The sequence below is a fragment of the Bufo gargarizans genome, chromosome 3 (genome assembly GCF_014858855.1).
Source record: "Bufo gargarizans isolate SCDJY-AF-19 chromosome 3, ASM1485885v1, whole genome shotgun sequence".
Lineage (NCBI taxonomy): Eukaryota > Metazoa > Chordata > Amphibia > Anura > Bufonidae > Bufo > Bufo gargarizans.
The window spans coordinates 563,360,602-563,432,690 of record NC_058082.1 but is presented as its reverse complement, the minus strand read 5'-3'; the positions used below and the strand labels follow the sequence as shown (position 1 = coordinate 563,432,690).

The 72,089-nt window shown below is 45.7% G+C and overlaps 1 protein-coding gene across 1 annotated transcript; it reads right to left on the bottom strand.

Moving 5' to 3' along the window:
* Window positions 1-24,897: 24,897 nt before the first annotated feature.
* On the bottom strand, window positions 24,898-66,306 carry GET1 (guided entry of tail-anchored proteins factor 1). The gene is made up of 4 exons (XM_044285885.1): window positions 66,285-66,306; window positions 54,943-55,010; window positions 33,402-33,516; window positions 24,898-25,191 (listed from the first exon to the last, which is right to left on the bottom strand). Exons 1-4 carry the CDS (start codon window positions 66,304-66,306, stop codon window positions 25,118-25,120), a joined length of 279 nt encoding a protein of 92 aa, XP_044141820.1. The 3' UTR covers window positions 24,898-25,117.
* Between the last annotated feature and the right edge of the window lie 5,783 nt (window positions 66,307-72,089).

The following is a 72,089-nucleotide window of genomic DNA, read 5'->3' as shown; positions in this document are numbered from 1 at the left end:
GTCATTTACTAAGCTGAAATACGCCAGGTCTAAATTTGTGGGCATGGAGTAAGCAGGTAGGCCCGTCTCATTCACCATTTTCCAAGCCTGTTTTAGGTGTAGAAAATGGTCTTACTATAAGACAGCCCGGAAGAGGTCTTACATTTAGAACTGACTCTGGATGCGCCTATACATTACTCCGGCAGAACCTCCGCCAGCTTAGGGCTTTATTAAGACCGGCGTTTAAATGTGCCCCATTGTAACTAGCAGCTCAGTCAGTCCATTATAAGGAGATCAAGCGGTATATAGATACATGTGACACACAAAGTTAGCTGAATGTATAGTTGTGATAAATGGAGCCGAATAAAATGTGAAACCTAGTAAAAAGCAAAAGGTAGACACTCGCGCTGCCGTCTGGATGGGGGGGATGTGAAACCTCATTCACACGTCCATGTCCGTGCTCAAATCTGTGAGAAGGTGGTCAGTGATGCATCCATGAAGATGTCTGTGAAGGATCCGTGTTTGGTCCGTGTCTCTATTTTTTTCTGTGCTGTTCACCGCTGAAAAATAATTTTCAAAGCATCTCTTCCTAATGATCTGTGAAACACGGACGCAACACGGATGGCATCCGAGGCTTTCCTGGACCCATAGACTATATTGGACATGATGGATCTGTGAACATGGACAAAATAGAGCATGCATCCATGCTAAACACACAGAAAGGACCATGATAAAACACTGATGTCTGAATATACACATTAAAATAAATGGGGACGTGTGCTGTCCGTGGAGAACATGTACAGCACAAGTCCGCGAAACAATGACGGCCGATACAGAGTAAACTCAGCAGTGGTAAATACACCTTAGAATCAAACCAAAGTAAAACAAACAAAAAAAACATACATTTCTAATAAAGTGATCTTGACCTTGACCAATAATTAATGGGGCATGAGGCAGAAGCAGATTCAAGGAAACTGACTAGCACTTGCAGTCATGAGTATAAAGCCCATAATCACAACAGTTCTGCTGCTATCGGGTAGTCTACAGCCAAAATATATAATAATCTAGAGAGTGAGCTTAGTACCAGGTTGCGTGGAATTTGTCAGCATTCTCCCAAAGTACATAAATCAATTGTTTATATGGAAGTAAGCTATTCACAGCACGAATCCATTGAGCACAGGATGGTATAATATCGTTCATCCAATTCCTAGCAATTAGTTTCCTGGCTTGAAAGAGTACTTTATGTAGGAGCTGGACATGTGAAGGGGATAGTGATAGGGTTTCTACGAGTCTAAGTAAGCAAAGTCGATAGTGGATAGACCGCGCTGACTACAGTGTAAAATAAATATCAAAATTTGTAGCACATTAACTGATGTCCGTTACTGTGTCCACCGTTACAGATTAAAGTAATAGGTGATCAATTTATGTAGATGATTTGCAAAAGATAGTCACTTGCCTGTAACGGGCTAACTTGCGGAGTCCTTCCTAATCCTCCTGATACTTGTACTGGAGGATAACTGTGGGAGCTCGATCTTCAGGTTTCGCGGGACCGCGCGCGCTTGTAGAGGAAACCTGAAGATCGAGCTCCCACAAGTTATCCTCCAGTACAAGTATCAGGAGGATTAGGAAGGACTCCGCAAGTTAGCCCGTTACAGGCAAGTGACTATCTTTTTCAAATCATCTACATAAGTTGATCACCTATTACTTTAATCTGTAACAGTGACTATAAGAGACACCTATGATTTTGGTGAGGAAAATACTGTAAGAAAAAAAATATTTTTCAACAGACCTTAGATCAGCCCTTAAAATCAAACCCCCAAACTGCATCAGCCTCAGATCAGACTCCTCCAACCCCCATCAGCCTCCGATTGGACCCCCCATCAACCTCAGGTCAGATCCCCATCAGCCTCAGATCAGACCATATCAGCCTTAGATCAGACCCCATCAGCCTCAGATCAGATCCCACAAAGGGAATAAGAAAAGAGTTCACTTTTTGGAAAAAAAAGAATGAAGAATATATATAGGGGCTTGTAGAGTAATATACAATATTTTGGGTAGAATAATTATTTTCACTAAATTGACACAGCCTGCCACTGACAAAGGTAGATGTGACCATATTCTTGTCTTGGAGCAAATATAGTCCAGAAGTGGAAAGACATTAAGAGATAGAAAGTCCAGTATACATTTACTAAATATGTTAATGAACTCCACCATTGTAGGGGAAGGGCGGCCTGCTCTGCTGTCTTAGAAAAGGAATCTAAAGGCATAATGAGAGATTTCTCCCAGTTAATTTTGAGACCTGAATAAAGACCAAACTGCTTGACTGGCTAATGCCCGCTGCAATGAGGTACCCATGTCTGTGAGATATAGTATCATATCGTCAGTGTAAAGTCCTACCTGTTCCTCCGGTCCACCAATCTTCAGACCAAGAAGAACAGGATCCAAACACAACCATTCAGCAAGATGTTCTACAGATACAGTGTATAATAAGGGAGATAGGGGGCAATTTTGTCTAGTGCCATGCCCTACAGAGGGAAAGAATCTAAAAACCAACCATTGATACAGGCACAGGAGCATGATATAGAATACGTACCCATGAAATAAAAACAGGGCCAAAACCGAAAGCTGTTGCCACACCAAGGGACACTACTACTCTAGAGCCAATGTGGGCATGACATGCCTGAATGTTAGAATAAAGATGCCGGATACTTAAAATTTGGTCATGCTTAACCAGAGATAAAACAACCTTATTGAGCCTACCTGCCAAAGCCTTCACTACAATTTTAAGGTCAGTTTGTAGTAAAGAGATTGGTCGGTAAGAATCACATTTAGGAGGATCTTTACCAGGCTTAGGTAGTACAAATATTTTAGCTTCATATAAGGAAGGGGGGAGAATACCCACTTCTTGGGCTCTGGTAAACATGGCACTACAATTTTTTTGGTAGAATCTCTCTGGAAGGCCATCTGGGCCCGGTGTTTTACAATTCTTCGAAGAAGCAATGGCTTCCATAATATCTGAGACTGTAAGGGGAGCGTCAAGATATGCTCGCTGGTCAGTAGTAAGTTTTCGTAAGGCAACAGTGGCCAAAAAGGCACACGCCACATGGGAACTATATAAACAGGAAAAATATTGTTGAAATGTATACTACAAAGAAAAAAAATATTGGGGGTTCAGTCCACACAACCCTGTATGCAGGTGCACATTGCTATGGCGAAATACAGATACAAACGCGAAAACACAAATGCAATCGCACTCTGGAACCAGCACTCTGGCCTGCCTCTATGCTGGATGTTGAATGAGGCATTGGTGTACATTTTGGCCAAAGCGTAATAAGTCACTCACCACGTCAAGGTCGCCTCCATGAGTGGTTCCTAACACTAGTTCCTACCTGTTATGGGCCATGACAGCCACACAAAGTCCAGGGAGCGCAGGTACAGCATGCACGCCAAGCACACTCTGCTTTTAACCCCGTCCGGTGCCATTACAGCTTTCATCGGATCCAGGCATGCAAGTACCAACATGCATGCTGAGCCCACTATATACTTCTCCTGGAGCCAAATGGCTACTGGTAGGTGCTATATAAGCAGACTCAGTTTTATACTGACTTTAAAACCAGCCTCCAGGGCAGACTAACTGGTCAGGTGTGCATGACTGCATGGAGATCGCCACGCCTCCAATATATACTACAAAGAAAAAAATGTGGGGGTTCAGTCTGCACAACCCTGTATGCAGGTGCACATTGCTATGGCGAAAAACAGATAAACGCGAAAACACAAATGCAATCACACTCTGCAACCAGCACTCTGCCCTGCCTCTATGCTGGATGTTGAATGAGGCATTGGTGTACATTTTGGCCAAAGCGTAATAAGCCACTCACCACGTCAAGGTCGCCTCCATGAGTGGTCCCTAACACTAGTTCCTACCTGTTATGGGCCATGACAGCCACACAAAGTCCAGGGAGCGCAGGTACAGCATGCACGCCACGCACACTCTGCTTTTAACCCCGTCCGGTGCCATTACAGCTTTCATCGGATCCAGGCATACAAGTACCAACATGCATGCTGAGCCCACTATATACTTCTCCTGGAGCCAAATGGCTACTGGTAGGTGCTATATAAGCAGACTCAGTTTTATACTGACTTTAAAACCAGCCTCCAGGGCAGACTAACTGGTCAGGTGTGCATGACTGCATGGAGATCGCCATGCCTCCAATATATACTACAAAGAAAAAAATGTGGGGGGTTCAGTCCGCACAACCCTGTATGCAGGTGCACATTGCTATGGCGAAAAACAGATACAAACGCGAAAACACAAATGCAATCGCACTCTGCAACCAGAACTCTGCCCTGCCTTTATGCTGGATGTTGAATGAGGCATTGGTGTACATTTTGGCCAAAGCGTAATAAGCCACTCACCACGTCAAGGTCGCCTCCATGAGTGGTCCCTAACACTAGTTCCTACCTGTTATGGGCCATGACAGCCACACAAAGTCCAGGGAGCGCAGGTACAGCATGCACGCCAAGCACACTCTGAAATGTAGCTAGAATGTCAGCAGGAGATTGCAGCTTCACGCCATCTACTGAATATAATTCAGTGATTACCGTTGGGGTAGTATGTCCCCTGGACAGAAATGTCAGGAGTTTCCCACTACGATCCCCATGCTCAAAAACAGGCTGCTTCCAGAAAAACACTTTTTGATTTGCAGCGATAGTATGTGCTCTCTGTACTGCGGCCTACTTTTGTGACCACTCTGTGTGCCAAGACGGAGTAGAATTTGCTGTATACAATCGTTCCGCTGATAGACCTTCTGTCTCGAGCTGCAACAGTTCCCTATGAGTGTTTATCATGTTAATGGCCTGGGAAAGATTATTCCTTATAAATCCTTAAAAGCATCCCAGACAATTATTGAGCTCGCAGAGAAAAATTACTCATGTCTTCATAGATAGCATAATCCTTTTGGAAAAGAGTCAGCCGGTTCCGAACAATAAGCCTAGAACCCCACTGAAGTTGCAGCATTCCTGAGAAATGGTTTGATGGAATACAGGTTTAACATAACTGGCTTAGGAAGAGACATGAAAAGAGATGGGACCACGAAATGAGGCAGGAAGGCGTAGTTTGTAACAAACGGGGTTCAACTACTTCAACGCCTTGAAAGGCCAAATAAACAAGGTACCAACTTGTATGAGGGCACCTTAAGCCTAAATGTTGTTTGAGGAATGCCAGACCTTATGCCCATTAGAAAATCGAAGTGGAGCTCTGCGTTTATGATCTGCAACCCTCTTCATCCAAGCAGAGGCCTGTAGCAGGGAAGTCTTTGTTTCTTGCCAGATCTGAAGAAAATTCTTGACAGCACAGTCGGCTGCCAGAACTCCAGAAGAAATAGATTCTTAATTGACGACCATAGAAAATGGAGAACGCAGTCTTACCGGAGAATTCACTGAGGTGATTATTATACGAGACTGCCCAGGGGAGCAAGGTGGCCCAATTATCACAATGCGTACATGAAATGCCACAGGTAGTTGACCAAGAGCTGTCTGATACGCCCCACCTATCCATTGGTCTGTGCATGTTAGGCAGAGGAAAAATCTAACTCAATTTCCAGAAGCTTAAAAATAGTACTCCAAAGTTTGAGGTGAACTGCAACCTCTGGTCACACACAATATGTCAAGTACAGGGCAGTGCAGATGAAGCCAGGAAGTCCCAGCAGAAGGGTAGACACAGACAAACCATAAAAAGTAATCTTCTCCATATGACTTGCACCCACTTGAAGTTCCGTGGGCACAGTGATGTACTGGATGGGTACAGGATGTGCCATCCCATTGACAGATGTCGCCACCAAAGACGTTTCTTAGTGCAGAGTAGGTATGCTGTATTGGTTCACCAAGGCCTGATGAGGAGGTTTCCCACAAAGCCAGAGTCTAGGACAGTCTGTACGATAAACCAAGTCCCACAGCAAGACAGCAATATGGTAGAATTAACTTTGGAGAGAAGTTACCTTTAACCCAGGTTGTCTATCCTAGCTAGACCCAAGGCTCTGGAGTTTCCTGCCTTGAGAGGGCAGACATGTTGATCCAACTGTAAACCAATGCCTCCTTTTAGTGCATAGCATAGGTTATATTTATTAATATTGTGCTGAAAAGCCATGTTTTATTATGCTGAAAAACAGTTGTTATATCAAAAGCATGGTATTGAGGATGTGCGGTCCAGTTTCACTCTCACTCTATTTATTGTCTTATTCTCTCTTTCCCCAATTCTGGATCAGCACTCCTCCCCATTTGGCCCAGGTGTTTTTAATTGGCAGGAGTCTGCTAAGGGTCTATAAGTTCCTACAATCTCTCAGTTGGATTTCCTGAGAGTTTGTGAACAGGTTAGCCTTTGGCACCTGTTCACATTATCCAGTGTTGAGCGGTGGCCATTGCTGCTTTTGTGCTGTGCTGGTGGAGCGATGGGACCCAGGGCCAAGGTGGCTTTGCCGCACAGTGAGGGTGCTGTGTGGCCTACTGGCGCAGTGTGGAGGTGCCGGTGGTCGGTGCGCATTGCCGCGCTAAAGTTAGAGTAGGTCCCCACTTGAAGAGGCAACCTTGTCGCGGTAAGTGGGCCTATGCTCTTTGATCAAACTGTATACCAATGCCTCCTTTTAGTGCATAGCATAGGTTATATTTATTAATATTGTGCTGAAAAGACATGTTTTATTATGCTAAAAAACAGTTGTTATATCAAAAGCATAGTATTGAGGATGTGTGGTCCAGATTCACTCTCACTTGTTATAGACATGAACATAGCACTAGCGTAACTACCAGGGTAGCAGGCAGCTGACCAACAACTAAGGGGGCCCACATCCACTCAGACAAAAGGTGCTGCTGGTGGTAAAATGTACATAAGGTGCCATGGAAATTGTGATATAACCCCATTCAAAATTTTGCTATGGAGCCTCATGGTTACTTCTTGTGTTTGCATTTTCCCTTCATCCTTACTTGTTGCACTTTTTTGGGCTGTGACATCACCACATTTTTCCAGTACTGTGACATCATGTGTGCATTATGCTTGCAATTGACTTCACTGTTTGCATAATTTTAGTGTTGTAATATCACTGAGTAAATTACCCCTGTACTGTGACATCACTGTGCACATCATTCCACTTTTATTACATCACTGTGTACATTATCCCTGCACTGTGACATCACCGTGTGCATTATCCTTGTACTATAACATCAATGTGTGTCTTAACCCTTTGCATTAGGGAAACCAATCATAAGCTTTTCTAAAAAAGGTTGATGAAAGTTGTCATGATAGAATCAGTTGTGCTATGGGGCCCCGTAGTTACTTGTTACTCCCCTGGAACGTAGTGTGCCTTGGATCCACAGTACAAGCACAGGTCATTACTTCATCTGTGCAGATCCTCCTTCTCTGTCTTCCTGACTAAATCCACCTGCATGACTTCCTAAACTGATGAGGAGGAGTTAGGGGTGTCTGAAAGGATGGGGCCAATCTGGGAGATCTACTTTCACGTGCTACCTCCTTGAACTGGAGGTCTATGTAGGTGGCAGGGGAAATCAGGTCGTCCAATGTGGATGGTGCATCACGACCCATCAGTTCATCTTTAATACAACCTGACAGACCCTCCCAGAAAGCTGCCACCAGATCATCATTTTTCCAGGCCTGTATGGCATACTGCTCAACCGTGAGGTTGCCCTACCAAAGCCGCAGAAGGGAAGAAATGGCAGATGCATTTTGGCCCGGTTCCTCAAAGACTGTGTGGAAGGTGGTGAGGAATTCATTCAGGTTGTTGGTTCAGAGGGTCACTTCTCTCCTAGAGTGGGATAGCCCAGAAAAGAGTCTCACCCTTCAGGAGAGAGACCAGAAAGGCTACTTTGGCCTGGTAAGTAGTAAACTGGTGTGGTTGCAGCTCAAACTGGTTGATGAACCCACTGAATAACTTTGGGTCTCCTTCAAAGCGAGGAGGAAGTGGCAGACGTAACCCGGAGCCACCAGAGGCTGCGACTGGTGGATATGTAGGTACAGATGCTGCGGCTAGAGGTTGCGGCGGTCAAGGAATCCAGGGGAGCTGAAATATTATACATGTAAGACAGTTGCTCCTGGTGACCATGCTAGTGAGTCAGTTCTTTCAATACCTCAGGCAGACCCATCCAGAGTGGGCCATTAGGTTCCATGGCCTGAGCAAACTGTTAAAAGCAGTGGGTGTGGATCCACTGCGTCATCCAGCAGGTTTGACTTAGGGCAAATCCTAAGAGCATTATCTTGGCAGTCCCTTAATATATTAACCCCTGTATAGGCATCTGGGCTTCACTGCAAGTGAACCACTAGGCTGTTACCTACTGGAGTAATCCCTATGTAGTCCAAGCCGACCCACGAGGGTTAGAGACATCAGTGTAAAGCACCAAGGGATCAAGTAAAACTGTAGTCAGGAAAAGACTGAGGTCAGAGCAGGCAGAGTACATGTGAATCTGTCAAACAGGTCTAAGGTCAGGGCAGGCAGATAGAGGTTTATACAGTAATCAGGCACAGGTTGGGTCAAGCAGCGGAGGCTCAGAGTCAGGAAAGAGAGATTTTTACACAGGCAGACAAACAGAACAGCACACCTTTGCAGGAATTAAAACGCTTGATTAACGTATTCCTCATGCACCTTCCCACATGGGAAGGTGTCTTAAGCACTCCAGGGTGGCCAACCATAGGCCAAGATTAGGGTGTGCACGCTGGGGAGGTGGCGCGTGCATGCCCTATTGTCAGGCTGACAGGACATAGCAGCAGACAATGGCCTGCAACAGAATGCAAAGAGAGACACCTCTAACTCTAGTGGCCAGGCCCGCTGTTGGAAGTAGGAGGGGGGCCAGACCTCTTGGCCACACAAGTGGCAGCAGCTGTCCCTGACCAGAGGAGTGGGATGGTGGCAGGCATGGGCCACCACCATTACATGAACTTTCCTGTTGGCTCAAGGTACTATTAATACAAAAGTTAATACAAGCTATCCTGTTTTTTTAGGGTAGTCAAAAGATTAATGGTGGATTCCTTGGTGGTCTAGGGTAGTAAAGCCGTGAATGTCAACTGTCCTGGTGGTCTATGGCAGTGGAGGGATCAATGCCAGCTTTCCTGGTCATCTTGGGCAGTAAAGGAATTAATATGCCCACTCTCCTGGTTGTCTAGGGTAGTGAAGAAGTTAATGTCCCCTCTTCCCTGATGGTCTAGGGTAATGGAGGGGTCAAAAACCTAGTGTCTTGCTATTTACTTACCTCTAAAGCTCCAACAATGTCTCCTCTCTGTAACCAGATGACCACTGCTACAGGCAGTGATTGAATGCAGCCGCCACATGTCCGTCAAACGGAGTAAGAAATGCAGAGATCAGCAGCGGACCCCAAAAGCGCCGAAAGGGGATCTGAAGTGGATTGGTACAGTGACTATTACTACTTTTATTATCACAAAGCATTCGTGATATTAAAAAGATGTGATTTTCACTCTAAGTAAAAAGAAAAGACACTTTGAAACAGAGTTGATATTTTTAACCTAAACCGGTTCAAAATGCATTGGGGTAAAGTGAACCACATTTATTAAGAAGCCAGGCCTCTATACATTTGGTGCATCTTCTGGCTGTTAAAATCAAATCTATACCAGCTAAGGGCTTGTGTGGATTTACAGAATAATATTATAGTAAATCCATTAGGCCATGGCGCTAAGAAAGTGCCATGAGTAGTGATGATTTTCACGTAAAAATGTGCGACCGTTTGATAGCAGTCTTCTGATGCAAAGACAATAATAAATTCCACCCTATTGTTTTTCTTTTTTTTGTGAACGAGGGTGAGTTACCATTTCACAGCCATGGTAAACAACGACGGGGACACAAGGCTTCGGCGGCACATCAGCCATCAGTACCAAAGTCCCGGAGAAGCCTTTTCAGTAACTGCTAAGAAGGAATAAATGTCATATGAAATATAACAGGCTGGGTACAAGCAAACTGTTCTTAGTAAATTAGACAATTTTTTTTCCATGATTATCACTTAAAGGGGATATGCCTCGATTAATGTAAAGAATAATATATCAGACATCATACAGTACATGACATTCTCTTTCTAAGCTAGAAGCAGTGCTGTACCTCACATGAGTCCAGAATCTCCCCATTCACTGCTCCAAAAGCGCTGCTAGATTTTCTTCAGGCTGGCCACTTAGGAGGTGTGTCCTTTCTCAGGAGACATGTCCTTTCTGCTGCAGATCTCTCCTTTGACAGTTTTGGCGGTATGTCCTTTCTTCTGCAGCTCTCTTCCTATAACAGATCAGCAGGCGTGTCATTCCTGCTGCAGCTCTCTCCCTATCACAGCTCAGGGGAGTACGTCATTTCTGCTGCAGCTCTCTCCCTATAACAGATCAGGAGACATGTAATTTCTGCTGCAGTTCTTTCCCTAGCATAGCTCAGGGTGTGTGTCCTTTCTGCTGCAGTGCTATCTCCCTTTCACAGCTAAGGGGTTATGTTATTTCCGCTTCAGCTCTCTCCTCATCACAGCTCAGGGGGAGTGTTATTTCTGCTGCAGCTCTCTCCCTATCACAGCTTAAGAGGTTTGTCCTTTCTGCTGCAGCTCTCTCCCTATCACAGCTTAAGAGGTATGTCCTTTCTGCTGTAGCTCTCTCCCTATCCTGGCTGCAGCTGTCTCCCTATCACAGCTTAAGAAGTATGTCCTTTCTGCTGCAGCTCTCTCCCTAATACAGCTCAGGGGCATGTCCTTTCTACTACTGTTCTCTCCCTAGAACAGTTCAGGGTGCATCTTTTTTGCTGCAACTCTCTCCCTGTCAAAGCTAAGGGGGCGTGTTATTTCTGCTGCATATCTCCATATCACAGCTCAGGGTGTGTGGCCTTTCTGCTGCAGCTCTCCCTCTGCAACTGTCTCAGCCTCTAACAGCACATCCAGTTGGTTGCAGTTGAATGATGGAACTGAGCATTTGCAACCACTTCAGTGATATAACTGAGGTAGACAGAGAAAAAAAGAACTAAGAGCAGGTGGCTTTAATTACATGCAGGAGCTGGTCTGAAAAATGTACAATACTTTTCATGGGACAACCCCTTTAAATTTTTTAAAGTGTCACTGAGCTCTCACAAAACTTTTCATATGTCATAGCGACATATCAAAGGTTTTGATCGGTGGGGGTATGAGCGCCGAGACCCCACTGATCGCTAGAATGAGGGGAAAAACGCACTCACATAGTGCACTCTCTGACCTTAATGCAGGAGGTGGACTGGAGATGGGTTCAAAGGCTTTCTAGACGTAAATCTGAACCACACACTATCCTTACATACCTAAATATGAGACATGAAGTGTCAGGCATTATAAATATCCACACTACACCATGCATCTAAAAGCAAATCTAAGGTACTTCCGTCTACTTCAAGATAACGCTGCCATTTACTATTTTTAAAGCCAGGACTATTAGAGATGGTGAGGGTTATGTAGATACTAAGCTCACCTGTATGTAGTGAGAAATGCTAGATGATTCAGATAATGCTGCACCATCATACATCTCCACTTCCATCTCCGCTCGCCAACCCACTGATTGTCACTAAGCTGGTGGCCAACAACTCTTATCCTCCCTCATTATTCACTATTGCCTCTGGAAATTCTCCCATGCTGCACCAACTCTGAGAAACCAGTAAGAGAGGCTCCCCGGAAAGACATAGACATTGCAGATGAATAAATTCAACTTTTCTGAGCGGTCGGCAGGCCGGGAATGGGGAACCTCAACCTCCAATATCGTCTCACCAAGTCAGCTTGTGCTAAAGTGGCTTCTCTCTGCCACAGCCTGTATGATAGTCACGCCTTGCCCTGTGAATGTGCGGAGGTCTGTCAGACTGGCTGCACATGTCTGACTACTCTGTTTGTTTTGATTTGGGTTTGAGCTGGATCCACCTTCCTAGGTGTACTGGGTTTCATTGTTATTGAGGCTATTTATCCCTCCTTCCCCCAGTGGCCTGTGCGGGTTATAGTTCTTTCCTGGGTGCTCTTGATGTGTGGTGGATTGTCTGCTCCAGCTCTGCTCAAGATAAGTCCTCTCTGTTATTTCCCTTTGTGTGTTTTATCTAGGCCTCTAGGGAGACGCTTGCTTCCTCCTGGTTTGAAGAAGCAGGTTGCCTCTTCCTTTTTCCCTGCTGCTTAGGGTTTGCCCAGGGTGTTTAGGTTTAGGCATGAGGGCATGTGCATATCCACCATAAGGGTATGCACATGGGCACAGCAGTTTAGGGAAAGCTTTTAGGGATCGCTAGGTGACCCTTTTCTCCCTAACTTTTGGGCCTAGTCGTTTGTTCTGTTTGTTTTCCGGTGTTTGGTTATTTCCCCGCTTACCTACCTATCGGGACAATGATCTATCAAATCTCACAGGCTTGCAAAAGTCACTTACTTTGGGAATTGATTTGCACCTTCGCAGGTCCTCTTGGCTGCTACACCAGTACCCTTCATGGAAATTCAACTACCATCAGCTGCAAACGTGCATGTCACATATATGCGACAAATTCCTGCCGGATTTAAATACTCTGTCGGAGTTGGTCAATTGATCAGACTCCAATAACGTAAAGAAATTGTCATATGGAGATCTATTGACTAAATACTTGCAGAGTGGGCTATCGCTCACGGAGAAAACAGAACTGCACAGCTAGAAAACAACCCCTCATGTCCTTCTCCTAATAAGATATACCATTGGTTGACATCATGGGGCAATAATCTGCACCCTCTCACTTGCCCAGCTTCATCATTAGGCCCTGATTGACCCTGACACTAGACTCCCTCTCCTAAAAGCTGACCGCCAGGAAATTACCTCCTAGTGACCAGCACCACTGACAGGACTTGGGGTCAATTCCTTGTACTTTACTTATATTGGGGTACAAGTGGAGAATAACCAGCCACTGAGTACCTTGGACGAATTATGTCACTAAAATATAGGTCATGTAAAAAAAATAAAAAATCTACAAATTATTGGAAAAAATCCCCGCACAAATGACCGAGGAGGTATACAGAAAAACAATTGTCTTCGCATCACATGGGTTTACATTGAAATAAGGTGTCACCACAAAGAAATAAAGCAAAGAGCCATAGTCAAAAGGCAGATATCCCAATGCTGAAAGGTAGGCCTCTACCTTACCCTGCTTCTCTGACTAACATGACTGTGAAAATGACTACTGACAAAACAACAAAGCTAAGAGACTGCTTGTGGCTCCGCTAAATTGTTTGAGCCTAAACATCGGAGTCTTCTTTATCATATTTTTTCATTAGGAGAGCCACAGGCAGCTTTATACTGCCCATAGGACAATAGAATGAGGTCAATATGCCCATATGGAAATGGAACGTGGTCATCCTGTTCATAGACAAATAGGATAGGGTTAATCTGCCCATAAGGAAATCAAATGTGGTCAATCTGCCCATAGGGAAATGAGATGAAGTTGAAGTACTGTAGTCCACTTCATTTTATTTAGCATCCAGCAGAATACTGGACAACCAAGTTGTGCAATCACTTGGGTGAAGCCACTGCTCCAAAAATAAACACAAATCACAAAATCAAAGACCTTGCCCATGTGGGCACTTATTAAACAGTATATATATCTCCTCTAGGTACAAGTCACAAAGAGATCAGGCATTTAGAGACTTCAAGGCTCTGACCCAGACTGACAGACTTAAGGCCTCTATTTATTCCCCAGTAACGATCCCAATGACTACGCCTGAGAACACCTCAGGCTAGGGAAAATAGCTGTACTGGAGTGGGGTGGAATGATAGGTCCCTCTACCAATTCTACCTACCATTCCAGAAAAATCCAGCTCATAAAAAAAGCCTGAATAAACAATAAGGTAAGGTAAATCTGCCAAAAGAATAATGGGATGCAGAGAACATGCTAGTGCTGGATTGGGGTGCTAGGGCCCACAAGTCCGAGCCTAAAATATGCCCATGGTGAAATGGAATTGATGAGATGGAAAAGACAATTAACTAAAGCAACCAATCGGAAACTTGGTTATGCTCTATGTTTTGTACTAACAATATATAAAGGTATTTACTAGTTGGCTTCTTTGATTGTTCTGTGCTCTTCAGACTAGATGGGCCAAATGGTTCTTATCTGCCGACACATTATATGTTTTCATGACAATATGTTAAGCTAAGCAAACTTAGAGATATCTCACCAAGAATGACTGCTGGTTAACACATCAATCCATGCTCCAAATACCTAAAGAGTTATTGGCATCATTGGAAGTGTTTACATTGGTCATAGATTTACACCTTCCGACAGAGGTGATGGGGTCAGGCATCCTCCTTTTGGACCTAATGTAGCCCATGAATTGGCCCTGTCATTGGATTGGTTCAAGATGTTGAGCCATGTGTGTATTCTGCTTTTTTGAAGGGTTTCTGGAGGACTTGCAGTAGCTTGTTGGCTTGTCAAGACACTAAGCCTTGATGTGCATATTCCCTTCGATCTATGGGAGTGTTCCATTCACAGCAGTGCTTCATCCTATGACTCCATCCAACCAGAATGCATGAGATTGACATTGTCTCCCTTGTCCATTTGCTCCAATTTAGCTTGAGTATCATGTCTGACTGGTGGTGACAATGATAGATGACATCATTTGCTTGTCTACGGCAGTGAAAACAGACTTGTGGCAAAAAATTGTGCAATGCGACAATGTTCCACCCCACTAAAAGTGACCCTTGTTATGCCCCCCTATTAAAATGACCTGACTCTCTAAACTGGGATTATATGGTTAAAGTTGTGTCCCCTTGGCATAAGATGCAATGACCCTTAAGACTACCAACTACTGTGTCATGTATAACAGTGGTAATGTCTTGTGTAGCATAGATGACTTTGGGTCTCCTCTGCATCCCCTTTAGTTCAATCCACGCATACTCATATATCTGCTAAAAGGTAGTTACAGAGGCCAAAAGTCATGCCATGTTCCCAACCAATTTAGGTCCCAGGATACTCATATTCTTTGAGCAATAATCCCCACGGCACAAATCACAGTAATACCAAACCCTGTTTACTCTCAATCCCCTTGCTATTAATTAGTCCAGATGCAATGTTGAAGGAAACTTCTCAAGTCCCTGGTGGCAACTATTAAGTTGTATGGAAGTTGCCATATGACTCATGTGGGACATATCGGCTTGTAATGCCAGACAATGCTTTCAAAATGGGGGGGGCTCCAAGTATAACCCAAGAAGTACTTCAGCCTCAGGATCACAGGGGAGATGTTTTCCAAATGTAAAACCAAAGAAAGGTCAAATCCTCACTTGACATTGGATTCACACTTTTTGCATAGTTCCAAAGCCTGTGTGACATTTTTGTTAACTGTGTCCAAATAGTCCCATTTCAAAAACACAAAAATAACCATAATAGTCTACCAAAAGGAAAAATAGAATGGTTAAAGAGGTTTTCCCATCTGAGACATTAGTGGCATATCACTAGGATATATTTCCAATGTTAGATAATTGCAGGTCCTACACCTATCTCTAGAACGGAGCCCTCAAAGTGAACGAGGCTCCATCACGAAAGCATGGCCACCATCCATTCACTTGTATGAGCGCATTCACTTGTCCATTTTCGGACTCCCATAGAAGTGAATGGAGAGCATGCTGTGCATGCGTGGTGCGCTCTTCTTTGGTTTGGGGGCCCTGTTCTAGGGATAGTTGCTGGTCTCTATCTTATATGCCACCAAAGTCTCACATGATAAAACCCCTTAAAGTCATACACTCTGGAAAATCTCCTGCCCACCAACAAAAACTGATCCCATGGGTTCCTACTGATAGGATCGCAAGCAATCTGTGATGGAACCTGGCAGCAAATGCTCAGTTTTCCTGCAGCACCACCACTGGAGAAATGTGGCATAACACAGTTCCCATTTAAATCAGTGGTCATACAAGGTCATCCAGAGTGAGAAACAATCTTTGAAGCTAATTTGGCCAAAAAAATAATAAAAATTACGAAAATCCTGAATTATAGACCCTCCCCCGTAAATTCCACACTCTCCAATAGGGCATTGGAAAATGAAGTTTCTAAACCAGACAAGCCCTTTAAGCCAGTACATATCGAAAATTGCTAAATTGAGTCTGTTCATTAAGAACGAAACTCCCTTGTGGTTAAGGGGATTAAAATGGAATAAAAAAAAAAAAAAAAAAGTACAGCAGTGCAGTGTTTCGGAAATTATTCTATAATGAAATTCAGTGTAATTTTCTGCTTTAAAATGCCACATTCTGGAAAGTATAGGAAAAAGAAAGCCATTGTGCAGCAGATATGAAACGGTATCACTATATGCATATGTTTGATTGATGTTCACATATAGTATAAAAGACTAACAACATATAATGCAATAAAATTTAAAAATAATGCACATAACATAATAATAAAATATAATAATCTAAAGTATATAATGATAATATAAAAAAAATGGTAATATAATACAGATTTATTTCTCATGCGTTATTGTCCTCTCTTGATCTACTTCCTTAGAAATAATTTAATAGCCTCCATGAAAATTTCCCCTGGCAGCTTCCACACCAACACATAAAATATGGGTCATTCCATAAACCGTTCTGCGTGGTCTTTTGTTCTGAATCATTCTCCCTTGTTGTCTGTTGTAAGATGAAGAGCAGCAGCTGGCGGCAAAACGCAAAATCAACATTTTACTCAGTGGCCCTTTTTAACTCTGTTGTAGTCACTGATTGCTTAGTAGGGCACTGCCGGTCAAACCAAAACCACGAATGGGGTAGAACCATAAGCAGTAACAGAATGCTAATCCATCTCTATGCAGTGTGGATTAGAGTTAAAGCTCCATTTTTTTTTCCTTAGGATTTAACGTATTGAGATGTATTGAAAGTTGTTTATATATATAAATGACGCACTAAATAAATTTTGATTATGCAAAAAAATATTAAAAATTTTTCTTCATTTTTAGGCTGATATATTCTTTATTTCTATTTTAATATTTTTATATCATAAAATAATATTTTTAGGTATTTATACTTTTTTATTTTATTTATATTTAAAAATTTTGATTTATATGTTTTATTTTATGGATAGGTTTTTAGATTTTTTAGGGTACTTTCACACTGGCGTTTTGGCTTTCCGTTTCTGAGATCAGTCATGGGCTCTCACAAGCGGTCCAAAACAGATCAGTTTTGCCCTTAATGCATTCTGAATGGAAAATGATCCGCTCAGAATGCGTCAGTTTGCCTCCGTTCCGTCTCCATTCCACTTTGGAGGCGGACTTTGGTGTCTGTCTGACGAAACTGAGCCAAACGGATCCGTTCTGACACACAATGTAAGTCAATGGGGACAGATCCGTTTTCTTTGACACAATCTGGCACAATAGAAAACGGATCCGTCCTCCATTGACTTTCAAATGGTGTTCAAGACGGATCCGTCTTGGCTATGTTACAGATAATACAAACGGATCCGTCTGTGCAGATCCATGACGGATCCGCACCAAAAGCGAGTTTGAAAGTAGCCTTATATATAAGTTTCATTTTATTACGTCTTTAGTTTTTTTTTATGTTCTTACATTTTATTATGCATAATTATTTCTATTAATTTTAGGTTTATACATTTTAATTTTAATATTTTTAGATTATTCTTTATTTTTATTTTGGGGGTTTTACATTTTTTATTGATGTTTTATTTTATCATATGGATAGGTTTTTAAATTTTATTTATATGTTTTATTATTTTATGTGGTTAGATTATTTTTATTTTATTTATTATGCATATTACTTTCCATTAGTTTTAGGTTTATACATTCTTTATTTCTATTTTTATATTATTATAATATTTTTAAGTTTTTGTATTTTTATTTACTTTTTTTATTTATACATTTTATTTTATTATATGGCTAGGTTTTTATTCTTTTTATTTATAAGTTTTATTTCATTATATGGTTAGGTTTTTACATTTTTTTATTTATACATTTTATTATATGGTTAGGTTTTAACATTTTTTATTTATAGATTTTATTTTATTATAGGATTAGATTTTTACATATTTTATTTATAGGGTTAGATTTTTTATTTACGCTTTTTAAAGTAAAATTTAATACATTTTCCTTCATTTGGAGTCCATGAGTTCCATTCTACAAAATAATACCTTTTAATAAATGAGAAACAACAAGCAGCATGATAAATACCCCAGCTATACACAGCACAACACCATCAAACGAAATAAAGGCAAGTTTTTTGTTTGTTTTTTCAGTCAAAATATATATGAATGGTTTGGGTTATAATCTGCAGCTAGAGTGCATATATGCTGCAGTAATAAAATCCTAAAGAGAGTAATAATATCCAAACATGTGCCCCTGTGTAGGTCTAATACAGGTTCAGGCAGCCTCCTTCATTATGGACGGTGGTTTGGGAATTTGGGAGGAGCAAAAACATGTTTATCTGCAAAGCTGCAGAAATAATTTAAGATGGCAAAGTCTATATACTGCATGGGCAGAGCAAACCTTGTGTCGTTGAGTAGAAAATGCAAAAAAATAAAAAAAAATGCTGAAACACGAGCGAACATCTGCTGGGTTACAGAAAGGTTTGTCTGAGTCGCCCGTGACTGAGAGTGTTCCGCCCTCTCCACGCCATTCATTGGTGGATCCATCCTGTCTGTACGCCGTTTGGAGCTGCCTCCTGGCATTGAGCCATCACTGCCTTAAAATGGACGTTTGACAAGGGAATCTGCACAGGATGATCATCAGAAATGTCACATAGACAGAAGAAAAAATGCCAATGCCGGGCTGGGTTGTATAAAAATAAAAAAATAAAAATAAATCACTGTATTCTATGCATTTATTTTCTCCCTGCACCACGGACTTTGCTCGTCTGTGCTCAGGATCTGCAGGGATATTAGGTTTATATATCACCTATCGATACTCGTCCATGACTCCCCCTCCTCTAATCTTTACATAACATATAGAAAGACCCTCTGAGACCCTTATACACTGAACTTGGGGAAGAAGGACGCTGAAGGATCTGTCTCGGCTGTGTCTTTGTGTGCCTCGCAGTCCTCATGTATCTGCCAAGAGCGTTAACAAGCCTACTGGTTAATGAAGCATCGAGGTCTGTCTCTCATTTCAGCCTCTCTCGGTTTAATTTAGACATCCAGGGTTTTGATTCCTAAGTGTCGTTTGTATTTTATTTTAATAATTTGTGTTCTATTTTATTTTATTCTATTCTATACAGTTCGTAGAAGGCGATCTGACATCGTACATCCATAGCTCATAAACCAATGGACAGGCGAAGATTAAACACTGAGAGGAGGAGGAGGAGGAGGAGGGGGGGGGGGGGGAGCGTCACTTTTACCAGACTGTCATGAAGTGGATTCAGTGATTTCTTTCTGCGCTGAGCATTTGTATCTGCATAAAAAGGAAGAAATCTGCTTTCTGACTTGCAGACGTGTTATTTTTTTTTTTCACTGGGTTTATGGACAATTCAGTATAATGAAAATAAAGTACGGCTCAAATAAATTAAGGTGGGGCAGAAAGAAAAACACATGTAGGGACCGGGAAAAAAATAATCTTCTACAGTATGTGTATGTGCAACTACCGCTAAGAGAATGCCCACAATGAAACAACAGATTTGCATCCCTGTCAGGCTCAGAACAAGTTACTGAGTAAACCCAAACAGTGTTCAAATAATAACACCGTACTGCATCCACACAATACGTTACACAGTACACAAGTAATACCACCACATAGTATTCACATAATATATTATACAGTACACAATACCACCATATAGTAATTATGTAATAAATTATAAAGTACACATGTAATACCACCATATAGTATTCGCATAATACATACAGTACACAAGTTATACCACCATATAGTATTCATGTAATAAATTATAAAGTACACATGTAATACCACCATATAGTATTCGCATAATACATCATACAGTACACAAGTTACACCACCATAGTATTCATGTAATAAATTAAAAAGTACACATGTAATACCACCATATAGTATTCGCATAATACAGTACACAAGTTATACCATATACGGTAGTATTCATGTAATAAATTATAAAGTACATATGTAATACCACCATGTAGTATTCACATAATACATCATACAGTACACAAGTAATACCACCATAGTATTCATGTAATACATTAAAAAGTACACATGTAATACCACTATATAGTATTCGCATAATACAGTACACAAGTAATACCACCATTCCCATAATAGATCATACAGTACACAATACCACCATATAGTATTCCCATAATACATCCTACAGTACACAATACCACCATATAGTATTCCCATAATACATCATACAGTACACAATACCACCATATAGTATTCACGTAATAAATCATACAGTACACAAGTAATAGCACCATATAGTACTCACAAAAATACATTAACAGTGGCCAAGTAATACCACCATAGGGCATCCACATACTACATACAGGGACTAGCTCAGTGTCATGTGACTGGCATAAGGGAAATGTGGTGCCCGTATTCCAAAAAGGTTCTGGATCTTCCACAGGTAATGATTGACCAGTAAGCTTAACTTCTGTTGTGGGAAAAATGTTTGAAGGACATGGGTTTACCAAGGACAGAGGTTGCCAGACTAACCTGATTTGTGTTTATGAGGAGGTGAGTAGAAGCCTGGACAGACGGGCAGCTGTGGATGTATAGAGGTGAGCATAAGCCTGGGCAGAAGGGAGGCTGGAGATATAGTGAAGTAAGTAGAAGCCTGGACAGACGGGCGGCTGTGGATGTAGGGAGGTGAGCATAAGCCTGGGCAGAAGGGAGGCTGGAGATATAGTGAAGTAAGTAGAAGCCTGGACAGAGGGGCGGCTGTGGATGTAGGGAGGTGAGTAGAAGCCTGGACAGATGGGCGGCTGTGGATGTAGGGAGGTGAGTAGAAGCCTGGACAGACGGGCGGCTGTGGATGTAGGGAGGTGAGCAGAAGCCTGGGCAGAAGGGAGGCTGGAAAAATAGTGAAGTAAGTAGAAGCCTGCACCACAGAGGGGCGGCTGTGGATTTAGTTAGGTGAACAGAAGCCTGGACAGAAGGGAGGCTGGAGATATAGTGAAGTAAGTAGAAGCCTGGACAGATGGGCAGCCGTGGATGTAGTGAGGTAAGTAGAGGTCTGGACAATGGCTGAAACGAATCAAATCAATCGAGTAACTCGACACAAAAAAATCCTCAATGCAAATTTTTTACATGAAGGATTCATTTGTACTATGTGACCAGGGAGCGCGAGTGAAGCGCTTGCTAATACTCACCACTCTGTAGTCTCCCGCTGGCCGGCACCGCACTGCACTGTCCTCCTGACGTACACACATCATCATGATGTAGTGCAAAAGATGACCTGACTCTGTGTGACATTAGGTCCCAGTGTATCGCATGAAGAGGACGATGGAAGAGCTGTGGAGTGGCAGCGGCACCCCTAGCAGGAAAGGTAAGTATTTGATTTGACTGGCGCTGGTGGCCAGGAGGGCGAACTGATGGGGCATGGGGGAGTTCATGGCACTGGGGGGAGGAACTGATGGCACAGGGGAGGGGGAACTAATGGCATTGGGGAATGGGGAAGCTGATGGCTCTGGGGGAGGAAACGATGGCACTGGGGGATTATTGATCAACGGATTAAATCGGTAGAGTACTTGATTACAAAAATAATCGATAGCTGTACACCTAGCCTGGACAGAGGGGCGGCTGTGGATGTAGTGTTCCTGGATTTTGCAAAGGCTTTTGACACTGTCCCTCATAGACGTTTAATAGGTAAAGTAAGGTCTATAGGCTTGGAAAGTATAGATTGTAATTGGATTAAAAACTGGCTGAAGGACCGTGTCCAGAGAGTTGTGGTCAATGATTCCTATTCAGAATGGTCCTGGGTTATAAGTGGTGACCCCAAGGTTCAGTGCTGGGCCCTCTATTATTTAATTTATTTATTACCATATCTATTTTTGCAGATGACACTATCCTATGTAGTACTGTGCAGTCTATGAAAGATGTCCACAAACTACAAGCTGACTTGAACACTCTGAGTGATTGGGCATCGACTTGGCAAATGAGGTTCAATGAGGACAAATGTAAAGTTCTGCATCTTGGTAGTAATAATCTCTGTGCTTCATATGTCCTAGGTGATGTAGCACTGGGAGAGTCACTTATAGAAAAGGATTTGGGTGTCCTTGTAGATGGTAGATTAAATAACAGCATACAATGTCAATCAGCTGCTTCTAAAGGTGGATTTACACGTCCTGCAAACGTCCGTTCCCGCCAATCTGCTCGAAAAGCTGGTTCATCGGGTGATCCTGTCGTTCGTGCAGGCACCTAAATGATCGCTTCTGGGCAGCAGATTTTACTGTCTAAAAAAACGATCTGCTGCCCAGAAACAATGCAGCAGTATGAGGACAAGCGATCGAAATAGCGATTCATCGTTCTCATACTGTGGAGGTGATTGTTGCAGCACTTCACCTCCACTGAATAAGCAGCTGATTGTCGGGAAATACGCCTCCTTCCCGACAATTGGTTGCTCCTTAGCACATCTAAATGAGCCTTCAGACAAGCAGGATATTGTCATATTAAACAAGGCATGGACTCGCGGGACAGGGATCTGTAATACGCAGTCCAGTCCTGGGCACCAGTCCATAGAAAGGATGCACTGTAGCTGGAAAAATTACAGAGGAGAGCGACTAAAATGATAAGGGCCATGGAGGGTCTAAGTTATGAGGAAAGATAAAAAATTACATTTATTTAGTCCTGAAAAGAGACATCTAAGGGGGGACATGATTAGACTGTACAAGTATATAAATGGGCCATACAAAAAATACGGTAAAAAACTGTTCCATGTAAAATGCCCTCAAAAGACAAGGGGGTACTGCCTCCGACTGGAGAAGAAAAAGTTCAGACTCCAGAAGCATCAAAGCTTCTTTACTGTAAGAACTGTGAATCTGTGGAATAGACTTCCTCAGGACGTGGTCACAATAGGAAATAGGGTTATTTTAAAAAGGGTTTAGATGAATTCTTAAAAGTAAATGACATTAATGCTTATGAAAACGTGTAGAGCTCTGGGTCTCATTGCCTTTTCCTAAAATTCACCGTATTAATTTTGTAACTGTACTGTACTATGTACAGCACACAGTTAATACCACCATGTGGTATTCATACAATATGTTATAGCGCCCAAGCAATACTACCATACAGTGTCCACATAATAAGGTAAAGTGTCCAAGTAATAGCACAATACGTTAATTGTGAAGTAATACTTCCATAATGTGTTCACAAAATAACACCACAAAATAAGTTATATAGCACTCAAGTTACACCACCGCACATACATAGTGATATACTGTACCAAGTAATACCACCATACTGTGGCCACATAACACATTGTACATCAGCTATGTAATACCACCATTCAGTGTCCACATAGTATGTCATACAGCACCCACATTAGAAAATTAGCTAGAAGCTCAAAAAGTCACAAATTATGACACAAATATGGCATGTGCTTTGTAACATCAAAATAGTGGCTTAAATAGCTTAGTAAATGCCCCTCACTGTATTCACATACATGCTGTTATATACTGCTATAAAGTGGACAAAAAGTAATATCTACAATTTATTTTGTTATTTTTTGATCCCTTAGTATAATACTGCCTTCTGTGTACAACATAACTACTATAATACTACTCCTATGTAGAAGAATATAACTACTATAATACTGCCTCCTATGTACAAGAATATAACTGCTATAATACTGCTCCTATGTACAAGAATATAACTACTATAATACTACTCCTATGTACAAGAATATAACTACTATAATACTGCTCCTATGTACAAGAATATAACTACTATAATACTGCCTCCTATGTACAAGAATATAACTGCTATAATACTGCTCCTATATACAAGAATAAAACTACTATAATACTGACCCTATGTACAAGAATATAACTACTATAATACTGACCCTATGTACAAGAATATAACTACTATAATACTGACCCTATGTACAAGAATATAACTACTATAATACTGCCTCCTATGTACAGGAATATAACTACTATCATACTGCTCCTATGTACAGGAATATAACTACTATAATACTGCTCCAATGTACAATAATATAACTACTATAATACTGCCTACTATGTACAAGAATATAACTAAACATAAAAACAGATCCTGCACTTGTAGCAACGGGCCACAAGTGCAGGATCTGCCCCCCCCCCCGGTATAGATGCACCACTGCATATGGGGTTGAGCACTTCCTGCTTTTTAATACCACGCCAATTTGTAGTTTGTATCAAGAATATAACTACTATAATACTGTTCCTATGTAGAAAAATATAACTACTATAATACTGCCTACTATGTACAAGAATAAAACTACTATAATACTACTCCTATGTACAAGAATATAACTACTATAATACTGCCTACTATGTACAAGAATATAACTACTATAATACTGCCTACTATGTACAAGAATATAACTACTATAATACTGCCCCTATGTACAAGAATATAACTACTATAATACTGCTCCTATGTACAAGAATATAACTACTATAATACTGCCTCTATGTACAAGAATATAACTACTATAATACTGCTCCTATGTACAAGAATATAACTACTATAATACTGCTCCTATGTACAAGAATATAACTACTATAATACTGCTCCTATGTACAAGGATATAACTACTATAATACTGCTCCTATGTACAAGAATAGAACTACTATAATACTGCTCCTATGTACAAGAATATAACTACTATAATACTGCTTCCATGCAGAAAAATATAACTACTATAATACTGCTCCCTAGTAAAGACTGTGCATCTGAACAGTAAGGTTCATGTGGGTTTCCCTTTAGCTGTAAGCAGCTGATATTGTACCGCACAGAAGGGAAGTAATGAACACACCTCACCAGTTATTATATATTTTTTGCTTTATTTAACATGTGATGTAATAAGATGACATACAATGACCTGAGCACACACAGTGACATCATATCCCACGACCTCTGATGGACGGACCAGCACAAATAATACATCATATATCAAACAAAAAAGTGAATAAATAGATTGCGGACTTCCCGTGGACTGTACACGATGGATGCGGGGAGTCCGGAGCCGCCTTCTCTGCTTGTCTCAGCTGATGGGGTACAGCATAATGGCCACAACTTTGTTGCATACCACAAGCCAACAAGTAATCCCAACACCGCCTGAAATGAGAGAAAAACCCGATGTACATGATCAGTCAACATCGAAGTATTGCTGACAACAAGTAATCTGGGGTAACAGCCTGACAACTGCAGGAGCAGTAATGTGGGCCACATTGGCGGAGACAGTTGTTTACAGAGATGGGCCCATACAGTCCAAATGTTTATACAATGCCTCAAAACACAGTGCCCGCACAGTACAGCCATTCAGTGCCCAAATAATACCGCTATATAGCGAATATATAGTACCTTAATACAGTACCTTAATAATAATACCAAATAGTGTTGAGATAACACCGCCATACACATGTGTGCTCATAAGTCTTCATATCCAAGGCAGAATCTTGTGATTGGTTAATTTTAAGGATATTTATGTTCAGGTGAAGCTATTCATCATCCAAAAATTGTGCGTATTCTATAGGTCCTGTGGTTGTATACGGCTTAACCCTATATTATTGCGGTGGCCAATGCCCACATCATTTGGCGGTAAATATCTTACTTTTACTCTCAAAATATCGTAACCATTGGCGAATATGGATAGGGTTTCGACTACATGGGGCACCCGGAGCAAGTAAACCCGGCAATAGTGAGAGTTGAAAACCCACCGATCAAAAGTTTTGCATGTCATCCAGGCTGCGGCACGGGGAAAGCAAAAGTAGTCCAAAGATGTTAAAGGGGTTGTCCAACGAACAAAAACTACTCTTAAACTAGGGTCGCCACGATAACAAAATTTTGATTCAATTTCGATAACATAAAAAAGTATTGCGATACTCGATACCATGCGAAAAAAAGAAAACACCAAAAAAGCTGCATGCATTCCGCATTTTATGGAACGTCCGGCCCATAATAGTACAGTCCTATCCTATTTCTGGGGGGGACAAGGTGACAAAAAAACGGCGAATCGCGCGTTTTTTATTTATTTATTTTCTGTTACGACGTTCATCGCATAGGAGATAATTTTTAATATTTTAATAGTTTGGACTTTTTAGACGTGGCGATAGGTTTTATTTATTTATTGTTTATATATTTTATATGTAAAATTGGGAAAGGGGGCGATTTATACTTAATATTTTGGTGTTTTTTTTTTTACTTTTTATTTAATAACTATTAGCCCACTTAGGGGTTAGAACCCTTGTCCTATTCACCCTAATAGAGATCTTCTAGGGTGAATAGGACCTCACACTCTCCCTGATGCCCTGGGCATAGTGCACTAGGGTTGATTCGGGTATCGAATTTTCGATACCCAATCGATAGTTTTGCCTGGTATCGACCTTGATACCAGGATTTGCCTTTTTTCGATTACTAGGCTTCGCTATTGCGCAGTCTAGTATCAGAGAAAAAGGAGCGCGCTGCTCTCTCCGTGTTCTCCTCAGCAGCACAGGGGAGAAGGAAGCAGTCTCTCCCTCCCCCTGTGCTGCTGCTGCCAATGAGGAGAGAGGGGCGGGCGCACTGCGCCACCCATGAAGATAACTAATCCATTAATTCAAATATAGGCGGCGGGTGCCGGCAGCAGAATCACATACCCGACACCGACCTCTATGACAGGGCGCTGTTCTCGGCAATGAACCCCTCCGATGCGGCACCTGATTAATTGCCGCGGATCGCAGCGCCTTGTCATAGAGGTTGGGTGTCGGGTATGTGATTCTGCTGCCTGCACCCGCCGCCTATATTTGAATTAATGGGTTAGTTATCTTCATGGGTGGCGCAGTGGCCACAGCCCCTCCCCTCTCCTCTCATTGGTGGCAGTCGCAGCAGCGGCACAGGGGGGAGGGAGGAAGAGACTCCCTCCTTCTCCCCTGTGCTGTTGAGGACAACATGGCGTGCGCTGAGAGCATCGTGCGCCATGTTCTCTGATACTGGACTGCGTAGCAAAACCATAGCATGCAGATGCCGGAAAAGCTCAAAGAGGACCTTTCATCTGGCAGAAAATTCTGAACTAAGTGTCATGATCTGTACAGCGGCGCCCAGGGATCTCACTGCACTTACTATTATCTGGGCGTCGCCTTCTCCTAGGCTGTAGCACTGGCCAATCGCAGCGCAGAGCTCACAGCCTGGGAGGTTTTTTTCTCCCAGGCTGTGAGCTCTGCGCTGCTATTGGCCAGCGCTGCAGCCTAGGAGAAGAAGACGCCCAGGAGAACAAGGGCAGTCTCTCCTCTTACTATAACCAAGTGACCGAACATACCGACAGCGGGAGAACAGAGCGGTGCCCAGGGATAATAGTAAGTGCAGTGAGATCCCTGGGCAACGCTGTACAGATCATGATACTTAGTTCACAATTTTTTGCCAGCTGAAAGGTCCTCTTTAACTGCACTGAAATGGACATTAACCTTTAAGGGAAAATAAACATTTTTAGTAGTTTGGATATTTGAGTCAGTACCAATTAGGCTACTTTCACACTAGCGTTCGGCTGTCCGCTCGTGAGCTCCGTTTGAAGGGGCTCACGAGCGGACCCGAACGCCTCCGTCCAGCCCTGATGCAGTCTGAATGGATGCGGATCCGCTCAGACTGCATCAGTCTGAGGGCGTTCAGCCTCCGCTCCGCTCGCCTCCGCACGGCCAGGCGGACAGCTGAACGCTGCTTGCAGCGTTCAGCTGTCCGCCTGGCCGTGCGGAGGCGAGCGGATCCGTTCAGACTTACAATGTAAGTCAATGGGAACGGATCCGCTTGAAGATGACACCATATGGCTCAATCTTCAAGCGGATCCGTCCCCCATTGACTTTACATTGAAAGTCTGAACGGATCCGCTCAGGCTACTTGCGCACTTAGAAATTTTTCTAAGTTATTAATGCAGACGGATCCGTACTGAACGGAGCCTCCGTCTGCATTAATATGATCGGATCCGTTCAGAACGGATCCGATCAAGCGCAAGTGTGAAAGTAGCCTTATGTTTATTCTGTTATTATTGTTGTTTATTTTTTAAACTGGGAAATTGTTTTTGTGATTTTTTATATTTGTGTTTTTTATTTTATTTATTTTTTATATAAACTTTATTTTTTACATAATTTTTTGTCCTCCTAGGCCACATGCACACGACAATTTGTATTTTGCGGTCTCCAAAACACGGATCCACAAAATACTGTTGCATCCTTTTTTTGCAGACTCATTGGTAGCAGCACCTGAGAGGTTAAATAGCCAGGATCACAGCTTGCGCCGATCCCAGCTGCAGCAAGTGGGCGTCAGCTGTGCAACACAGACAGCAACTGGTATGTAGCCTCAGCCAGCTCTATACACTCCTCACCCTCAGTCTGCTCCATACACTCCTCACCCTCAGTCTGCTCCATACACTCCTCACCCTCAGTCTGCTCCATACACTCCTCACCCTCAGTCTGCTCCATACACTCCTCACCCTCAGTCTGCTCCATACACTCCCCACCCTCAGTCTGCTCCATACACTCCCCACCCTCAGTCTGCTCCATACACTCCCCACCCTCAGTCTGCTCCATACACTCCCCACCCTCAGTCTGCTCCATACACTCCTCACCCTCAGTCTGCTCCATACACTCCCCACCCTCAGTCTGCTCCATACACTCCTCGCACTCAGTCCCTGAGCCCGCTCCATACACTCCTCGCACTCAGTCCCTGAGCCCGCTCCATACACTCCTCGCACTCAGTCCCTGAGCCCGCTCCATACACTCCTCGCACTCAGTCCCTGAGCCCGCTCCATACACTCCTCACCCTCAGTCTGCTCCATACACTCCTCGCACTCAGTCCCTGAGCCCGCTCCATACACTCCTCACCCTCAGTCTGCTCCATACACTCCTCACCCTCAGTCTGCTCCATACACTCCTCACCCTCAGTCTGCTCCATACACTCCTCACCCTCAGTCTGCTCCATACACTCCTCACTCTCAGTCCCTGAGCCCGCTCCATACACTCCTCGCACTCAGTCCCTGAGCCCGCTCCATACACTCCTCGCACTCAGTCCCTGAGCCCGCTCCATACACTCCTCGCACTCAGTCCCTGAGCCCGCTCCATACACTCCTCGCACTCAGTCCCTGAGCCCGCTCCAAACACTCCTCGCACTCAGTCCCTGAGCCCGCTCCATACACTCCTCGCACTCAGTCCCTGAGCCCGCACCATACACTCCTTGCACTCAGTCCCTGAGCCCGCACCATACACTCCTCGCACTCAGTCCCTGAGCCCGCTCCATACACTCCTCGCACTCAGTCCCTGAGCCCGCTCCATACACTCCTCACTCTGTCCCTGAGCCCGCTCCATACACTCCTCACTCTCAGTCCCTGAGCCCGCTCCATACACTCCTCACTCTCAGTCCCTGAGCCCGCTCCATACACTCCTCGCACTCAGTCCCTGAGCCCGCTCCATACACTCCTCACTCTGTCCCTGAGCCCGCTCCATACACTCCTCACTCTCAGTCCCTGAGCCCGCTCCATACACTCCTCACTCTCAGTCCCTGAGCCCGCTCCATACACTCCTCGCACTCAGTCCCTGAGCCCGCTCCATACACTCCTCGCACTCAGTCCCTGAGCCCGCACCATACACTCCTTGCACTCAGTCCCTGAGCCCGCACCATACACTCCTCGCACTCAGTCCCTGAGCCCGCTCCATACACTCCTCGCACTCAGTCCCTGAGCCCGCTCCATACACTCCTCACTCTGTCCCTGAGCCCGCTCCATACACTCCTCACTCTCAGTCCCTGAGCCCGCTCCATACACTCCTCACTCTCAGTCCCTGAGCCCGCTCCATACACTCCTTGCACTCAGTCCCTGAGCCCGCTCCATACACTCCTCGCACTCAGTCCCTGAGCCCGCTCCATACACTCCTCGCACTCAGTCCCTGAGCCCGCTCCATACACTTCTCACTCTCAGTCCCTGAGCCCGCTCCATACACTCAGTCCCTGAGCCCGCTCCATAAACTACTTGCACTCAGTCCCTGAGTCCGCTCCATACACTCCTCACTCTCAGTCCCTGAGCCCGCTCCATACACTCCTCACTCTCAGTCCCTGAGCCCGCTCCATACACTCCTCACTCTCAGTCCCTGAGCCCGCTCCATACACTCCTCACTCTCAGTCCCTGAGCCCGCTCCATACACTCCTTGCACTCAGTCCCTGAGCCCGCTCCATACACTCCTCGCACTCAGTCCCTGAGCCCGCTCCATACACTCCTCGCACTCAGTCCCTGAGCCCGCTCCATACACTCCTCGCACTCAGTCCCTGAGCCCGCTCCATACACTCCTCACTCTCAGTCCCTGAGCCCGCTCCATACACTCCTCGCACTCAGTCCCTGAGCCCGCTCCATACACTCCTCACTCTCAGTCCCTGAGCCCGCTCCATACACTCCTCACTCTCAGTCCCTGAGCCCGCTCCATACACTCCTCACTCTCAGTCCCTGAGCCCGCTCCATACACTCCTCACTCTCAGTCCCTGAGCCCGCTCCATACACTCCTTGCACTCAGTCCCTGAGCCCGCTCCATACACTCCTCGCACTCAGTCCCTGAGCCCGCTCCATACACTCCTCACTCTCAGTCCCTGAGCCCGCTCCATACACTCCTCACTCTCAGTCCCTGAGCCCGCTCCATAAACTACTTGCACTCAGTCCCTGAGCCCGCTCCATACACTCCTTGCACTCAGTCCCTGAGCCCGCTCCATACACTCCTCGCACTCAGTCCCTGAGCCCGCTCCATACACTCCTCGCACTCAGTCCCTGAGCCCGCTCCATACACTCCTCACTCTCAGTCCCTGAGCCCGCTCCATACACTCCTTGCACTCAGTCCCTGAGCCCGCTCCATACACTCCTCACCCTCAGTCCCTGAGCCCGCTCCATACACTCCTCGCACTCAGTCCCTGAGCCCGCTCCATACACTCCTCACTCTCAGTCCCTGAGCCCGCTCCATACACTCCTTGCACTCAGTCCCTGAGCCCGCTCCATACACTCCTCTGACACCTGTGATGTACAGTTACGTCAGGGTGCGCAAAGGGGTTAATCTGAAACAATAATAACAGCTGAGTTTTCTCCGCTCCCTCATAGTTTCTAGGAACTCACCTTCTGCCTGCGGAATTTAGACTTATAAGTGCAACTGTACTTTCTACACAATACCGCCATTCAATGCTGAATATTTACATCCATACAGTCTACTATTATTACATGGGGAATGCAAATAGCTTCTGGCGTAGATTTCAGGTGTAATATTATGCAATGTTCAATCTGTCAGGCCACATAGGCCCCTGCACCTCCAACCGTCAAAAATGCAGCAAATCCCGGGAAAAATGTACACATTGATGCACAAAATGGGGGTTGAGAAAAAATGTGCGACTTTTCTATACCAGAAAACCAGTGTAGAGGGTTTTCCATACAGGACAACCCCTAGCAGTACTACACCCAGATGTGAAAGTTGTAGGAAACAATTCAGCAATCTTCAGAGCAGAAATCTCCCAGCTTTGCTAGCTGGAGGAATGTCTGCATAGAACCTGCTCTGGTGATTTGCATTCTGAGAAGTGCAGCCTTTTCACCTGGCACCATACAGCTGCTCTCCCATAATTTCCACCAGCCGCAGCCATAGAGTTCCCCTGCGCACAGCCTCAGCAGCAGAACATGACTGGGACTCATGCGCAGAGGCAGCAGTATAGGGCCAGCAGCTCAGTAACCCTTGGTTCACACCTGAGCGTTTCTAAAACGCAAGTTTTATGCGCGTTTTTTGCAATAGTAAACGTGCGTTTGACGCGCGTTTGTGTGATTGACAGCAGTGTTGTCCAATGAGTCTATGGCCCAAACGCGCGACAAACGCCCCAAAAAAAAGCTCATGAACTTGTTTATGCGTCGGGTGTTTTACAGCGCGTTCAAACGCGCTGTAAAACGCTCAAGTGTGAACCAGGGCCATAGGGAAGCATTGGTTTTCACGTGTTGAGCGTTTTACAGCGCGTTTGAACGCGCTGTAAAACGCTCAGGTGTGAACTTAGGGTAACAAAAAGCAGGAGAATAAACTGAGCATGTCTGACCACCTAACTGGCTTGCGAAGGGTGGACGATGTCAATAGCAACCCGATTTCTAAGCAAAGGAGAGACCTGAATCACCAATGAATGACCTTATCTCCCAGCAGGAATCAGGTCAGAAATTTCAGACAAGGGGCTCCAAGCATACAGCATGATAACTGTGAGATCTCGCAGCTCTAATTACAACAGTGCAAACTACAGCAGTAATGATCATCAGTATCAATGATGAGGTCTAAAACAACAACCAGCTGAATAGTGAGTGCAGCTCTGGAGTATAATACAGGATGTAACTCAGGATCAGTACAGGATAAGTAATGTAATGTATGTACACAGTGACTCCACCAGCAGAATAGTGAGTGCAGCTCTGGAGTATAATACAGGATAAAACTCAGGATCAGTACAGGATAAGTCATGTAATGTATGTACACAGTGACTGCACCAGCAGAATAGCGAGTACAGCTCTGGAGTATAATACAGGATGTCACTCAGGATCAGTACAGGATAAGTAATGTAATGTATGTACACAGTGACTGCACCAGCAGAATAGCGAGTACAGCTCTGGAGTATAATACAGAATGTCACTCAGGATCAGTACAGGATAAGTAATGTAATGTATGTACACAGTGACTGCACCAGCAGAATAGTGAGTGCAGCTCTGGAGTATAATACAGGATGTAACTCAGGATCAATACAGGATAAGTAATGTAATGTATGTACACAGTGACTCCACCAGCAGAATAGTGAGTGCAGCTCTGGAGTATAATACAGGATGTCACTCAGGATCAGTACAGGATAAGTAATGTAATGTATGTACACAGTGACTCCACCAGCAGAATAGTGAGTGCAGCTCTGGAGTATAATACAGGATGTAACTCAGGATCAGTACAGGATAAGTAATGTATGTACACAGTGACTCCACCAGCAGAATAGTGAGTGCAGCTCTAGAGTATAATACAGGATGTAACTCAGGATCAGTACAGGATAAGTAATGTAATGTATGTACACAGTGACTCCACCAGCAGAATAGTGAGTGCAGCTCTGGGGTATAATACAGAATGTCACTCAGGATCAGTACAGGATAAGTAATGTAATGTATGTACACAGTGACTGCACCAGCAGAATAGTGAGTGCAGCTCTGGAGTATAATACAGGATGTAACTCAGTTTCAGTACAAAATGACAAAATGTATTATACATGAGCTGCAAAATGGTGTTCAAAATGTAAATATATGCACTTAACATATTTGGTCCATGTGCTTAAGTGGTTACCTGCAATCCCAGTGGGAAAAGCTACTAGACGTTCCAAGGGTGCAATCCATTTACTGGGGAGCACAGTCACTGGCTCGGAGTAGTATTTCCATATGAGAGAGATCATCAAAGCAGCCTGAAAAATAGGAGAAGAAACACAATGTCATATTTTCTGCTTCTGTAATTCATCTTGTATATAAAAAAAGCTCTGACAGAAGATGACCGGATGTGATCCACCAGGAACTCTTGGCTCAGGAGTATTGTGAGCATCCAATGAAAACTAGATAAGCCCACTGGAGCATACAAAATAACAGTCTAATGCAGCCTACTTGTCAGCTGTGCTGTATAAATTGGGACAAGTTCAGCAGAGTAATCTCACTGTCACCATAGGTTTTGCTAATTAATAACAGCTCTATTGTACTGCTAGAGGCCTGGATGAGGCAAGATAGCAATACTATATACCACACAAGCAGATACGACTGTATGCAGCTTCCTGTAACACCTGCCTCTACGGGCATTGTTAGTGTTTGTACCTTCCATAGACAACATCTCAGTGCAGCCTGTGGTCACTGTTAGTGTATCTACCTCCTATAGACAGCAGTGCAGCCTGTGGTCACTGTTATTGTATCTATCTCCCATAGACAGCAGTGCAGCCTGTGATCACTGTTAGTGTTTCTACCTCCCTTAGACAGCAGTGCAGCCTGTGGTCACTATTAGTGTATCTACCTCCCATAGACAGCAGTGCAGCCTGTGGTCACTGTTAGTGTATCTACCTCCCATAGACAGCAGTGCAGCCTGTGGTCACTATTAGTGTATCTACCTCCCATAGACAGCAGTGCAGCCTGTGGTCACTGTTAGTGTTTCTACCTCCCATAGACAGCAGTGCAGCCTGTGGTCACTGTTAGTGTTTCTACCTCCCATAGACAGCAGTGCAGCCTGTGGTCACTGTTAGTGTTTCTACCTCCCATAGACAGCAGTGCAGCCTGTGGTCACTGTTAGTGTATCTACCTCCCATAGACAGCAGTGCAGCCTGTGGTCACTGTTAGTGTCTCTACCTCCTATAGACAGCAGTGCAGCCTGTGGTCACTGTTAGTGTATCTACCTCCTATAGACAGCAGTGCAGCCTGTGGTCACTGTTAGTGTATCTACCTCCTATAGACAGCAGTGCGGCCTGTGGTCACTGTTAGTGTATCTACCTCCTATAGACAGCAGTGCAGCCTGTGGTCACTGTTAGTGTATCTACCTCCTATAGACAGCAGTGCGGCCTGTGGTCACTGTTAGTGTATCTACCTCCCATAGACCAGTGTTTCCCAACCAGTGTGCCTCCAGCTGTTGCAAAACGACAACTCCCAGGATGCCCGCACAGCCAAACGCTGTCCAGGCATGCTGGGAGTTGTAGTTTTGCAACAGCTGGAGGCACACTGGTTGGGAAACACTGCCATAGACAGCAGTGCAGCCTGTGGTCACTGTTAGTGTTTCTACCTCCTATAGACAGCAGTGCAGCCTGTGGTCACTGTTAGTGTTTCTACCTCCCATAGACAGCAGTGCAGCCTGTGGTCACTGTTAGTGTTTCTACCTCCCATAGACAGCAGTGCAGCCTGTGGTCACTGTTAGTGTTTCTACCTCCCATAGACAGCAGTGCAGCCTGTGGTCACTGTTAGTGTATCTACCTCCCATAGACAGCAGTGCAGCCTGTGGTCACTGTTAGTGTCTCTACCTCCTATAGACAGCAGTGCAGCCTGTGGTCACTGTTAGTGTATCTACCTCCTATAGACAGCAGTGCAGCCTGTGGTCACTGTTAGTGTATCTACCTCCTATAGACAGCAGTGCGGCCTGTGGTCACTGTTAGTGTATCTACCTCCTATAGACAGCAGTGCAGCCTGTGGTCACTGTTAGTGTATCTACCTCCTATAGACAGCAGTGCGGCCTGTGGTCACTGTTAGTGTATCTACCTCCCATAGACCAGTGTTTCCCAACCAGTGTGCCTCCAGCTGTTGCAAAACGACAACTCCCAGGATGCCCGCACAGCCAAACGCTGTCCAGGCATGCTGGGAGTTGTAGTTTTGCAACAGCTGGAGGCACACTGGTTGGGAAACACTGCCATAGACAGCAGTGCAGCCTGTGGTCACTGTTAGTGTTTCTACCTCCTATAGACAGCAGTGCAGCCTGTGGTCACTGTTAGTGTATCTACCTCCTATAGACAGCAGTGCAGCCTGTGGTCACTATTAGTGTATCTACCTCCCATAGACAGCAGTGCAGCCTGTGGTCACTGTTAGTGTATCTACCTCCTATAGACAGCAGTGCAGCCTGTGGTCACTGTTAGTGTATCTACCTCCCATAGACAGCAGTGCAGCCTGTGGTCACTGTTAGTGTATCTACCTCCCATAGACAGCAGTGCAGCCTGTGATCACTGTTAGTGTATCTACCTCCCATAGACAGCAGTGCAGCCTGTGATCACTGTTAGTGTATCTACCTCCTATAGACAGCAGTGCAGCCTGTGGTCACTGTTAGTGTTTCTACCTCCCATAGACAGCAGTGCAGCCTGTGGTCACTGTTAGTGTTTCTACCTCCCATAGACAGCAGTGCAGCCTGTGGTCACTGTTAGTGTATCTACCTCCTATAGACAGCAGTGCAGCCTGTGGTCACTATTAGTGTATCTACCTCCCATAGACAGCAGTGCAGCCTGTGGTCACTGTTAGTGTATCTACCTCCTATAGACAGCAGTGCAGCCTGTGGTCACTGTTAGTGTATCTACCTCCCATAGACAGCAGTGCAGCCTGTGGTCACTGTTAGTGTATCTACCTCCCATAGACAGCAGTGCAGCCTGTGGTCACTGTTAGTGTATCTACCTCCTATAGACAGCAGTGCAGCCTGTGGTCACTATTAGTGTATCTACCTCCCATAGACAGCAGTGCAGCCTGTGGTCACTGTTAGTGTATCTACCTCCTATAGACAGCAGTGCAGCCTGTGGTCACTGTTAGTGTATCTACCTCCCATAGACAGCAGTGCAGCCTGTGGTCACTGTTAGTGTATCTACCTCCCATAGACAGCAGTGCAGCCTGTGGTTACTGTTAGTGTATCTACCTCTTATAGACAGCAGTGCAGCCTGTGGTCACTGTTAGTGTATCTACCTCCCATAGACAGCAGTGCAGCCTGTGGTCACTGTTAGTGTATCTACCTCCCATAGACAGCAGTGCAGCCTGTGGACACTGTTAGTGTATCTACCTCCCATAGACAGCAGTGCAGCCTGTGGTCACTGTTAGTGTATCTACCTCCCATAGACAGTAGTGCAGCCTGTGGTCACTGTTAGTGTATCTACCTCCTATAGACAGCAGTGCAGCCTGTGGTCACTGTTAGTGTATCTACCTCCCATAGACAGCAGTGCAGCCTGTGGTCACTGTTAGTGTATCTACCTCCCATAGACAGCAGTGCAGCCTGTGGTCACTGTTAGCGTCTCTACCTCCTATAGACAGCGGTGCAGCCTGTGGTCACTGTTAGTGTATCTACCTCCTATAGACAGCAGTGCAGCCTGTGGTCACTGTTAGTGTATCTACCTCCCTTAGACAGCAGTGCAGCCTGTGGTCACTGTTAGTGTATCTACCTCCTATAGACAGCAGTGCAGCCTGTGGTCACTGTTAGTGTATCCACCTCCCATAGACAGCAGTGCAGCCTGTGGTCACTGTTAGTGTATCTATCTCCTATAGACAGCAGTGCAGCCTGTGGTCACTGTTAGTGTATCTACCTCCTATAGACAGCAGTGCAGCCTGTGATCACTGTTAGTGTATCTACCTCCCATAGACAGCAGTGCAGCCTGTGGTCACTGTTAGTGTATCTACCTCCCATAGACAGTAGTGCAGCCTGTGGTCACTGTTAGTGTATCTACCTCCTATAGACAGCAGTGCAGCCTGTGGTCACTGTTAGTGTATCTACCTCCTATAGACAGCAGTGCAGCCTGTGGTCACTGTTAGTGTTTCTACCTCCCATAGACAGCGGTGCAGCCTGTGGTCACTGTTAGTGTATCTACCTCCCATAGACAGCGGTGCAGCCTGTGTTCACTGTTAGTGTATCTACCTCCTATAGACAGCGGTGCAGCCTGTGGTCACTGTTAGTGTATCTACCTCCCATAGACAGCGGTGCAGCCTGTGTTCACTGTTAGTGTATCTACCTCCTATAGACAGCAGTGCAGCCTGTGGTCACTGTTAGTGATTCTACCTCCCATAGACAGCAGTGCAGCCTGTGGTCACTGTTAGTGTATCTACCTCCTATAGACAGCAGTGCAGCCTGTGATCACTGTTAGTGTATCTGCCTCCCATAGACAGCAGTGCAGCCTGTGATGGTTAGTGTTTCTACCTCCTATACAGCAGGTCCTGGGGTTTAGAGGTCTAAAATGTGATGTGAATAGCTCCTTATATAACAATATGCTGTAAGCTTCCTCTAGTGGCAGGTGACTCCAGCCAGAAGTTTGAGTTATTTCCGTCTGAGATCCGTTTTTTAGGACGGGGGAAAAAAGTCCATGCAGTATTTTTTTCCGTCTAAAAAAAACGGATCTTAGGCGGAAATGGCTCAAACGGATGACAACTGATGCAACAGGATCCGTTTTTTTTTTTTAAAGGATCCTGTTTTTTTTCTCTTCTTCTGACAAATCAGAAGAACGAAAAGCTAAACGGTAATTTGAATGCACCCTTAGAAAGGTGCATGATGTAATCTGTAGTGAAGGTAATCTTCTTACCAGTGATTGTATTTGTGATTTATAACCTCCCTTCTCATCCTCAGCCGTGTCATGTGACCAGCATTCTGATTTCCAACTGACACAGGACAAGAAGTCAGTTACTTCTCTATTCATTCCTATGAGACCGACATTGAGGCTCCCATAAGATTACATAGAGAAACGAGCTTCCTGTTCACACATAAGATGGTGTGTTATTTGGAGACTCATAGTGCTGGTCACATGACACCGCTGAGGATCAGAAGAGAGGTTATAACTCACAAATACAGTCACTGGTAAGAAGATCACCTTCACTACAGTATACATCACGGACAGGAGCACACAAAAATGCACAAGTTTGCATCTGCTGTACAGTAGACTGCATCTCCATGCTGCATAGACATGTTTTAGGCTTCGCCCATTCAGGAAACAGGAGAAGACTGAACATTCACAACAAGAAGGATGAAAAGTAATGGACATTGGACTAGATTTACTACTGCATTTTTTATTTTATTTTTGCAACATCTATCTTTAAAACTGGAAGGAGTATTTGGTGCCACATTCCATTCAGGATCCACTATCTTATCACTTACTGAAGAGATATATTGTGCATGTTGGCTTATTTTTAGCTCCTGTGCATTGGGCAGGAAAACCCCATGATAAATGATGACAACTTGCTTAATCCTGTGTGAATTTTAGTTTTTTATAATTTTTACACCATTTTGGACAATTAGGCACAGTTTTGTGCTATGTGAAAGGACTAATGACCACACAGTGTTGACAATAATCCCTAAATTTTACCCACAAGATCAAGCGGACATTAACAACATATGCTAAATACTAAATTTGCAGAGGTTGGTCATTTATGGCATATCCTACTGCCAGGCCATAAATTTGCGCCAGAAGGAACATTTGAATACCCCTTGCTCAAATACGCGGCCAACCCTCTATCCACCACTATGGGACTTCTGAAAATAGTTTGCCTATTTTTGAAAGTCAAATAACAGTGAGTGGAGAAAGCCGCACATGCGCGACATGCTCTCCATTCAAGGCAGGGCCCCATTCTTAAGACAGGAGCAGGTCCAAGAGCTGGGACTTCCAAAAATAGCTGAGCCACTGCTTGGCTATTTTTGGAAGTATTATAGCTCTCCATTCAGAGCAGGGCCCCGTTCTCAAGACAGGAGTAGATCCATACGGTGGGACCCACACTTATCAGATATTTATAACTTTCAAAAATAGCTGAGTCACCGTCTGACTTTTTTTTGGAAGTCTCATAGCAGTGAATGGAGAAAGTCGCGCATGCGCAGCATCCTCTCCCTTCACGTCAGGGCCTGTTCTTAAGACAGGAGCAGGTTCAAGGGGTGGGACATTTAAGGCATATCCTATCAATATGGGACTTTCTTTAAAAGCATATGCAGTCACCCAATCAAGAGTAAATCTGGGCCCGTGTGCTCTCTGTGCACTGTACGCAGGCTCAGAACGACCGCACGCTGAAACGTAACAGTATTATACTCTACTCCGCCAATATTTACATAAGAAATGGTGACGTGCACATGCAGGGACGTGAATCTCTACTACCGTCAACCTCAGATAGAAGTAATAATAGCACAGGAACCGGGGGCAGCTTTCATATACAGTGCCTTACTGTGCAGGACTAGACCTCTCTGGTGGAACGCGTTAGTCTAAGCCTCCGGCTGTTTGGCTGCTCACCCTCTGTATGGTATCAGGGGAAATTTATCCGCATGAAATCACCGCCTGATAAAAATAACATAAAGGGGGCCGCACGCTGAATATCTGCAGTCTGTATTAGATTGACAAACAATACGATGCAAAAAAGGCGACAGTCTTAAAGGAGAAGGTGTGCGACTGTCTGCCCAGAATGTGAGAACATGACACCTCGGCATACGACCTGCACAAAAAAAGAAATTATTTGAAACCTGACATGCTGTTTTGTAAGTCAGATCTTGCCAGAGGCAAAAATTTCAACCGTCCCGATGCTTTTTATGCATGAATTCTTTTACATTAGGGAGGGGCAGCTGCCCGGGCATGAGCGCAGCTACAGGGAATCCATACAACCAAGTGTACATTGGGTGTGGTGAGACAGCAAAGCCCAGACTGTAAAAGCACTGAAGGCCAGGGCTGTGGATACTGAACATGGCACAGGCTGGTGCCAACACGTGCAATGGGCGGGTAATCTAGGAGCACGTCCCTGCAGTGTACAAGTCACTGGATTTGAATGCCTGGAAGAGAACCTCCACTTTGGAGCCACTGATAAGAGGAGATTAGGGAATTGCTTAAGGGTACTTTCACACTTGCGTTGTTGGATTCGACGGATCCGGCAATCTGTATGCAAATGGATACCATTTGTAGACGGATCCGGGATGAGGATCAGTCTCACAAATGCATTGCAATACCGGCTCCGTCTCTCCGGTTGTCATCTGGAAAAAACGGATCGGGTATTTATCTTGTTCACATTTTTAAAGGTCTGGGCATACGCAGACCGGAATTTTATTTTTCTGGTATTGAGCCCCTAGGACGGAACTCAATACCGGAAAAGTTTAACGCAAGTGTGAAAGTACCCTTAGTAGCAACAGGCAGGACATGAGAGATTCCAATACCTGTGTACTCAGTGTCGCACAAATTCCATAACCTAAGGAGATAGGTGCAGTAGCAGCCACACCTGGATTGTTCTGATGCCTCCTGCAGGGCTAGCACAGAAATCACATATTTCACATTGCTTATTTCTTCTAGTCCCTTAAAACTATGCTGGTCTAGTTGTGGAAACCACCAGCGATCGCCTGCAATCTGCTGGGAGGAAGTGTTTAGTTTCTCTGCAGCACCACCACAGGGAAAATGAGGTATTACACTGTGCCCACTGAAATGTATAAGATATCTATATAATGTAATGGGTCCTCCAGAGAGAGAGACATTTTCTGAAGAATGTGACCAGCATCTAGGACTAGAAAAACAACTAGTGGTGTTAGTTTGCAGGAGCACGCCTCCATATGCCCCCCTCCCCCATGTGCAAAGCTGTCATTAAATGCCTCGTAGTGCTGGGTTAAAGGGATTGTCTGGTCTTAAAAAAAAAACTTTTTTTTTTTTTTTTTTAAAGTGGGTGCAGCTTAGCCAATGGGGGTAGGTGTATTCAAATCGACTTCTCTACAATAATTTATGCCAGAAGGTTGGTGTAGATTTCAGTTTGCGATGCACGGACAGCGTACATTTATTTTTTTAATACATGATTTACCTAGGACAATGTCTCCCCTCACTTCCTGGCGCCCTAGACATTAGTCCATGGGTGCTTTATTGTAGATATAGTGTGTATAGTTCTATCTTCTGACCTATCTAGGCTTACAACAGTACAACTTAGTCGTCATGTGTTAATAAATCCCCTGCCCTCCAATGACAATTACATGAGTCTGTTGAGACTGTCCCAGTCTACACAGCAAAGCTGCACAACACAAATGTCAGTCAGAGATCTCACAAGTTGTTAGTGGGGGTCATCATGGTGGGATCGGCAAGGGAGCCAAAGATTGGACCCCTACTGAGCAAACACTGGCAGCATATCCCAAGTATGTTTAAGATCTAGAGGACCTCTTTTTAGCTACTCTCGTCCGCATGCTGTGTCTGGTAGACCATGGATACAAGTTGCACAATTTCTGGAAAAATCAGCCATGTTTTTCTCATTTTATGCTACCTTTCTAGAGAGGAGAACCCAAATATAAAAGCTACCACCATTGACTTGAGTCAGAATTGATGGCACAAGGTTGTGAAGGCTTTAATAGCTCAATCTACTGAGATCTTTATAAGCTGTATTTCCCTTTAAAGGGATATTCTGGTTACAAAAGGCTATCCCAGGGATGGCCAACCTGAGGCTCTCCAGCTGTTGCAAAACTACAACTCCCAGCATGCCCAGGCTACCTTCAGCTATCAGCCTACAGCAGGGCATGGTGGGAGTTGTAGTTTTACAACAGCTGGAGAGCCTCAGGTTGGCCATGCCTGGGCTATCCCTTGTCCACAGGATATAACAGACTGGAGGGGATACAAACCTTGGGACCCCCATAGATCACAAGAACGGGGATCCCGTTTGAACCGAACCGCTGCTGCATTCAAACTCAATGGGACCGCCGGTGACCTCTACAGAGGAAATGTGGTATTGCATCTAACTATGGATATTAATGGGCATCCATTTATGACAAAGAAGAACCAGAGTGAGAGCTGCAGTTTGCTTGTAGCTCTGGGGGGGAAGGGGTTCTAATATGGCATACAGTGCCTTGCGAAAGTATTCACCGCTCTTGACTTTTTTTTGTGTTTTGTTACATTAGAGCCTTAAGTTCAATGTTTTGCTAATCTGAATTTTATGTGATGGATTAGAACACAACAGTCTAAGTTGGTGAAGTGAAATGAGAAAAATATATAAATAAAACTATTGTTTAGAAATAGAAAACAAAAAATTGGCATGTGCGTGTGTATTCACCCCCTTTGTTAGGAAGCCTGTAAAAAGCTCTGTTGCAACCAATTACCTTTAGAAGTCACATAATTAGTGAAATGATGTCACCTGTGTGCAATCTAAGTGCCAAATGATCTGTCATTACATATACTCACCTTTTTTTGAAAGCCCCCAGAGGCTGTAACACCTAAGCAAGAGGCATCACTAACCAAACACTGCCATGAAGACCAAGGAACTCTCCAAACAAGTAAGGGACAATGTTGTTGAGAAGTACAAGTCAGGGTTAGGTTATAAAAAAATATCCAAATCTTTTATGATCCCCAGGAGCACCATCAAATCTATCATAACCAAATAGAAAGAACATGGCACAACAGCAAACCTGCCAAGAGATGGCCGCCCACCAAAACTCACGGACCGGGCAAGGAGGGCATTAATCAGAGAGGCAGCACAGAGACCTAAGGTAACCCTGGAGGAGCTGCAGAGTTCCACAGCAGAGACTGGAGTATCTGTACATAGGACGACAATAAACCGTGCGCTCCATAGAGTTGGGCTTTATGGCAGAGTGGCCAGAAGAAAGCCATTACTTTCAGCTGAAAACAAAAAGGCACGTTGTGAGTTTGCAAAAAGGCATGTGGGAGACTCCCAAAATGTATGGAGGAAGGTGCTCTGGTCTGATGAGACTAAAATTGAACTTTTCAGCCATCAAAGAAAACGTTATGTCTGGCGCAAACCCAACAACATCACATCACCCAAAGAACACCATCCCCACAGTGAGACATGGTGGTGGCAGCATCATGCTGGGGGGATGGGACCGGGAAACTGGTCAGAGCTGAGGGAAAGATGGATGGTGCTAAATACAGGGATATTCTTGAGGTAAACCTGTACCACTGTGCATAATGTGAGGCTAGGACGAAGGTTCACCTTCCAGCAGGACAATGACCCCAAACACACTGCTAAAGCAACACTTGAGTAGTTTAAGGGGAAACATGTAAATGTGTTGGAATGGGCGAGTCACAGCCCAGATGTCAATCCAATAGAAAATCTGTGATCAGACTTAAAGGGAGTCTGTCATCACAGTTTCACCTTTTTAACCCTTCCCATAGCTTTCTAGCAGCATTACAGTTGATAAAAACGTTACCTTTATAAGCAATCGTGGACTTATAAAACTGGCAAAAATCATCTTAGTAGGATATGCAAATGAGGGCTCGCAAGTGCCCAGGGGCGGCGTCAACCTCGTAGGTGCCCAGGCAGCTCTGCCTTATCGTCGCTTCCCCCCGCCCAGTCTTTCCCTCTGCCCGCCCATCTTCTTACTTCTTCTCTCGCCGAGATCCCGCGCCTGCGCGCTGAGTCCGTTGGCCGGCGCATGCACATTAATTACTGTGATGCCGTACCAGGAATGGACATCTTAGTGCGCATGCGCCGGCCGACGGACTCAGCGCGCAGGCGCGGGATCTCGGCGAGAGAAGAAGTAAGAAGATGGGCGGGCAGAGGGAAAGACTGGGCGGGGGGAAGCGACGATAAGGCAGAGCTGCCTGGGCACCTACGAGGTTGACGCCGCCCCTGGGCACTTGCGAGCCCTCATTTGCATATCCTACTAAGATGATTTTTGCCAGTTTTATAAGTCCACGATTGCTTATAAAGGTAACGTTTTTATCAACTGTAATGCTGCTACAAAGCTATGGGAAGGGTTAAAGAGGTGAAACTGTGATGACAGACTCCCTTTAAAGATTGCTTTTCACAAGTATAAACCATCCATATGCCCAGCTGCCACTAGGAGGCTGACACTAGAAGTAAAAAGTGTTGGCTCCTCCTATCTGGGCTATACTCACTGCAGATGCAGGGGGAAAGCCAGTAGGTGGAAAAGCATTAGGAGCACAAAATAAAACTGTCAATTCCAATAAAACTAACAAGCCAACAATTCCTAAACCAGAAAGGACCAACAGAAAGACTTAGCCAAAAGGGTGGGATCTGTGTCCCCCAATGCATCCTATGAGAAAAGGATTTTACGGTAAGTACAAAAATCCAGTTTTCTCTTGAATGCATTGGGGGACACAAACCCATGGGACATCTTAAAGCAGTCCACAAGGGAGGGCAGAAAAACAGCCATGCAACGCAACTAACTCACGGCTGCTTGGAGAACCCTGCGACCCAAACTGGCATCAGCAGAAGCCAATGAGTGGATGTGATAAAATTTGGAAAACGTATGGACAGAGTCCCAGGTGGCGGCCTTGCAGATCTGGGAAGCTGAGGCCTGATGTCTAACCACCGAAGAAGCCCCGACCGCCCCAGTGGAATGAGCAGTCAACCGAAAGGGAGGAACACGACCCTTCGCAACATAGGCCTCCTTAACTGCCGACCTAATCCAACAGGATATGGTGGCCTTGGAAGCTTGCAGGCCCTTGCGAGGACCCTCAGGGACCACAAAGAGGGAGTCCGACAGGCGAAAGGGCTCAGTCAACCGAAGATAGAGGCGAAGAGCCCTAACAACATCCAAACTGTGAAGCGAACGCTCCCTAGGATGAGAGGGGTTAGGACAGAAGGACGGAAGGACAAACTCCTCATAAATGTGGAATGAGGACACCACCTTAGGGAGGAAGGAAGGGACCGGACGCAGAACCAACCTTATCCTGATGAAACACCAAGAAAGGGGATAAGCAAGAGAGCGCAGCTAGTTCGGAAACTCTGCGAATAGAAGTAATCGCCACAAGAAAGGCGACCTTAAACGAGACAAAGGAAAGAGAAATATCCTGTAAAGGATCAAAAGGAGAGGCCTAAAGAGCGCCCAGGACAATGTTCAAGTCCCACGGTTCCACAGGAGGACGAAAAGGCGGAACACGGTGAGCGACCGCCTGCAGTAAGGTTCTCACTTGGCGGCGAGAAGCCAGGGGTTTCTGGAAAAGAACAGATAGGGCCAAAATCTGACCCTTGAGAGAGGCCAGCCGAAGGCCCTTGTCAAAGCCCGCCTGGAAGAAAGACAAGACTCTGGGAATAGAAAGAGAGAGGGTGAAACTTAGCAGCCTCACACCAGGAAAAATAAGTCTTCCAGGTACGATGATAAATTCTGGAAGACTGGGGCTTGCGTGCGTGGAGCATAGTCTGGATAACAGACTCCGAGAGACTGCGGAACCTCAGAACCGCGGCCTCAACAGCCACGCCGTTAAACGCAGCTGATGTAAACTCTGGTGGAGTATCGGACCTTGGGAAAGGAAGTCGGGACGTAGTGGGAGACGCCACGGCGAGTCTGCGAGTAGGAACAGAAGATCCGCGTACCATGCACGGCGGGGCCAATCCAGGGGCCACCAGAATCGCTGGAACCAGGGCGCTTGAGAACCCTGGGAAGGAGAGGAATGGGAGGAAAGAGGTACACGAAATTGAACTGGGACCAAGAAAGCCTGAGGGTCCCAGGACCTCGCGAAGTAACGCGGTACCTTGTGATTTAGACGGGAGGCGAAAAGGTCTATGTCCGGCGTGCCCCAACGTTGACACAGATGAATAAACACCTCTGGGTGAAGAGACCACTTGCCTGGGTCGGGGCTTTGGTGACTGAGCGAGTCTGCTGCCCAATTGTCAACCCCGGGAATGTGGACTGCGGAAAGGACCGGAACAAAGGACTCCGCCCACCGAAGAATGCGTGATGCCTCTTCCATGACCCTCACAATTCTGGTGCCCCCCTGATGATTCAGGTACGCCACTGCAGTGGAGTTGTTCGTCTGGATTCGGACCGGAAGACCGGAGAAAAGGTGTGTCCAATGAGAGAGAGCCAGAAAGATCGCCCTGAGCTCCAGAATATTGATGTGCAGGGAGGATTCCGCTGCTGACCACAGGCCCTGAGCAGAGAGGGACCCGAAGTGGGGGAATAAAAGACTTGCCCAGAGATAGGGTGCGAGGTAGAAGCCACCAGCACAACTCCTTGCAGACAAGATGGGGAAGACGAACCAGACGGTTGAGGCCCACCTGGGACTTGTCCCAGCTGGATAGGATCGCCAGCTGAAGAGGCCTGGAATGGAATTGTGCAAATGGGATTGCCTCGAAGGCCTCAACCATCCGGCCCAAAACCTGCATGCACGTCCAAAGAGGTAGAGGGGACGGCTTGCGAAGGTGAACCACTGCATCTCGGAGAGCCACCACTTTGTCCTGGGGAAGGAACACTCGACAAATGCGAGTGTCTAAGGTCATGCCCAGGAAATCCACTCTCTGGCGGGGGGGGGGAATAAGTATAAGGACCCCAGCGAGGAGCAGCACCCAGGAGACCACATAGAACAGGGGAACCGACCGGGAGGCAGGATTGCAGGCCCATTGTCAGCACATGAGCCCCAAGAACAGACGCCCTGGCCAAGGTAGAAGGGATGGTCCAGAGGGGGCAGAGGGGAGAGCTGTACTTACCCTCTGACGTCTTCAGGCGCAACATGGTCACCCCATCAGCAGACTCAATATGGGGCCCGTGGGAAAGCTGGCAAGCCACTGCAGTGGCAGTAATGGGGACTGGGTGACCAGCGGGACCGAAGTACGCGCCCGCAGAGGGTGCAACTAAAGTGGCAACCCATGATGGAGAACCCCCTGCATCAGGAGAAAAACCTGCATAAAGAGGAAAAGAAAGAAAAAATAAAACAAAATAGCAGCAAGACCTGCAGGAAAAAAGCAGGTCGTGTCTGCCTCCTATAGACACTAGAAAAAAAATGGTTTGCTCCTGCATCTGCAGTGGGTATAGCCCAGATAGGAGGAGCCAACACTTTTTACTTCTAGTGGCAGCTGGGCATATACCCATGGTGCTGTGTCTCCTAATGCATTGATGAGAAATCCCAGTGGTAAGATGTGGGAAGCTCATAGAGACTTATCCAAAGCGACTTGGAGCTGTGATTGCCGCAAAAGGTAGCTCTACAAAGTATTGACTTTAGGGGGTTGAATAGTTATGCACATTGACTTTTTCAGTTATTTTAGTCTAATTGTTGTTTGCTTCACAATAAAAAAAATTAAAATAAAATAAAAATCTTCAAAGTTGTGAGCATGTTCTGTAAATTAAATTATGCAAATCCTCAAACAATCCATGTTAATTCCAGATTGTGAGGCACCAAAACATGAAAAAAGTCATGGGGGTGAATACTTTTGCAAGGCACTGTATATGGAAAGGAGTTGTTGAAGGAATTTTCACAACTTCAAAAAGTCAGCTACAGAAAAAATAGAATTTTCCAGAAGTTTTTCCTCCACCGATGTTCCTGCAGATTTCTATAGGGAAATATCATCAATTAGCAATCATATACAGCCATAGAAGACATATTTTATCATAGACATTATCCTCGGGCACGGAATAAAGCCATCTCTTCCAGCTGCCGGCGGGATGCCCGGGTCTTCTAAAAAATGCATGCGGTTATGAACAAAGTCAGTAGACCTGGAGCGGGCCACAGAGATTTATACCAACATCAGCGGTTGTGAGCATAATAAAAAAAATTAAAAAAAATATATATAAAAACACAAAATAAAGACAAATGTAGATTAAAAAAACTGAAAAAAGAATAAAATTAAAGTGGCAGTGCATACTCCTATCCAATCAGATTGTAAGCTCTTGTGTGCGCAGGATCCTCATTCCTCTTGTTGTAATTATTGTGCTGTGCGCCACTGTTTTCCTGCTTACCGCCGTGGTCGCGGGCGCTGTGTGGTGATCTGCGGCCAGTGCTTCCCATTTACCACTCAAGTCCTGGGCTCTGTCTGTGTAGATACTGTTGTTCTTGGATCAGCTCCACAGTTTCCTCTCAGCCCTGGCCACAGCATGCTTGCTGCTTGTTTCCTGCAGCACCTCCTTAAGGGCCGGCACGCGTCACTCCCTGTGCTTTATGGGTTAGGTCATGTGACCTTGCTGACCAATCCTAGCCCTCCTGCACATATATAAGTGGCTCAGCCCCCTTTCCAGATGCCTCAGTGTCAAGGTCCTTGTGTCCTGCTAAGGTCCCTGGATATCCGCTTGTGTTCCGGTCTCGTACTTGTATTACTGAACTCTGCTACCTGTTTGATCCCTGCCTGCTTGCCTTGACTCTCCTGTTGCCGATCCGGATTGCCTGACCTATTGCCTGTCTGACTTCGCCTCTGCCTCATCCTTCGGTCCTGCACTGTTGCTCCTGGTAACGACCCCGCCTGCTAACATCGCTTGTACTTCTGGTACCTTTCTCAGGTATCTCCTGGTCCGCCTGGACCAGCTGCCTCGTGTGCCTATCCTCCTAAAGAGGTAGCGATCTGGTGTTCCCCTCGAGAAAGTCTATCCCCACTATCAGGGGTACTTAGACAACGCCCTTAGAGGAGGCAGGACACGTGGCACAGTGGCTTTACACCCGCTGGTTCGTGACATATTGACTTGTCTGTTGCTATGTTATTCATAAAATATGGAAAAGACCACAGCACTCTTATTTTCTGATGCATAAGCTTCTTATTTATTTAGTTGTATTATTAATCCATCCAAATAAGACACGCCATCCAACAAGCACACCGCTACTATGACTAAGGCCGTGAACAAGGTCTGAGTGTAGACCTGAAACGTTGGCCAATGGCTAAAATATAACCTTACTTGGATGGATTAATAATACAACAAAATAAATAAGAAGCTTAGGCAACAGAAAATAAGAGTGCCGTGGTCTTTTCCATATTTTATGAGTATTCAAATTTACCGCTGAGCACCGCCTTCATCTTCCGGGCTATGTTATTTATGACCGTTTGTACATGAACCTCTGAACTGTAAAGCGCTGCGGAATATATTGGTGTTATATAAATAAAGATTATTATTATCATCCATGTTTTTACCCATAATAGGGAGCAGAAATTGTCCAAGGTAAGGATATTTAGATTAGTCCGAATGGATTTGAAAATTGACAACCTCTAAGTAAGTACTATGCTATGAGCACAGTAGTCCTTTTGGTTGCCCTTATAAAATATATTAGCCAGCAGGGGGCGACAGTGAGCACAAGAATCAGCTGCTCCCCCCAAGGTGCAGAGCGTCTGATGGAACAGGAAGTGAATTTTAGACTACCTCAGGCTCCCAACAGACAATGCAGATGAGCTGGAACCACAGATGTGGCCGTGTCCTACTGTAGCAGAGCTAAAAGCAGCTGACAATCCACCTTTAACCAAAGGTAACCATGATTAAATCTTCCAGTAATTGTGTAATTATTGCATAAATATTATTGCCATTTTTTAAAAATTTATTTTAGGTGGAAATTCTAATGTCTTCTCCTTATCATCAAAAGGGACCATCGGAAAATGATCTATTGTTGAGATCAAGTTTTTATCTTAAAGGGCATCTGTCAGCAGGTTTGTACCTATTAGGGATCGACCGATATAGATTTTTTTAGAACCGATACCGATAATCTGGGAACTTTCAGGCCAATAGCCCATAATTTATACCGATATTCAGTGAATTTTCATTCTAGAAAAAAAAAAAATCCTACACAAATCTGCTGAAAATGAATATGTTTATTGTTAACCTGTAGGTTTTTTTTGTAAATCTTTCTTTTTCATTTATACTTAAATTTTTTTTATTTTTTACTAACTTTTAGGCCCCTTAGGGACTAGAACCCTTGTCCTATTCACCCTGATAGAGATCTATTAGGGTGAATAGGACTTCACACTGTCCCTGCTGCCCTGTGCACACAGCAGCAGGGAGCTGACTATGGCAGCCAGGGCTTCAGTAGTGTCCTGGCTGCCATGGTAACCGATCGGAGACCCGCGATTACACTGCTGGAGCTCCGATCAGAAGCTGCCACTGAAGAGGAGGGGGAGAGGGGATCCTGTGGCCACTGCCACCAATGATTAATACTGGGGGGCTTGGGTTGGGGGGGGCCCACTGCGCCACCAATGTTTTTAATACTGGGGTGGGGGTGGGGGGTGCACTGCATCACCAATGATTAATACTGGAGGGGGGGCGCACTGCGCCACCAATGTTTTTAATACTGGGGTTTGGGGGGGCGCACTGTCCCACCAATGAAGATAACTATCTCATTAAATGTTCGGTGCAACTGTACTGGAGGCGAGTAGGAGTGGTTTAAGTGTTGTTGGTTGGTGCTGCCGGTTACGTCCGTGTTCACCTTTGGCAGGGGCCAGGCCGCCGTCTGGGTCAGTGTATGAAGTATGTATCCACTGGACTCTGGGGTCGAGTGGAGGGTGGACCATAGGCGCAAAACACAACCAGAGTTGGTTTCAAACCAATAGGTTTTTTTTTATTTTTGTTATCGTGACCAGAACAAAAATAATTAAAAAAAAATATTGGTTTGAAACAAACTCTGGTTGTGTTTTGCGCCTATGGTCCACCCTCCACGCGACCCCAGAGTCCAGTGGATACATACTTCATTAATTCATATACCGGAGGCGGGAGCTGGCTGCAGAGTCACATAGTTGGCTCCCGACCTCTATGAGCGCTAGCTGCTATCCGCGGCAGTTAACCCCTCAGGTGCGGCACCTGAGGGGTTAACTACTGCAGATCCCAGCTACTTGTCATAGAGGTCGGGAGCCAGCTATGCGATTCTGCAGCCAGCTCCCGCCTCCGGTATATGAATTAATAAGAGAGTTATCTTCATTGGTGGCACAGTGACCACAGCCCCGCCCCTCCTCTTGTCCTCCCTCCTCTCATTGGTGGCAGCAGCACAGGGGGGAGGGAGACACTGCTTCCTTCTCCCCTGTGCTGCTGAGGGAGCACGGATCGCGCTGAGAGCAGCGCGATCCGTTTTCCCGATTCGTTATCGGAATATCGGCAAAATAGATGCCGATAACTTTCAAAATCCTGAATATCGGCCGATAATCGGTCGATCCCTAGTACCTATGACACTGGCTGACCTGTTACATGTGCGCTTGGCAGCTGACGGCATCTGTGTTGGTCCCATGTTCATATGTGCCCGCATTACTGAGAAAAATTATGTTTTAATATATGCAAATGAGCCTCTAGGAGCAACTGGGGCGTTACCATTACACCTAGAGACTCTGCTCTCTCTGCAACTGTCGTGACCTCAGCACTCTGACAGGGCCAGGTGTGATGACTATCTGGTCCTGTCAATTAAAGTGCAGAGGGTGAAGCAGTTGCAGAGAGAGCAGAGCCTCTAGGTGTAATAGCAACTCCCCCATTGCTCCTAGAGGCTCATTTGCATATATTAAAACATCATTTTTCTCAGCAATGCGGGCACATATGAACATGGGACCAACACAGATGTCTTCAGCTGCCAAGTGCACGTGGAACTGGTCAGCCAGTGTCATAGGTACAAATCTGCGGACAGATGCCCTTTAAACATAATTTTTGGTGAATAAATCCTGTATTTTTCACTCTCACCACAAAGTCTCATAATAGGCTGGCAGTCCCTGTTCTGTAGAGATTACTTTTTAGCAGTCATCTCATTATCATGACAGAAAGGATTACAATGACGGTAAATCCCTATATATAAATAACACAAGATCCACCAGTCACAATAGGTGATGTCACAGCCCATCTACTCCCCCTCACTGCACAAGGTTGCAAAGCATGCCCACAACACTCTCCCAGAGTCAATGACTCATCTCCAGACTGCAGGGATCATGTGGCTGCTGTAAAGAATATCTCTGAATGCTGTCGACAGCATCTCAAGCTAAATGGATGCCTCCATAATCATGTTCAGAAAATATAATTTAAAAAACCTACTACCATAAAATAAAAACAGGTTACATGAAGGTTACTCTGATGGCCGATCCTCAGGACTGTGCATGCACAAGGAAAATCACAGACACATAAAAGTATAACCATATGGGAATATGGTCCAGAGAAACCCCATAGTCTATGAAGTGTATGTATGCAATATACTGGGAATGCCCAGCGCCTAGACTGACTGTGATTTTCTATGCTGCAGCTTAGTTTTATACGTTGATGATGTGAATCGCTTCAGTTCAAGGGTTTTATCACCTCGGGAGAAAGTGTTATAAGCTGCTCAATGTGTTTCCCGACAGAATCCTTGAAATCATTGCACCTGACACGTACGTGGCGGTGTAACGTAATACAAGGCCGGATCCTGCTGGGAGTTCTGACTGGCAGTGGAGTCGTCACGCAGGTCAGTATGAGAGAGGCTGCGCCGTCCATGTAGCATTTTACAGCAAGTTGCTGTGGTCTTAGGACATGACTTTAAGGGCTTGTCCAGTCTCAGGAGGAACCCTGACAACCCTCGGGATCTGCCTGAATTATAGACCTGATAAGTACTTACCTGACAGCTCCAGTGCTTCAGTTCTCCCGACTGGGCTCTATTCACCTGGCTGCAGCGCTGACGTCATGTAGACAACACTCAATCGTTGGCCTTAGCAGTGCACCCGATGGCTGCAGCGGTCACATGTCAACGGGAGAACCGGAGCGGCAGCATGGGATCTGTCAGGTAAGCACTTGCTATGCGTTTCTTGCAGGCAGATTCCCTCCAGAAACCAGAGAACCCCTTTAAATGCAAACAATTTGAAAGGAAAGGTCTTGGAAGCATGAAAGTCCTCTTAAAAGCTTCTTCTTTTATTGAACATACAGAACAGCAGACATGACCACTGGGGTACACGGAATACAAACGTTGACGCGTTCTATTCTATTCTATTTCTTGCGGATTAAACTGTATATGTATGTAATCCTCAGGATCGGCACTCCACGGCAGTGTATAGTGTCATATTGGTTTTGTTATCCATATGTTTTTATAAGCTGTTATCTGGAGATTGCTGTTCACACTGTGCGGTTTTTTGTCCTTTCCCTTTATGGGTTTGTAATATGGGATTGGGTTCCATAGGGGTTAATTTAGAAGGAACATTCCCGCACAGTGTGTAACTCATCTTATATGTGATTAGCAGGTTGTAAGAAGGGTGTGACACATAGTGGGACAACCAATTGGAGCGGGTGCCTTGTCTCCCAGAATTTTGGAGGGTTGGACATCACGCTCCTTTAAATTGAGGGGTCACACTATGAAGCACCGTTACGACTAAGGGTCTAGCACCCGAAACGCGTCAACGTTTGTATTCCGTGTACCCCAGTGGTCATGTCTGCTGTTCTGTATGTTCAATAAAAGAAGAAGCTTTTAAGAGGACTTTCATGCTTCCAAGACCTTTCCTTTCAAATTGTTTGCAGCCTGCAGTGGGGACACTCCCCTAGGTCTTTGGAGTCGGGACTATTGCACAACCAGGAAGGTGAGCTGGATTAAGTTTTTCTACAACCCCTTTAAATGTGTGAATGTACCCTAAAAAGGATATTTTTTGTAAGTGCGTCCGTAAAGTAGCGTTTTTTGCCAAATGTGTACTCTGTACTGTCACAGCTGCATGACGTGGTTTTCAGCTACACGGCAAGTACATATGAAGCACATGGTGCAAAAACTGCTACTTCTATGGTACAAAAAACCTCCTTTTTTAGGGTTTACAACGCGTTGCGGTTGAGAACATCTGAAAAACGCATTTGTCACTGTTACAATGCAATTAATAACCATTTTCACAGGGGAATTACATAAATGCTCGTACTTAGCGCTTGTGGTATCTGGAGTCCATTTTAGACATTGACCTGCTGCCTGTTCATTTACGTCTATTTCGCCAGACGGCGTAAGGCTACTTTTACACTTCAGGTAGCCTTTTCCGGCAGACTGTTCTGGCTGGGGAACAGCCTGCCGGATCCGTGCTACCGCAAGTCCACTGTGCCGCTAGAAGTCAGCTCCATTCACTATAATGGGGGCGAGCGGGAGGTCCGGCCACAGAACGACAAACATGCCGAGAGGCGGCCGGACAAAAACTACAACATGCTGCGGTTTTTGTCCGGCCTGCCCCCATTAAAGTGAGTGGACTAGCGGTAACACAGAGCCAGTAGGCTGTTCCCCCGCCGGAAACAGCCTGCTGTGAAAGTAGCCTAACTTGGAAGACTACTCCATCCAGCAAAAAATAAAGATGGGAAAAGGATTCATACTGGGATGGATTATATCGTTCTTCGTACGGCATTTACACCACTGTATCATTTTAGCGGTCCGCAAAATACGGATGTGGTCCGTGTGCATCCCACACTTTTCGCGGGCCCCAATGCCTATTCTTGTCCGCAAAACAGACAAGACTAGGACACGTTATACCTCTTTTGTGGGGTCGCATTGGTGTCCGCATTTTTTGCAGCCTCACGTGCTATGTCCATAGTGTAGTGGGTGGATCGTTACAGCTGCACTGCTCCCATTGAATTGAATGGTGTAGTAACCATCTCCGTCCACTACACAGTGGATGGCGCTGTGTAGTTCCGACTTCAGACCTACTCCTGAAAAAGCTAAATCGGCAGTGGTGAAGAATGTCGGACCCTCAACGATTTGATATACACCATCTGAGGACGGGTCATCAATATAAAAATATTGTAAAACCTCTTAAATCCTACTTAAATTACATTTTTAAGAAGAGCGATTTGAGATTTTGAAATGTGGTGCACCTACCTGCAATATATAGAATACAATGCTGACAACCCACTTGATCTTGGCTAGCTGAGATGTCCTGGCCTTTACTGTTGGCAGAAAAAGAGAAAAAATTAAATTAATAAAGCGCACAAAAAACAATAAAGCAAACAAGAGCACACAACAACCACTGACAATTATAGCCGTTCCATAAACATCTCAGAAACGGAGGTTTCTCAAGTAAAATGGCTGCCGAGAAAAGGAGAAGTAGTGGCTCCACACTTTCTCCAGTCTCACAAGCCGGAAGCCTGGTTAAAGTGCACCTAAACGTACAAATTAACTTTACTGAAACCTACACTAAATGTTCTCTGAATATTCTCCAGATCCGTGCCTCCACACAATCCTGTCTCTGAGCTCTACAGGCAGTTCTTTCCTCCTCATGGCTTGGTTTTAGCTCTGATCTGCATGGTCAGCTGTGAGATCTTATATACACAGGGCTGTGTCTCTCCAAATCATATCCAATCATCTGAATTTACCACTGGTGACTCCAGGGGCTGACTGAGAACTAAAGTGGCCCTGGAAAAAGTCCTAAAAGTGGCCCCACATACCACAGTGCAGCAAAAAATACTGCCTAGATTAATTAATGCTGAGAATATCAGATCTTTATGTAACTGGTTTTTGGCCGAGAGGAGGGCTTAGGTGGCCATCTGGGCATCGGCCCACTGGGAAATTTCCCAGTATGATCTATGGCCAGTCCGCCCCTGGGTGACTCCAATCAAGGTGCAGAAACATCTCAAAGATGATCAAGAGCAATGGGAGCCCCCCCCCCCCTCCCCGAGCTAAACGTCAAGTGTCATAGCAAAGGGTCTAAATACTTATGTCTATGCTAAATTTTTTGTTTTTCGTTTTTAACAAAATTAGCAAACAATTCTAAAATTCTGCCGCAATTTCTTTTTTACATTTTAGCACAAGGAGCAACATTAAAAAATGGGAGAAAAGTGGAAGGATCTGAAGACCCTCTACCAAAGCAGAAAATGAATAGACATTTTGGTTTTCTACTGAACAGGGCGGTGTTGCTGTCTGGAATGGTGCCCACCCACAAGTATGACCACAGGGCCCCAAAAGTCCAGTATGAAACAACCCCCAGTAGGGTCTATTACCGGAGGAGTCACAAATTACCTATTAGATCTCACTGATGATACATTCTGTATCGGGGGATGGTGGCCTCCCAATCAGAGGTCACCCTATGGTTTTTTTTTTCCGGCAGGTATAAATATTCCTCTTAGCATTTTTTTTGCCAAGGTGTGGTACGCTTCGTGGTTGCTCTTTTTTCTGGCCATAACTTTTTTTTTTTTTTTGCATACAGTATACTGCACCAAGTCATAAAAATCCAATTATTTATTGACAGAAGTGTACAATGCAAAAATTAAAAAAAATTCTTACGCGTTTCAGGTCACACCAGGCCCTTTTCAAAGCCTAACAAAAAAACAATGGACCACGTTCAAATACATTTCTGAAAAGGTATGAACCAACTGAGTCAGACACGTAAGATGCATAAATTAGTGGGACCCTCACCCACCCTTCCTGTATTTTCAGTTCACAATTCAAGAATAAACACTAATGTGAATTGTGGTCAAGCATTAAGGCAGTATTACACAGCCCGATGTGGCAGACGATTGTCGGGAGCGAAGCGTCCCCTCATGGAAATCGCCTGCTCGCTAGCGGAGAAAACCGGTGCTATTATATGTAGCGATCTCCTCCTCAGTATAAGGAGGAGCGATCACTATGCCATCATTCGTCCCCATGCTGTATAGCGGTTTGCCGCAGAAGATCGTGAACAGACACCACAATCTGCTGCCGGCAAACGATAATTCTTTAACCTGTCAAAACATGTGGATTGTCCGACAAACAACCGTTTTCTCGTTCACTGAGCAATCGACGGCAGTATTACACTGCCAGATGATCGCTAACGAGCGTTCATACGAAAAATCACCCAGTGTAATACAGGCTTTACTGGTTTTAGACGTGACCCATATTAGATTAGGTTCCAGTTCAGATACCACTACTTAGCACTGAATGGCCAGGAAGCTACGCTATCACAATATGTAAACTATGATCAAATTACATCACAGTGTGAATAATGACCTAGCATTACTGATGTTCAAACATGCATGGGCGAATAGTGATTAAACCTACAGTTCACACATGGTGATAGTGCAGCTTCATGGCTTCTCAATGGGTGTGTCTAAAATGGAGCCTAATTTACAGGGGTGAGGCCTAACTACTATATAAACTACGCAGGTTTTACCAGCAGCAATACTTGTCATTATTCACACTGAAACGTGATTGATCATAGTTTATATATTGTGATGCTGTAGTTTCACAGCTGCCCAATGATGAATATGTGTGTCTGATTGGGAAGGGGTGTCTGACAAAGATTGGGGGTCCTATTTGAGGTCTAATAAAGATTGGGGGTCTGATCTGAGGTCTAATAAAAATTTGGGAGTCTATTCTGAGGTGTAATAAAGATTGGGAGTCTGATTGGGGGTCTGATATGAGATCTAATAAAATTGAGGGGGTCTAATCTGAAGTGTAATAAAGATTAGGAGTCTAAATGGGGGTCTGATATGAGGTCTAATAAAAATTTAGGGGGTCTGATCTGAAGTGTAATAAAGATTGGGACTCTGATCTGAGGTGCAATAAAAATTGGGGAGTCTAATCGGAGGTTCAATAAAACTTGTTGGTTCTGATCTGAGGGCTAATAAAAATTGGGGGTCTGATCTGAGGTGTAATAAAGATTGGGAGTCTGATCTGAGGTCTGATAAAGATTGGGGTCTGATCTGAGGTCTGATAAAGATTGGGGGTCTGATCTGATAAAGTTTGGGGGTCTCATTGGGGAGTCTGCTAAAGATTGGTGGTAGGATGAAGATTGGGGCTCTGAACTAACATCTGATGAAGATTGGGGGGTCTAATCTGAGGTGTGATGAAGATTGGGGGGGTCTAATCTGAGGTCTGATGAAGATTGGCGGTTTAAGGTCTAATAAAGTTTGGGGGTCTCATTGGGGGTCTGCTAAAAATTGGTGGTAGGATGAAGATTGGGGTTCTGAACTGACATCTGATGAAGATTGGGGGGTCTGAGTTGAGGTCTTATGAAAAATATTTTTTTCTGATTTTCCTCCTTTAAAACCTAGGTGCATCTTATAACGCGAAAAAAATGGTAAAGGCTTGTGGTTATCATTGGCGTTGTGTCAGTAGGTGACCTGTGTCATCGATCACCTGAACGATTATCTACTCGTCTAAATGAGCCTTTACACCATGCATGAATTACCACCAGGAATACTTGGCTACGTATGAGAGCTTATTCCTGAATTGTGAATTGACAATATGCACCGCCTTAGGGTTGGGCAATATACCGGTATTAAATATATACAGCGGTATTAAAAAAACGGCGATATCGGCATTTCTTAATTACCGCTGTATTTTAGTGACGTCATAGGGGCAGACACACGTCACAGTGCTGAATGCCTCTAAAACGTCCGGCGCACATTACAGCCGTCACAGTGGAGGAGAGAGTCCCTCCCCACTGTGATCCGGCTGCCGCTGCGCCACCAATGAGAAGGCAATAGTGAGGAGGAGGGGAGGGGCTGTGGCCGCTGTGCCACCAATGAGAAGGTAATAGTGAGGAGGAGGGGAGGGGCTGTGGCTGTTGCGCCACCAATGAGATGGTAATAGTGAGGAGGAGGGGAGGGGCTGTGGCCGCTGCGCCACCAATGAGAAGGTAATAGTGAGGAGGAGGGGAGGGGCTGTGGCCACTGCGCCACCAATGAGAAGGTAATAGTGAGGAGGAGGGGAGGGGCTGTGGCCGCTGCGCTACCAATGAGAATTACCTTCAATACAAATATAGACTGCGGGTGCCGGCCGTATCACATACCCGGCATCCGGTCTCAATGACAGGAAGCGGTGACCCCACGAACCGAGGTAATTTACCCCTCAAATGCGGCACCTGAGGGGTTAATTGGCTCGGCGGGATCCCTGTCATTGAGGCTGAGTGCCAGCTGTGTGATATGGCTGGCACCTGCAGTCTATATTTGTATTATGGGGTTAATTACATTCATTGGTGGCGCAGTGCGTCCCCCCCATACCCCAGTATTATAAATTATAATCATTGGTGGCGCAGTGCACCCAAGCCCCCCAGTATTATAATCATTGGTGGCAGTGGCCACAGGGTCCCCTACCCACTTCAATGGTGGTGCATTGGTAGCTTCTAATCGGAGCCCCAGCAGTGAAATTTCAGGTCTCCGATCGGTTACCATGAAGCCATCCATGGCTGCCATGGTAATCTCCCTGCTGCAGTGTGCACAAAGCACAGGGCAGCAGGGAGAGTGTGAGGTCCTATTCACCCTCATGAAGCTCTATTAGGGTGCATAGGACAAGGGATGAAAAGATCCCAGGTTCTATCCCCATAAAAAGGGTAAGGGTACTATCACACTAGCGTTTTTCTTTTCCGCACTGAGTTCCGTCCTAGGGGCTCTATACCGGAAAAGAACTGATCAGTTTTATCCCCATGCATTCTGAATGGAGATAAATCCGTTCAGGATGCATCAGGATGTCTTCAGTTCAGTCTTTTTGACTGTTCAGGACGGAGATAATACCGCAGCATGCTGCGGTTTTATCTCCGGCCTAAAAGACGGAACCATAGGAATGTATTAGTGCCGGATTCGGCATTCGAAATATCGCAATGTCTGACAAAGATTGGGGGTCCTATTTGAGGTCTAATAAAGATTGGGGGTCTGATCTGAGGTCTAATAAAAATTTGGGAGTCTATTCTGAGGTGTAATAAAGATTGGGAGTCTGATTGGGGGTCTGATATGAGATCTAATAAAATTGAGGGGGTCTAATCTGAAGTGTAATAAAGATTAGGAGTCTAAATGGGGGTCTGATATGAGGTCTAATAAAAATTTAGCGGGTCTGATCTGAAGTGTAATAAAAATTGGGACTCTGATCTGAGGTGCAATAAAAATTGGGGAGTCTAATCGGAGGTTCAATAAAACTTGTTGGTTCTGATCTGAGGGCTAATAAAAATTGGGGGTCTGATCTGAGGTGTAATAAAGATTGGGAGTCTGATCTGAGGTCTGATAAAGATTGGGGTCTGATCTGAGGTCTGATAAAGATTGGGGGTCTGATCTGATAAAGTTTGGGGGTCTCATTGGGGAGTCTGCTAAAGATTGGTGGTAGGATGAAGATTGGGGCTCTGAACTAACATCTGATGAAGATTGGGGGGTCTAATCTGAGGTGTGATGAAGATTGGGGGGGTCTAATCTGAGGTCTGATGAAGATTGGCGGTTTAAGGTCTAATAAAGTTTGGGGGTCTGCTAAAAATTGGTGGTAGGATGAAGATTGGGGTTCTGAACTGACATCTGATGAAGATTGGGGGGTCTGAGTTGAGGTCTTATGAAAAATATTTTTTTCTGATTTTCCTCCTTTAAAACCTAGGTGCATCTTATAACGCGAAAAAAATGGTAAAGGCTTGTGGTTATCATTGGCGTTGTGTCAGTAGGTGACCTGTGTCATCGATCACCTGAACGATTATCTACTCGTCTAAATGAGCCTTTACACCATGCATGAATTACCACCAGGAATACTTGGCTACGTATGAGAGCTTATTCCTGAATTGTGAATTGACAATATGCACCGCCTTAGGGTTGGGCAATATACCGGTATTAAATATATACAGCGGTATTAAAAAAACGGCGATATCGGCATTTCTTAATTACCGCTGTATTTTAGTGACGTCATAGGGGCAGACACACGTCACAGTGCTGAATGCCTCTAAAACGTCCGGCGCACATTACAGCCGTCACAGTGGAGGAGAGAGTCCCTCCCCACTGTGATCCGGCTGCCGCTGCGCCACCAATGAGAAGGCAATAGTGAGGAGGAGGGGAGGGGCTGTGGCCGCTGTGCCACCAATGAGAAGGTAATAGTGAGGAGGAGGGGAGGGGCTGTGGCTGTTGCGCCACCAATGAGATGGTAATAGTGAGGAGGAGGGGAGGGGCTGTGGCCGCTGCGCCACCAATGAGAAGGTAATAGTGAGGAGGAGGGGAGGGACTGTGGCCGCTGCGCCACCAATGAGAAGGTAATAGTGAGGAGGAGGGGAGGGGCTGTGGCCGCTGCGCTACCAATGAGAATTACCTTCAATACAAATATAGACTGCGGGTGCCGGCCGTATCACATACCCGGCATCCGGTCTCAATGACAGGAAGCGGTGACCCCACGAACCGAGGTAATTTACCCCTCAAATGCGGCACCTGAGGGGTTAATTGGCTCGGCGGGATCCCTGTCATTGAGGCTGAGTGCCAGCTGTGTGATATGGCTGGCACCTGCAGTCTATATTTGTATTATGGGGTTAATTACATTCATTGGTGGCGCAGTGCGTCCCCCCCATACCCCAGTATTATAAATTATAATCATTGGTGGCGCAGTGCACCCAAGCCCCCCAGTATTATAATCATTGGTGGCAGTGGCCACAGGATCCCCTACCCACTTCAATGGTGGTGCATTGGTAGCTTCTAATCGGAGCCCCAGCAGTGAAATTTCAGGTCTCCGATCGGTTACCATGAAGCCATCCATGGCTGCCATGGTAATCTCCCTGCTGCAGTGTGCACAAAGCACAGGGCAGCAGGGAGAGTGTGAGGTCCTATTCACCCTGATGAAGCTCTATTAGGGTGCATAGGACAAGGGATGAAAAGATCCCAGGTTCTATCCCCATAAAAAGGGTAAGGGTACTATCACACTAGCGTTTTTCTTTTCCGGCACTGAGTTCCGTCCTAGGGGCTCTATACCGGAAAAGAACTGATCAGTTTTATCCCCATGCATTCTGAATGGAGATAAATCCGTTCAGGATGCATCAGGATGTCTTCAGTTCAGTCTTTTTGACTGTTCAGGACGGAGATAATACCGCAGCATGCTGCGGTTTTATCTCCGGCCTAAAAGACGGAACCATAGGAATGTATTAGTGCCGGATTCGGCATTCGAAATATCGCAATGCTGGATCTGTCCTTCCGGTCTGCGCATGCGCAGAGCTTTAAAAATGTGAAAGAAATAAATACCGGATCCGTTTTGCCAGATGACACCGGAAAGACGGATCCGGTATTGCAACGCATTTTTCAGACTGATCAGGTATTTTTCAGACTGATCAGGATCCTGATCAGTCTGAAAAATGCCTGATCAGGCAAACTGTATGCAAGCGCATGTCATTTTTTCTGACTGATCAGGCATTCCCCAATGAGACCCTCGAATTTTATCAGATCCCCCCCAATCTTTATCAGACCTCAGATGAGACTCCCAATCTTTATCAGACCTCAGATGAGACTCCCAACTTTTATCAGACCTAAGATCAGACCCCCATTTTTATTACACCTCAGATCAGACCCCCCAATTTTTATTAGACCTCAAATAGGACCCCCAATCTTTGTCAGACCCCCCCCCCCCCCCGCCCCATCAGACACACATATTCATCATTGGGCAGCTGTGAAACTACAGCATCACAATATATAAACTATGATCAATCACGTTTCAGTGTGAATAATGACAAGTATTGCTGCTGGTAAAACCTGCGTAGTTTATATAGTAGTTAAGCCTCACCCTGTAAATTAGGTTCCATTTTAGACACACCCATTGAGAAGCCATGAAGCTGCACTATCACCATGTGTGAACTGTAGGTTTAATCACTATTCACCCCATGCATGTTTAAACATCAGTAATGCTAGGTCATTATTCACACGCAGACCTTTAAAAATGGGAAAAAAATGTACATAAAAAAATAAATAAACAATAAAAAACCAAATTAGGTATCGCCACGTCCAAAAAAATCCAAACTAAAGTATTGAAAAATATCTCTTGTGGTGAACGCCGTAACAGAAATTTTTTTAAAAAAAACACACGATTTTCTATTTTTTTTGTCTCCTTCTCCCCTAAAAAATAAGATAGACTGTTCTATTATGGGCCGCACGTTCCATAAATTGCGGAATACGCACTTTTTTTGCCATTAAATTTTTCTTTTGCATGGTATCGAGTATTGCATTACTTTTTTATGGGACTGAAATTGAATCAAAATTTTGGTATTGTGACAACTCTAGTCACGGGGGTATAAGTACTTTAGGTCACAAATAAATTGCATCTAGTGGCTGTAAACCCCCAGAGCCAGGAGACCGGCGCTGGATAACAGTCGCTGCGCTCTGGGGGCTGCTGCACAGAGAGGCCGGGGCTGAAAACAGTCGCTGCACTCTGGGGGCTGCTGCACAGAAGCCGGGGCTGAAAACAGTCGCTGCACTCTGGGGGCTGCTGCACAGAGAGGCTGGGGATGAGAACAGTCACTGCGCTCTGGGGCTGCTGCACAGAGAGGCCGGGGATGAGAACAGTCACTGCGCTCTGGGGCTGCTGCACAGAGAGGCCGGGGATGAGAACAGTCACTGCACTCTGGGGGCTGCTGCACAGAGAGGCCAGGGATGAGAACAGTCACTGCACTCTGGGGGCTGCTGCACAGAGAGGCCGGGGCTGAAAACAGTCGCTGCACTCTGGGGGCTGCTGCACAGAGAGGCCGGGGCTGAAAACAGTCGCTGCATTCTGGGGGCTGCTGCACAGAGAGGCCGGGGCTGAAAACAGTCGCTGCATTCTGGGGGCTGCTGCACAGAGAGGCCGGGGATGAGAACAGTCACTGCGCTCTGGGGCTGCTGCACAGAGAGGCCAGGGATGAGAACAGTCACTGCGCTCTGGGGGCTGCTGCACAGAAGCCGGGGCTGAGAACAGTCGCTGCACTCTGGGGGCTGCTCCACAGACAGGCCGGGGCTGAGAACAGTCACTGCACTCTGGGGGCTGCTCCACAGACAGGCCGGGGCTGAGAACAGTCACTGCACTCTGGGGGCTGAGAACAGGCACTGCACTCTGGGGGCTGCTGCACAGACAGGCCAGGGCTAAGAACAGTCGCTGCGCTCTGGGGGCTGCTGCAGAGAGAGGTCGGGGCTGAGAACAGTCGCTGCACAGAGAGGCCGGGACTGAGAACAGTCGCTGCACTCTGGGGGCTGAGAACAGCCACTGCGCTCTGGGGGCTGCTGCACAGAGAGGCCGGGGCTGAGAACAGTCGCTGCACTCTGGGGGCTGCTACACAGACTGTCCGGGGCTGAGAACAGTCGCTGCACTCTGGTGGCTGCTGCACAGAGAGGCCGGGGCTGAGAACAGTCGCTGCACTCTGGTGGCTGCTGCACAGAAGCCGGGGCTGAGAACAGTCGCTGCACTCTGGGGGCTGCTCCACAGACAGGCCGGGGCTGAGAACAGTCACTGCACTCTGGGGGCTGCTCCACAGACAGGCCGGGGCTGAGAACAGTCACTGCACTCTGGGGGCTGAGAACAGGCACTGCACTCTGGGGGCTGCTGCACAGACAGGCCAGGGCTAAGAACAGTCGCTGCGCTCTGGGGGCTGCTGCACAGACAGGCCGGGGCTGAGAACAGTCGCTGCACTCTGGGGGCTGCTGCACAGACAGGCCAGGGCTGAGAACAGTCGCTGCACTCTGGGGCCTGCTGCACAGACAGGCCGGGGCTGAGAACAGTCGCTGCACTCTGGGGGACACTTTACAGAGAGGCTGGGGCTGAGAACAGTCGCTGCGCTCTAGGGGCTGCTGCACAGAGAGGCCGGGGCTGAGAACAGTCGCTGCACAGAGAGGCCGGGGCTGAGAACAGTCGCTGCACTCTGGGGGCTGAGAACAGCCACTGCGCTCTGGGGGCTGCTGCACAGAGAGGCCGGGGCTGAGAACAGTCGCTGCACTCTGGGGGCTGCTGCACAGAGAGGCCGGGGCTGAGAACAGTCTCTGCGCTCTGGGGGCTGCTGCACAGACAGGCCGGGGCTGAGAACAGTCGCTGCACTCTGGGGGCTGCTGCACAGACAGGCCGGGGCTGAGAACAGTCGCTGCGCTCTGGGGGTTGCTGCACAGAGAGGCCGGGGCTGAGAACAGTCGCTGCACCTGTGGGCTGCTGCACAGACAGGCCCGGGGCTGAGAACAGTCGCTGCACTCTGGGGGCTGCTGCACAGACAGGGCCGGGGCTGAGAACATTCGCTGCACCCTGGTGGCTGCTGCACAGAGAGGCCGGGGCTGAGAACATCGCTGCACTCTGGGGGCTGCTGCACAGAGAGGCCGGGGCTGAGAACAGTCGCTGCGCTCTGGGGGTTGCGGTAATATGGCTGTAGTGTGTAGGGACTAAGACACATATGGGAAGCGTCAGTCTTTAGTAAATGACCCCCAATGTTTTATTTGACTGAAAGGCATCTTTATGATGCCAAGGTGCCCTTCCTGACAATGTGCACCTATGATGGGCACACTCTGAACAACCAACTTATCAGGGTTTTCCGCTAGGATGTTCCATTCTCTGTGGGAGTGGTGAAGATGGCTGATCGCTGCTTTCTCCAGCACTCCCATAGAGAATGAATGGAGCAGCAGGGGGCACGGCCGCTTCATCAGATTTGGGGGGGAACGGTGACACAGTTCTTGGTGGGCAACTAAGAGATATTACTACATGGGGGCATCAAGGAGACATTATAATGTATGGGGGGCAACAAGGAAACACGAGTACATGTTTTGAGTGTTTTTTCCTAAATAGGCATTTATCGCGATATATATCGTTATCACGATAAATTTCTTAATATCGTTATCGTGGGAATATTTTTAATAATCGCCCAACCCTACACGGCCTGGCCCAAAAAAAATTCACACACTCTAATATTTTGTTGGACCACCTTCAGCTCTGGCATCCTTTCCACAAGCTTCTGCAATGCCACAACATTTATTTCCGTCCAGCGTTGCATAAATTTTCCCCAAGATCTTGTACTGGGAGATTTGGACCACTGCGCATAGTCTTCTCCAGCACATCCCAAAGATTTTCAATGGGGTTCAGGTCTGGACTCTGTGGTGGCCAATCCATGTGTAAAATGAGGTCTCCTGCTCCCTGAACCATTCTTTCACAATTTGAGCCCGATGAATCCTGGCATTGTCATCTTGGCATATGCCCGTGCCATCAGGGAAGAAAGAATCCATTGATGGAATAACCTGGTGGTTCAGTATATTCAGGTAGTCGCTGACCGAAACCCAACCAACTGGGGAGGCGCTTACCTATTTGCTTATTTAAATTCAGGTGGTGACCTTTTTTTTTTGGCCAGGCGGTGTACTAGTAGTGATTGTGCCCCATACACGAATCAATCTATCGATGCTATATTGTGGGGGTGGCAGCCAATGGCAGGCGGGGACGGGGATGAGCCTCCCTAGCATCGCGGATGACGCTCGGATGGCTTGTCTCCGTCACCGCATACGTCCCCCCACCGGATGTTTTCATCCACCTACGGGGAGAAGCAGCAGCGGCCATGCCGAGACCAGGGTGCCGGGGACCAGGCATATGGGGGAATCCCAGCAGATGTGTTGGTTTTTCAATCCATGATATTCTTTTATTCCATATAATAAAGTAGATATACAGGATGCGTTTCGGCCAGTCCAGCCTTCCTCAACTGCATGAAGGCTGGACGGGCCGAAACGCGTCCTGTATATCTACTTTATTATATGGAATAAAAGAATATCAAGGATTGAAAAACCAACACATCTGCTGGGATTACTCTTTGAATCATTTGATGGGGGTTGCCTCTTCCCGTGCAACGTATATGGAGGATCGCGAGCGGTCTGGTTTGCGCAGGCATATGGGGGGGGGGGGGGGCATTTTATGGGTCGGATAACCCCTTTAATCTGGTTGTGTTACTACAGACAACTTTGAAGCATGGCTCCAAATGACTCATTTGATCTATGTGTTAACACTCTCTAATTATATGAAGGGTTAATCCAACAGGGTGGTCCCACTAATTAATGACGTATCTCAAATGTTTGTCTCTATTGGGTCATTTCAGAAATGGTCTATTCTTATTTTATTATGCTTTGGAAAAGGACTAGTGTAGCCTGAAACGCGTAAGCCATTTTTTACTGCTTTGTACTCTTCTATCATTAAAGAATCCGGTTCTCAGGACTTGGAGCGGCTCTGGATTTGGACCCTAGTGACATGCACAGTCCAGGGAAACGGAGAGGCTACGGCGTAGGTGAGCTGGCTGAGGGTGGAGACATAGCAGTTCCCACATCGTTTCTTTGCACCATGTGGCATAACAAGCGTGTTACCTTTATCCTATGGGTTAGGCCTCATGCACACTTTTTGGCGGCTCGGATGCGGACCCATTCACTTCAATGGGGCCGCAAAAGATGCGGACAGCACTCTGTGTGCTGTCCGCATCCGTTGCTTCGCTCCGCGGCCCCGCAAAAAAAATATAACATGTCCTATTCTCGTCCGCGCTTTGCGGACAATAGGCATTTATATTAAAGGCAAATTGCGGAACGCGCACGGACGCCATCCGTGTTTTGCGGATCCGTGATTATCGCAATACCAAAAAAGTATGATTTTATGTGTTTTTTTATGCTTTGGCGCATGCTAAAATAATAGGCTTTTATGTTGGCGCATTCCAAGACGCAGAACTTACTCATTTCTCCATCGTCATGCCCGCACGAGGCTCGATCTCTGCAGCCTGAGGTGCAGTTTCAATGGTGGCATTTTCAGGTACATAGGACTTATTACGGTAACTAACATATATTTTTGTGGGGTTAAAAGAAAGAGAAAAACTATTCCGTTAGTATTTTTATTCTGCGGGGCAGCTTAAATGACGTTATGTTTATTATAAGGGTTCGGCAAACACGGGGGAATATCATATATATGTGCGCGTGTTTTTTTTTTTTTCCACTTTTACAAAATTAAAATTGATGAAAAAAATTGTTTTATTTATCTGTTTAAATGTTCAATAAACTTTATTAAAGGGAGTCTGTCACTGACTTGATACGTTTTAACCTGATTAGGCTACTTTCACACTCGCGTTTGGTGCGGATCCGCCATGGATCTACACAGACTGATCCGTTCAGATAATTCAACAGTCTGCATCCAGAACGGATCCGCTTGTATTATCTTTAACATAGCCAAGACGGATCCGTCTTGAACACCATCGAAAGTCAATGGGGGAAGGATCCGTTTTCTATTGTGTCAGAGAAAACGGATCCGTCCCCATTGACTTACATTGTGTGCCAGGACGGATCCGTTTTTCTCAGTTTCGTCAAGCAGACACCAAAACGCTGCAGGCAGCAGGAGCTGGGCTCCTTAGGTGATCAGAGGTCTGTTCAGTCCCTTCTGCCCACGCCAAGAGTAATCCTGGTGCAGGCGGGCGGCGCGGATACACAGCTCCTGACCATGGACCATACAGGACTTTTTGCAAAAAGTAAGATTGCTTGTACAGGCATCTATGATGTGTTATTGGGATCTATGCTCCAAATCATGTCTTCTAATGGGCCCAGGGAACCCCAGTCCAATACTAATACTGGTTCTGATCCCATGTAATTTAGATTGCTGCGGCCTCAATCATTGACAATACCATCATGGTGAGAAAAGCACTTTATATTCAATGTCTACCCAGGTATAAGTATGAGAAGAAAACCCCTGGCTGACGTTCTGATTATCTGCTCTCCATGACAATGGGCTGAGGCTTGGGTTCACATGATGATTCCTGCTGTTCCTTCACACCTTCTCCAGACTACCGGGCAGAACCCTTGTTTACAGGAACCCTTCATTGAATCGGCCTCATTTACAAGGTATTCAGATTCTAGAGCGCTCCGCTCTGCAAGACAAAGTCCCTTTATGACTGAAAAGACGCGCGGTCAATACCCTGAGTGTCATCAAAACAATCGACTTAGAGGAGATCGGACTAAAAGAACAGGTCCAGCTATTCACATGGAATACGAGGGCACAAAAGAAGCTCTGGCTCCTTCTCACCTGTCCATTGTGTGTATACAGGGAAAAGTACCTTAAGCCTCCATTCACACGTCCGCAATTCTGTTCCGCATTTTGCAGAATGGAATTGTGGGCCCATTCATTTCTATGGGGCCGCGCTATGTGCTGCCCGGGTCCGGTAATGTGGACCGATCCCCCCAAAAATAGAACATGTCCTATTCTTGTCCGCAATTACGGACAAGTTTAGGCATTTTCTATTAAGTGCCGGCGATGTGCGGTCCGCAAAACGAGGAAAACGCACATTGCTGGTGTCCGTGAGTTGCGGATCCGTGAATCCGCAAAACACACATGGATGTGTGAATGGACCCTTAAGGGGGTTATCTCATAATCAACACCTGTCCACTGAAGGCTGGGGGGCCGACTGTTGGGACCCGCACTGATTGTGAGAATGAGGTCCCTTGCCCCGTTAGTCTACTTTCACACTGGCGTTTTGGCTTTCCGTTTGTGAAGTCCGTTCAGGGCTCTCATAAGCGGTCCAAAACGGATCAGTTTTGCCCTAATGCATTCTGAATGGAAAATGATCCGCTCAGAATGCATCAGTTTGCCTTCGTTGCGTCTCCATTCCGCTTTGGAGGCGTACACCAAAACGCTGCTGACGAAACTGAGCCAAACGGATCCGTCCCCATTGACTTACATTGTGTGTCAGGATGGATCCGTTTGGCTCAGTTTCGTCAGACACAATCTGGCACAATAGAAAACGGATCCGTCCTCATTGACTTTCAATGGTGTTCAAGACGGATACGTCTTGGCTATGTTAAAGATAATACAAACGGATCCGTTCTGAACGGATGCAGACAGTTGCATTATCTGAACGGATCCATCTGTGCAGATCCATGACGGATCCGCACCAAACGCGATTGTGAAAGTAGCTATAGCAGGGAGCTGCTTTCTATGGGACTGACGGAAAAAGCAGAGGCATGTACTCCGACTGAATCGTGCGTTTGCGCACGTGTGACCACCGCTCTATTCAAGCAGATTACAAGGAACCCCTGTTCTCATCTTAATAGATGAATGACCACTGATCATGATAGGTAATAAGTGTGGATTGTGGTAAACTCTTTTACATTATGTCCACAGAATCTGCAGCGAAATCCGAGGGGGAAAAAATCCAACGTTTTACGTTCAGAGTTTGCTGTAAATATCACCCTGTGCATTGCAATCCAAGTCTGCCCAAAAAAAACGGACATGCCGCAAATGGAAAATCCACACCGCATGTCAAATTTTTTTTGCCCACAAATCCGGACCGCACCTCTGAGGCCAGGGATTGGTTGCAGCGGTCAGGCGTTGACGTCACTGATGCAGTACGAGGCATTTGATAATCCGGGAACAGGCAAACCAGTAGATGGAGGAAAGAGAATGAACTAGGAGACTACTCTGATTAAGGCCTCATGCACACGACCGTATGTTTGAGCCGCATCCGATACGCATTTTTTGCAGATCCATTCATTTCAACGGAGCTGCAAAAGATGCGGACAGTACACCGTTGTCTGTTCTGTGGCCCCGCAAAAAAAAGTGAATAGTGGCTGTCAAAAAAATAGGACATGTCCTATTTTTGGGCGTTTAGGCATGTCTATTTTTGGCCAGACGGACCCCATTGAAATCAATGGGACTGTTTTTAACTGCCGTCAGAAAGGAGTGCACCTGTCTAACTGCCGATAAAAACGGGTACACTAGTGAAAAAAGGCCTTTTAGAGCTTAAAATAAAAAAATGTATTACTCATCTCATCCACTTGCACTCGCAGAGACGGATGGTCCTTTCTTGATGCTGAAGGACCTGAGCTCCAAGTGTGATGACGTCACCACGAAGCCAGCAAGCATACTGGGAGCACATGGTGACGTCATCACGCTGGGAGCGCAGGTCCTTCAGCATCAAGAGAGGACCAACCGCAGGTTCGGGTTGTGAAGGAATCTTGTTATGGATTCCGTTATAGTGAAATTCATAGACAAAATGCAAAACGGAAGCCGTTAAGAGGCATTCTGTCATAACAGAAGTGTATGGGCGGCATCACGGATCCGTCCTCATTTCCGTTATGCAGGAATAAAAAAAAGGGAATGAATCTTAAATTCCGTTATAATGGAATCCATACCGGAATTCCTTCACAGCCCGAACGCCAAACCCGTAAAGTTCCAGTTTGCTCATCCCTAATTATTACAGCCACTATGGGGGACATTATTACTCCTGGAGACCACTATGGGGGAAGTTATTACTACTGGAGCCACTGTGGTGGACATATTTACTGCTGGGGGCCACTATGGGGGACATTATTACTACTGGGGCCACTATGAGGGACATTATTACTACAGGAGACCACTATGGGGGACATTATTACTACAGGAGACCACTATGGGGGACATTATTACTACAGGAGACCACTATGGGGGAAATTATTACTACTGGGGCTACTGTGGTGGACATATTTACTGCTGGGGGCCACTATGGGGGACATTATTACTACTGGGGCCACTATGAGGGACATTATTACTACTGTGGGCCACTATGGTGGACATTATTACTACTGGGGCCACTATGAGGGACATTATTACTACTGTGGGCCACTATGGGGGACATTATTACTACTGGAGACCACTATGGGGGACATTATTACTACTGTGGGTCACTATGGGGGACATTATTACTACTGGGGCCACTGTGGTGGACATATTTACTGCTGGGGGCCACCAATATGGGGGACATTATTACTACTGGGGACCACTATGGGGGACATTATTACTACTGTGGGCAACTATGGGGGACATTATTACTACTGTGGGCCACTATGGGGGACATTATTACTACTGTGGGCCACTATGGGGGACATTATTACTACTGTGGGCCACTATGGGGGACATTATTACTACTGTGGGCCACTATGAGGGACATTATTACTACTGTGGGCCACTATGGGGGACATTATTACTACTGGGGCCACTGTGGTGGACATATTTAGTGCTGGGGGGCCACCACTATGGGGGACATTATTACTACTAGGGGGCACTATGAGTGACATTATTACTACTGGGGGCCACTATGGGGGACATTATTACTACTGGGGGCCACCACTATGGGGGACATTATTACTACTGGAGACCACTACGGGGGACATTATTACTACTGGGGCCACTATGGTGGACATTATTACTACTGTGGGCCACTATGGGGGACATTATTACTAGTGGGCCACTATGGGGGACATTATTACTACTGTGGGCCACTATGGGGGACATTATTACTACTGTGGGCCACTATGGGGGACATTATTACTACTGGGGCCACTATGGGGGAC

What these genes read in the sequence shown, in the direction of transcription:
- GET1 (XM_044285885.1), bottom strand. Translation starts at nt 66,306, where the DNA reads ATGGCCGCTGCTGCTTCTCCCC. An exon ending in TTGTATTCTATATATTGCAG is followed by an intron (nt 33,517 to 54,942) that starts GTAGGTGCACCA and finishes CCTATTTTTCAG; the next exon opens with GCTGCTTTGATGATCTCTCT. An exon ending in TTTTCCCACTGGGATTGCAG is followed by an intron (nt 25,192 to 33,401) that starts GTAACCACTTAA and finishes CTCTCATTTCAG; the next exon opens with GCGGTGTTGGGATTACTTGT.